This window comes from Oncorhynchus kisutch, linkage group LG5 (genome assembly GCF_002021735.2).
Source record: "Oncorhynchus kisutch isolate 150728-3 linkage group LG5, Okis_V2, whole genome shotgun sequence".
NCBI lineage: Eukaryota > Metazoa > Chordata > Actinopteri > Salmoniformes > Salmonidae > Oncorhynchus > Oncorhynchus kisutch.
Window position 1 is genome coordinate 74,996,551 of NC_034178.2, and position 72,089 is coordinate 75,068,639.

The 72,089-nt window shown below is 44.5% G+C and overlaps 1 protein-coding gene and 1 long non-coding RNA gene across 9 annotated transcripts; both read right to left on the bottom strand.

Moving 5' to 3' along the window:
• Nucleotides 1-25,838: 25,838 nt before the first annotated feature.
• LOC109884845 (uncharacterized) lies at nt 25,839-26,979 on the bottom strand. The gene is made up of 2 exons (XR_002254439.2): nt 26,630-26,979; nt 25,839-26,591 (listed from the first exon to the last, which is right to left on the bottom strand). It is a non-coding gene; the product is annotated as an uncharacterized LOC109884845 (long non-coding RNA).
• Nucleotides 26,980-27,628: 649 nt separating this feature from the next.
• LOC109884843 (5-aminolevulinate synthase, nonspecific, mitochondrial) lies at nt 27,629-58,562 on the bottom strand. Of its 8 annotated transcripts, none has more exons than XM_031825803.1 (11): nt 58,390-58,559; nt 54,502-54,787; nt 53,497-53,688; nt 49,676-49,813; nt 41,962-42,181; nt 40,957-41,141; nt 39,087-39,266; nt 37,368-37,532; nt 32,808-33,076; nt 31,804-31,966; nt 27,629-29,648 (listed from the first exon to the last, which is right to left on the bottom strand). In XM_031825803.1, exons 2-11 carry the CDS (start codon nt 54,764-54,766, stop codon nt 29,485-29,487), a joined length of 1,941 nt encoding a protein of 646 aa, XP_031681663.1. In that variant the 5' UTR covers nt 54,767-54,787; nt 58,390-58,559; the 3' UTR covers nt 27,629-29,484. The 8 variants fall into 8 exon arrangements, with proteins under 8 accessions (XP_031681663.1, XP_031681665.1, XP_031681666.1 ...); XM_031825805.1 differs by having other exon boundaries at nt 28,380-29,648; nt 54,553-54,787; nt 58,390-58,562; XM_031825806.1 differs by having other exon boundaries at nt 28,380-29,648; nt 53,497-53,685; nt 54,553-54,787.
• Between the last annotated feature and the right edge of the window lie 13,527 nt (nt 58,563-72,089).

Here is a 72,089-nt window from a genome sequence, read left to right on the forward strand (position 1 = left end):
TTATGTTTCTGCTACAGGGATATTATGTTTCTGCTACAGGGATATTATGTTTCTGCTACAGGGTTATTATGTTTCTGCTACAGGGATATTATGTTACTGATGCAGGGTTAGGGTTATTATGTTACTGCTACAGGGTTAGGGTTATTGTGTTACTGCTACAGAGTTATGGTATTACTGATGCAGGGTTAGGGTTATTATGTTACTGCTACAGGGTTAGGGTTATTGTGTTACTGCTACAGAGTTATGGTATTACTGATGCAGCGTTAGGGTTATTATGTTTCTGCTACAGGGATATTATGTTTCTGCTACAGGGTTTGGGTTATGTTGGCTGGCAGAGGGTTGCTATGTTGATTGGTAGAGGGTTATTATGTTGAATCCATAGAGGGTGTGGGTTACTATGTTGACTGGTAGAGGGTTATTATGTTGGCTGGTACAGGGTTTGGGTTATTATGTTGGCTGGTAGAGGGTTATTATGTTGACTGGTGGAGGGTTATTATGTTGACTGGTAGAGGGTTATTATGTTGGCTGGTAGAGGGTTATTATGTTGACTGGTGGAGGGTTATTATGTTGACTGGTAGAGGGTTATTATGTTGAATGGTAGAGGGTTAATATGTTGACTGGTAGAGGGTTATTATGTTGATTGGTAGAGGGTTATTATGTTGACTGGTAGAGGGTTATTATGTTGACTGGTAGAGGGTTATTATGTTGACTGGTAGAGGGTTATTATGTTGACTGGTAGAGGGTTATTATGTTGACTGGTGGAGGGTTATTATGTTGACTGGTAGAGGGTTATTATGTTGACTGGTAGAGGGTTATCATGTTGACTGGTAGAGGGTTATTATGTTGACTGGTAGAGGGTTATTATGTTGACTGGTGGAGGGCTAGGGTTATTATGTTGACTGGTAGAGGGTTATTATGTTGACTGGTAGGGGTTATTATGTTGACTGGTAGAGGGTTATTATGTTGACTGGTAGAGGGTTATTATGTTGACTGGTGGAGGGTTAGGGTTATTATGTTGAATGGTAGAGGGTTATTATGTTGACTGGTAGAGGGTTATTATGTTGACTGGTGGAGGGTTATTATGTTGGCTGGTAGAGGGTTATTATGTTACCGATACAGGGTTATTATGTTACCGATGCAGGGTTATTATGTTACCGATACAGGGTTATTATGTTACTGCTGCAGGGTTATTATGTTACTGATACAGGGTTATTATGTTACTGATACAGGGTTATTATGTTACTGATACAGGGTTATTATGTTACTGATACAGGGTTATTATGTTACTGATACAGGGTTGGGGTTATTATGTTACTGATACAGGGTTATTATGTTACTGCTACAGGGTTTGGGTTATGTTGGCTGGCAGAGGGTTGCTATGTTGATTGGTAGAGGGTTATTATGTTGAATCCATAGAGGGTTTGGGTTACTATGTTGACTGGTAGAGGGTTATTATGTTGGCTGGTACAGGGTTTGGGTTATTATGTTGACTGGTAGAGGGTTATTATGTTGACTGGTAGAGGGTTATTATGTTGACTGGTAGAGGGTTATTATGTTGGCTGGCAGAGGGTTATTATGTTGACTGGTAGAGGGTTATTATGTTGACTGGTAGAGGGTTATTATGTTGACTGGTAGAGGGTTATTATGTTGGCTGGTAGAGGGTTATAATGTTGACTGGTCGAGGGTTATTATGTTGACTGGTAGAGGGTTATTATGTTGACTGGTAGGGGTTATTATGTTGACTGATAGAGGGTTATTATGTTGACTGGTAGAGGGTTATTATGTTGGCTGGTAGAGGGTTATTATGTTGACTGGTGGAGGGTTATTATGTTGACTGGTGGAGGGTTATTATGCTGAATGGTAGAGGGTTATTATGTTGAATGGTAGAGGGTTAGGGTTATTATGTTGACTGGTGGAGGGTTATTATGTTGACTGGTAGAGGGTTATTATGTTGACTGGTAGAGGGTTATTATGTTGACTGGTAGAGGGTTATTATGTTGGCTGGTAGAGGGTTATTATGTTGACTGGTAGAGGGTTATTATGTTGGCTTTATGTTGGCTGGTACAGGGTTATTATGTTGACCGGTAGAGGGTTATTATGTTGACTGGTAGAGGGTTATTATGTTGACTGGTAGAGGGTTATTATGTTGACTGGTGGAGGGTTAGGGTTATTATGTTGGATGGTAGAGGGTTATTATGTTGGCTGGTAGAGGGTTATTATGTTGACTGGTAGAGGGTTATTATGTTGGCTGGTAGAGGGTTATTATGTTGACTGGTAGAGGGTTATTACGTTGACTGGTGGAGGGTTAGGGTTATTATGTTGAATGGTAGAGGGTTATTATGTTGACTGGTCGAGGGTTATTATGTTGACTGGTAGAGGGTTATTATGTTGACTGGTAGAGGGTTATTATGTTGACTGGTAGAGGGTTATTATGTTGACTGGTAGAGGGTTATTATGTTGGCTGGTACAGGGTTATTATTTTGACTGGTGGAGGGTTAGGGTTATTATGTTGACTGGTAGAGGGTTAGGGTTATTATGTTGACTGGTAGAGGGTTATTATGTTGACTGGTGGAGGGTTAGGGTTATTATGTTGGATGGTAGAGGGTTATTATGTTGACTGGTAGAGGGTTATTATGTTACTGCTGCCGGGTTATTATGTTACTGATACAGGGTTATTATGTTACTGATACAGGGTTATTATGTTACTGATACAGGGTTATTATGTTACTGATACAGGGTTATTATGTTACTGATACAGGGTTGGGGTTATTATGTTACTGATACAGGGTTATTATGTTACTGCTACAGGGTTTGGGTTATGTTGGCTGGCAGAGGGTTGCTATGTTGATTGGTAGAGGGTTATTATGTTGAATCCATAGAGGGTTTGGGTTACTATGTTGACTGGTAGAGGGTTATTATGTTGGCTGGTACAGGGTTTGGGTTATTATGTTGACTGGTAGAGGGTTATTATGTTGACTGGTAGAGGGTTATTATGTTGACTGGTAGAGGGTTATTATGTTGGCTGGTAGAGGGTTATAATGTTGACTGGTAGAGGGTTATTATGTTGGCCGGTAGAGGGTTATTATGTTGACCGGTAGGGGGTTATTATGTTGACTGGTGGAGGGTTATTATGTTGACTGGTGGAGGGTTATTATGTTGGCTGGTAGAGGGTTATTATGTTGATTGGTAGAGGGTTATCATGTTGACCGGTAGAGGGTTATTATGTTGACTGGTAGAGGGTTATTATGTTGACTGGTAGAGGGTTATTATGTTGGCTGGCAGAGGGTTATTATGTTGACTGGTAGAGGGTTATTATGTTGACTGGTAGAGGGTTATTATGTTGACTGGTAGAGGGTTATTATGTTGGCTGGTAGAGGGTTATAATGTTGACTGGTCGAGGGTTATTATGTTGACTGGTAGAGGGTTATTATGTTGACTGGTAGGGGTTATTATGTTGACTGATAGAGGGTTATTATGTTGACTGGTAGAGGGTTATTATGTTGGCTGGTAGAGGGTTATTATGTTGACTGGTGGAGGGTTATTATGTTGACTGGTGGAGGGTTATTATGCTGAATGGTAGAGGGTTATTATGTTGAATGGTAGAGGGTTAGGGTTATTATGTTGACTGGTGGAGGGTTATTATGTTGACTGGTAGAGGGTTATTATGTTGACTGGTAGAGGGTTATTATGTTGACTGGTAGAGGGTTATTATGTTGTCTGGTAGAGGGTTATTATGTTGACTGGTAGAGGGTTATTATGTTGGCTTTATGTTGGCTGGTACAGGGTTATTATGTTGACCGGTAGAGGGTTATTATGTTGACTGGTAGAGGGTTATTATGTTGACTGGTAGAGGGTTATTATGTTGACTGGTGGAGGGTTAGGGTTATTATGTTGGATGGTAGAGGGTTATTATGTTGGCTGGTAGAGGGTTATTATGTTGACTGGTAGAGGGTTATTATGTTGGCTGGTAGAGGGTTATTATGTTGACTGGTAGAGGGTTATTACGTTGACTGGTGGAGGGTTAGGGTTATTATGTTGAATGGTAGAGGGTTATTATGTTGACTGGTTGAGGGTTATTATGTTGACTGGTAGAGGGTTATTATGTTGACTGGTAGAGGGTTATTATGTTGACTGGTAGAGGGTTATTATGTTGACTGGTAGAGGGTTATTATGTTGGCTGGTACAGGGTTATTATTTTGACTGGTGGAGGGTTAGGGTTATTATGTTGACTGGTAGAGGGTTATTATGTTGACTGGTGGAGGGTTAGGGTTATTATGTTGGATGGTAGAGGGTTATTATGTTGACTGGTAGGGGGTTATTATGTTGGCTGGTAGGGGGTTATAATGTTGACTGGTAGAGGGTTATTATGTTGACTGGTAGAGGGTTATTATGTTGACTGGTAGGGGTTATTATGTTGACCGGTAGAGGGTTATTATGTTGGCTGGTAGAGGGTTATTATGTTGACTGGTAGAGGGTTATTATGTTGACTGGTGGAGGGTTATTATGTTGACTGGTGGAGGGTTATTATGTTGACTGGTAGATGGTTAGGGTTATTATATTGACCAGTAGAGGGTTAAAAAATAACTTCACCAGATCAAAGGCATCACATATTACTGGTCTTTCTTCAGGAAGAGTATCTACAGAAGAATATACTTAAAAGAGTTGCAGAAACGTCTGCAATAGAATGTCATGTCATTAATACCTGTAGAGGGTTATTATGTTGACTGGTAGAGGGTTATTATGTTGACTGGTAGAGGGTTATTATGTTGACTGGTAGAGGGTTATTATGTTGGCTGGTACAGGGTTATTATGTTGACTGGTGGAGGGTTAGGGTTATTATGTTGGCTGGTAGAGGGTTATTATGTTGACTGGTAGAGGGTTATTATGTTGACCGGTAGAGGGTTATTATGTTGACTGGTAGAGGGTTATTATGTTAACTGGTGGAGGGTTAGGGTTATTATGTTGAATGGTAGAGGGTTATTATGTTGACTGGTAGAGGGTTATTATGTTGACGGGTAGAGGGTTATTATGTTGGCTGGTGGAGGGTTATTATGTTGACTGGTAGAGGGTTATTATGTTGGCTGGTAGAGGGTTATTATGTTGACTGGTAGAGGGTTCTTATGTTGACTGGTGGAGGGTTATTATGTTGACTGGTAGAGGGTTATTATGTTGACTGGTAGAGGGTTATTATGTTGGCTGGTAGAGGGTTATTATGTTGACTGGTAGAGGGTTATTATGTTGACTGGTAGAGGGTTATTATGTTGACTGGTAGAGGGTTATTATGTTGACTGGTAGAGGGTTATTATGTTGGCTGGTACAGGGTTATTATGTTGACTGGTAGAGGGTTATTATGTTGACTGGTAGAGGGTTATTATGTTGGCTGGTAGAGGGTTATTATGTTGACTGGTAGAGGGTTATTATGTTGACTGGTAGAGGGTTATTATGTTGGCTGGTAGAGGGTTATTATGTTGACTGGTAGAGGGTTATTATGTTGACTGGTAGAGGGTTATTATGTTGACTGGTAGAGGGTTATTATGTTGACTGGTAGAGGGTTATTATGTTGGCTGGTACAGGGTTATTATGTTGACTGGTAGAGGGTTATTATGTTGACTGGTAGAGGGTTATTATGTTGACTGGCGGAGGGTTAGGGTTAACTTTCAAAATGTTCCTTTCAAGGTCATCCTTGAATGTGTGTGTGTGTGTGTGTGTGTGTGTGTGTGTGTGTGTGTGTGTGTGTGTGTGTGTGTGTGTGTGTGTGTGTGTGTGTGTGTGTGTGTGTGTGTGTGTGTGTGTGTGTGTGGCCGGCCACATGCAACCTTGCTTGAGAGGGTCTGAGAGGGGTCGGCCAATCGAGCCGTTTAAGGAATGTCCAGCTGGTTGTTCTGGACCGAATACTATGTCAGGGAGGTCAGGGCCTCAGGGGGCCTGGAGGGCCCTGTGTCTCTGCCAGGAGAATAAGTGTGTGTCCCGTGTGACTCAGTTGGTAGAGCATAGCGCTTGCAACGCCATTGTTGCGGGGTCATTTCCCACAGGGGACCAGTATGAAAACGTATGCTCTGGATAAGAACGTCTTCTAAATGACTTGAAATGTAAATGTGTGTGCATGCGTCTTTGTCATTAGAATCCCAGCCCTATCTCAGCCCTACCTCAGCCCTATTTCAGCCCTATTTCAGCCCTATCTCAGCCCTATCTCAGCCCTATCCAAGCCCTACCTCAGCCCTATCTCAGCCCTATCCAAGCCCTACCTCAGCCCTATCTCAGCCCTATCTCAGCCCTATCCCAGCTCTATCCCAGCCCTATCCCAGCCCTATCTCAGCCTTATCCCAGACCTACCTCAGCCCTATCCCAGCCCTACCTCAGCCCTATTTCAGCCATATCCCAGCCCTACCTCAGCCATATCTCAGCCCTATCTCAGCCATATCCCAGCCCTATTTCATCCATATCTCAGCCCTATCTCAGCCATATCCCAGCCCTATTTCATCCATATCTCAGCCCTAACTCAGCCCTATCCCAGCTCTATCCCAGCCCTATTTCATCCATATCTCAGCCCTATCTCAGCCATATCCCAGCCCTATTTCATCCATATCTCAGCCCTATTTCAGCCCTATCTCAGCCCTATCCCAGCCCTATCTCAGCCCTATCCCAGCTCTATCCCAGCCCTATCTCAGCCCTATCCCAGCTCTATCCCAGCCCTAACTCAGCCTTATCCCAGCCATATCTCAGCCCTATCTCAGCCCTATCCCAGCCTTATCCCAGCCCTATCTCAGCCCTATCCCTGCCCTAACTCAGCCCTATCTCATTCCTAACTCAGCCCTATCCCAGCCCTATCCCACCCCTAACTCAGCCCTAACTCAGCCCTAACTCAGCCCTAACTCAGCCCTAACTCAGCCCTATCCCAGCCCTAACTCAGCCATAACTCAGCCCCATCCCAGCCATATCCCAGCCCTAACTCAGCCATATCCCAGCCCTATCTCAGTCCTAACTCAGCCCTATCTCAGCCCTATCCCAGCCTTATCCCAGCCTTATCCCAGCCTTATCCCAGCCCTACCTCAGCCCTATCTCAGCCTTATTTCAGCCCTACCCCAGCCCTACCTCAGCCCTACCTCAGCCCTGTCACAGCCCTATCCCAGCCCTATTTAATCCATATCTCAGCCCTATCTCCACCCTATCTCAACTCTATCCCAGCCCTATCCCAGCCTTATCTCAGCCCTAACTCAGCCATATCCCAGCCATATCCCAGCTCTATCCCAGCCCTATCTCAGCCCTATCGCAGCACTAACTCAGCCATATCCCATCCATATTTCCACGTAAAAATTCCAGACTCGATTTGATCTAATGAAAAAGGTGTCAACCTGCTAAAAAGGAAGAATAAAAGTAATAATAATTAGCATTTCCTGTTTCTGTCAGAAACTGGGTCAAATTAAGATACGCCATTTGTATTCAACAACCTGTTCCACTTTACTAATGTGTCATTATAGTTCAGCAGGCCTCAGCCTCATTATAGTTCAGCAGGCCTCAGCCTCATTATAGTTCAGCAGGCCTGAGCATCATTATAGTTCAGCAGGCCTCAGCCTCATTATAGTTCAGCAGACCTCAGCATCATTATAGTTCAGCAGGCCTCAGCCTCATTATAGTTCAGCAGATCTCAGCCTCATTATAGTCCAGCAGACCTCAGCCTCATTATATTTCAGCAGAACTCAGCCTCATTATAGTTCAGCAGGCCTCAGCCTCATTATAGTTCAGCAGACCTTACAGCCTCATTATAGTTCAGCAGGCCTCAGTCTCATTAAGTTCAGCAGGCCTCATCCTCATTATAGTTCAGCAGACACTACAGCCTCTTTATAGTTCAGCAGGCCTCAGCCTCATTAAGTTTAACAGGCCTCATCCTCATTATAGTTCAGCAGACCTTACAGCCTCTTTATAGTTCAGCAGGCCTCATCCTCATTATAGTTCAGCAGGCCTTACAGCCTCATTGTAGTTCAGCAGGCCTCAGCCTCATTACAGTTCAGCAGACCTTACAGCCTCATTATAGTTCAGCACGCCTCAGCCTCATTATATTTCAGCAGGCCTCAGCATCATTATATTTCAGCAGACCTCAGCATCCTTATAGTTCAGCAGGCCTCAGCCTCATTATATTTCAGCAGACCTCAGTCTCATTATAGTTCAGCAGGCCTCAGCCTCATTATATTTCAGCAGACCTCAGCCTCATTATAGTTCAGCAGGCCTCAGCCTCATTAAGTTCAGCAGGCCTTACAGCCTCATTGTAGTTCAGCAGGCCTCAGGTTCATTATAGTTCAGCACGCCTTACAGCCTCATTAAGTTCAGCAGACCTCATCCTCATTAAGTTCAGCAGACCTTACAGTCTCATTTTAGTTCAGCAGACATTACAGCCTCATTATAGTTCAGCAGGCCTCAGGTTCATTATAGGTCAGCAGGCCTCAGCCTCATTATAGTTCAGCAGGCCTCAGCCTCATTATAGTTCAGCAGGCCTCGGCCTCATTATAGTTCAGCAGACCTCAGTCTCATTATAGTTCAGCAGGCCTCAGCCTCATTATAGTTCAGCAGGCCTCAGCCTCATTATAGTTCAGCAGGCCTCAGCCTCATTATAGTTCAGCAGACCTCAGTCTCATTATAGTTCAGCAGGCATCAATCTCATTATAGTTCAGCAGACCTCAGTCTCATTATAGTTCAGCAGGCCTCAGCCTCATTAAGTTCAGCAGACCTCATCCTCATTAAGTTCAGCAGACCTTACAGTCTCATTTTAGTTCAGCAGACATTACAGCCTCATTATAGTTCAGCAGGCCTCAGGTTCATTATAGTTCAGCACGCCTTACAGCCTCATTATAGTTCAGCAGGCCTCAGCCTCATTATAGTTCAGCAGACCTTACAGCCTCATTATAGTTCAGCAGGCCTCAGTCTCATTAAGTTCAGCAGGCCTCAGCCTCATTAAGTTCAGCAGGCCTCATCCTCATTATAGTTCAGCAGACCTTACAGCCTCTTTATAGTTCAGCAGGCCTCAGCCTCATTATAGTTCAGCAGGCCTCCATCTCATTAAGTTCAGCAGGCCTCAGCCTCATTAAGTTCAGCAGACCTCATCCTCATTAAGTTCAGCAGACCTTACAGTCTCATTTTAGTTCAGCAGACATTACAGCCTCATTATAGTTCAGCAGACCTTACAGCCTCTTTATAGTTCAGCAGGCCTCAGCCTCATTATAGTTCAGCAGACCTCAGCCTCATTATAGTTCAGCAGGCCTCCATCTCATTAAGTTCAGCAGGCCTCAGCCTCATTAAGTTCAGCAGGCCTCATCCTCATTATAGTTCAGCAGACCTTACAGCCTCTTTATAGTTCAGCAGGCCTCATCCTCATTATAGTTCAGCAGGCCTTACAGCCTCATTGTAGTTCAGCAGGCCTCAGCCTCATTACAGTTCAGCAGACCTTACAGCCTCTTTATAGTTCAGCAGGCCTCATCCTCATTATAGTTCAGCAGGCCTTACAGCCTCATTGTAGTTCAGCAGGCCTCAGCCTCATTACAGTTCAGCAGACCTTACAGCCTCATTATAGTTCAGCACGCCTCAGCCTCATTATATTTCAGCAGGCCTCAGCCTCATTATATTTCAGCAGACCTCAGCCTCCTTATAGTTCAGCAGGCCTCAGCCTCATTATATTTCAGCAGACCTCAGTCTCATTATAGTTCAGCAGGCCTCAGCCTCATTATATTTCAGCAGACCTCAGCCTCATTATAGTTCAGCAGGCCTCAGCCTCATTAAGTTCAGCAGGCCTTACAGCCTCATTGTAGTTCAGCAGGCCTCAGGTTCATTATAGTTCAGCACGCCTTACAGCCTCATTATAGTTCAGCAGACCTCATCCTCATTAAGTTCAGCAGACCTTACAGCCTCATTTTAGTTCAGCAGACATTACAGCCTCATTATAGTTCAGCAGGCCTCGGCCTCATTATAGTTCAGCAGACCTCAGTCTCATTATAGTTCAGCAGGCCTCAGCCTCATTATAGTTCAGCAGGCCTCAGCCTCATTATAGTTCAGCAGGCCTCAGCCTCATTATAGTTCAGCAGGCCTCAGCCTCATTATAGTTCAGCAGACCTCAGTCTCATTATAGTTCAGCAGGCCTCAATCTCATTATAGTTCAGCAGACCTCAGTCTCATTATAGTTCAGCAGGCCTCAGCCTCATTAAGTTCAGCAGACCTCATCCTCATTAAGTTCAGCAGACCTTACAGCCTCATTATAGTTCAGCAGACATTACAGCCTCATTATAGTTCAGCACGCCTCAGCCTCATTATATTTCAGCAGGCCTCAGCATCATTATATTTCAGCAGACCTCAGCATCCTTATAGTTCAGCAGGCCTCAGCCTCATTATATTTCAGCAGACCTCAGTCTCATTATAGTTCAGCAGGCCTCAGCCTCATTATATTTCAGCAGACCTCAGCCTCATTATAGTTCAGCAGGCCTCAGCCTCATTAAGTTCAGCAGGCCTTACAGCCTCATTGTAGTTCAGCAGGCCTCAGGTTCATTATAGTTCAGCACGCCTTACAGCCTCATTAAGTTCAGCAGACCTCATCCTCATTAAGTTCAGCAGACCTTACAGTCTCATTTTAGTTCAGCAGACATTACAGCCTCATTATAGTTCAGCAGGCCTCAGGTTCATTATAGGTCAGCAGGCCTCAGCCTCATTATAGTTCAGCAGGCCTCAGCCTCATTATAGTTCAGCAGGCCTCGGCCTCATTATAGTTCAGCAGACCTCAGTCTCATTATAGTTCAGCAGGCCTCAGCCTCATTATAGTTCAGCAGGCCTCAGCCTCATTATAGTTCAGCAGGCCTCAGCCTCATTATAGTTCAGCAGACCTCAGTCTCATTATAGTTCAGCAGGCATCAATCTCATTATAGTTCAGCAGACCTCAGTCTCATTATAGTTCAGCAGGCCTCAGCCTCATTAAGTTCAGCAGACCTCATCCTCATTAAGTTCAGCAGACCTTACAGTCTCATTTTAGTTCAGCAGACATTACAGCCTCATTATAGTTCAGCAGGCCTCAGGTTCATTATAGTTCAGCACGCCTTACAGCCTCATTATAGTTCAGCAGGCCTCAGCCTCATTATAGTTCAGCAGACCTTACAGCCTCATTATAGTTCAGCAGGCCTCAGTCTCATTAAGTTCAGCAGGCCTCAGCCTCATTAAGTTCAGCAGGCCTCATCCTCATTATAGTTCAGCAGACCTTACAGCCTCTTTATAGTTCAGCAGGCCTCAGCCTCATTATAGTTCAGCAGGCCTCCATCTCATTAAGTTCAGCAGGCCTCAGCCTCATTAAGTTCAGCAGACCTCATCCTCATTAAGTTCAGCAGACCTTACAGTCTCATTTTAGTTCAGCAGACATTACAGCCTCATTATAGTTCAGCAGACCTTACAGCCTCTTTATAGTTCAGCAGGCCTCAGCCTCATTATAGTTCAGCAGACCTCAGCCTCATTATAGTTCAGCAGGCCTCCATCTCATTAAGTTCAGCAGGCCTCAGCCTCATTAAGTTCAGCAGGCCTCATCCTCATTATAGTTCAGCAGACCTTACAGCCTCTTTATAGTTCAGCAGGCCTCATCCTCATTATAGTTCAGCAGGCCTTACAGCCTCATTGTAGTTCAGCAGGCCTCAGCCTCATTACAGTTCAGCAGACCTTACAGCCTCTTTATAGTTCAGCAGGCCTCATCCTCATTATAGTTCAGCAGGCCTTACAGCCTCATTGTAGTTCAGCAGGCCTCAGCCTCATTACAGTTCAGCAGACCTTACAGCCTCATTATAGTTCAGCACGCCTCAGCCTCATTATATTTCAGCAGGCCTCAGCCTCATTATATTTCAGCAGACCTCAGCCTCCTTATAGTTCAGCAGGCCTCAGCCTCATTATATTTCAGCAGACCTCAGTCTCATTATAGTTCAGCAGGCCTCAGCCTCATTATATTTCAGCAGACCTCAGCCTCATTATAGTTCAGCAGGCCTCAGCCTCATTAAGTTCAGCAGGCCTTACAGCCTCATTGTAGTTCAGCAGGCCTCAGGTTCATTATAGTTCAGCACGCCTTACAGCCTCATTATAGTTCAGCAGACCTCATCCTCATTAAGTTCAGCAGACCTTACAGCCTCATTTTAGTTCAGCAGACATTACAGCCTCATTATAGTTCAGCAGGCCTCGGCCTCATTATAGTTCAGCAGACCTCAGTCTCATTATAGTTCAGCAGGCCTCAGCCTCATTATAGTTCAGCAGGCCTCAGCCTCATTATAGTTCAGCAGGCCTCAGCCTCATTATAGTTCAGCAGGCCTCAGCCTCATTATAGTTCAGCAGACCTCAGTCTCATTATAGTTCAGCAGGCCTCAATCTCATTATAGTTCAGCAGACCTCAGTCTCATTATAGTTCAGCAGGCCTCAGCCTCATTAAGTTCAGCAGACCTCATCCTCATTAAGTTCAGCAGACCTTACAGTCTCATTTTAGTTCAGCAGACATTACAGCCTCATTATAGTTCAGCAGGCCTCAGGTTCATTATAGTTCAGCACGCCTTACAGCCTCATTATAGTTCAGCAGGCCTCAGCCTCATTATAGTTCAGCAGGCCTCAGCCTCATTATAGTTCAGCAGACCTCAGTCTCATTATAGTTCAGCAGGCCTCAGCCTCATTATAGTTCAGCAGGCCTCAGCCTCATTAAGTTCAGCAGGCCTCATCCTTATTATAGTTCAGCAGACCTTACAGCCTCTTTATAGTTCAGCAGGCCTCATCCTCATTATAGTTCAGCAGGCCTTACAGCCTCATTGTAGTTCAGCAGGCCTCAGCCTCATTACAGTTCAGCAGACCTTACAGCCTCATTATAGTTCAGCACGCCTCAGCCTCATTATATTTCAGCAGGCCTCAGCCTCATTATATTTCAGCAGACCTCAGCCTCCTTATAGTTCAGCAGGCCTCAGCCTCATTATATTTCAGCAGACCTCAGTCTCATTATAGTTCAGCAGGCCTCAGCCTCATTATATTTCAGCAGACCTCAGCCTCATTATAGTTCAGCAGGCCTCAGCCTCATTAAGTTCAGCAGGCCTTACAGCCTCATTGTAGTTCAGCAGGCCTCAGGTTCATTATAGTTCAGCACGCCTTACAGCCTCATTATAGTTCAGCAGACCTCATCCTCATTAAGTTCAGCAGACCTTACAGCCTCATTTTAGTTCAGCAGACATTACAGCCTCATTATAGTTCAGCAGGCCTCAGCCTCATTATAGTTCAGCAGACCTCAGTCTCATTATAGTTCAGCAGGCCTCAGCCTCATTATAGTTCAGCAGGCCTCAGCCTCATTATAGTTCAGCAGGCCTCAGCCTCATTATAGTTCAGCAGGCCTCAGCCTCATTATAGTTCAGCAGACCTCAGTCTCATTATAGTTCAGCAGGCCTCAATCTCATTATAGTTCAGCAGACCTCAGTCTCATTATAGTTCAGCAGGCCTCAGCCTCATTAAGTTCAGCAGACCTCATCACCATTAAGTTCAGCAGACCTTACAGTCTCATTTTAGTTCAGCAGACATTACAGCCTCATTATAGTTCAGCAGGCCTCAGGTTCATTATAGTTCAGCACGCCTTACAGCCTCATTATAGTTCAGCAGGCCTCAGCCTCATTATAGTTCAGCAGGCCTCAGCCTCATTATAGTTCAGCAGGCCTCAGCCTCATTATAGTTCAGCAGGCCTCAGCCTCATTATAGTTCAGCAGGCCTTACAGCCTCATTATAGTTCAGCAGGCCTCAGCCTCATTAAGTTCAGCAGGACTTACAGCCTCATTATAGTTCAGCAGGCCTCAGCCTCATTATAGTTCAGCAGGCCTCAGCCTCATTATAGTTCAGCAGGCCTCACAGCCTCATTATAGTTCAGCAGGCCTCAGCCTCATTAAGTTCAGCAGGACTTACAGCCTCATTGTAGTTCAGCAGACCTCAGCCTCATTATAGTTCAGCAGGCCTCACAGCCTCATTATAGTTCAGCAGGCCTCAGCCTCATTATAGTTCAGCAGACCTCAGCATCATTATAGTTCAGCAGGCCTCAGCCTCATTATAGTTCAGCAGGCCTCAGTCTCATTATAGTTCAGCAGACCTCAGCCTCATTATAGTTCAGCAGGCCTCACAGCCTCATTATAGTTCAGCAGGCCTCAGCCTCATTAAGTTCAGCAGGACTTACAGCCTCATTGTAGTTCAGCAGGCCTCAGACTCATTATAGTTCAGCAGGCCTCAGTCTCATTATAGTTCAGCAGGCCTCAGCCTCATTATAGTTCAGCAGGCCTCAGCCTCATTATAGTTCAGCAGGCCTCACAGCCTCAAAGGTCCTGCTGTATGAGGGTTATTAATGCTTTTCTGTGAGAAGTCTTGTGTGAAAATGTCAAATCACCACATTACTATTGTTATAATGCAGAAGAAGATACATGAGAATGTACTCCGACCTCTGACCTTTACACACACAAACACGCCACTACCTCTGTGTTGTGTTGACTCTACCCGGCTGGCTGACCCTGGGACAGATGAGAGAGGACAGATAGAGGAGATGAGAGAGGGGAGAGTCACATGATCATTCCTCCTAGGGCCTTGAGTTTCAAGGACTAATAGATAACAGGACCTTGATGAGAATCCTAACCTTTACCTTTATTTAACTAGGCAAGTCAGTTAAGAACAAATTCTTATTTACAATGACGGCCTAGGAACAGTGGGTTAACTGCCTGTTCAGGGGCAGAACGACAGATTTGTACCTTGTCAGCTCAGGGATTTGATCCAGCAACCTTTTGGTTACTGTCCCAATGCTCTAACCACTAGGCTATCTGACCCCCCAAAGTGAACTCACTGTTACAGTCAGATATAAAGTAGTTTACTGTTAGAGTCAGATAATAATGACTTCACTGTTACAGTCAGTTAGGAATGAGTTCACTGTTACAGTCAGATAATAATGACTTCACTGTTACAGTCAGTTAGGAATGAGTTCACTGTTACAGTCAGATATAAAGTAGTTCCCTGTTAGTCAGAAATAAATGAGTTCTCTGTTACAGTCAGATAACAATGACTTCTCTGTTACAGTCAGACAATAATGAGTTCATTTTTCATATTCATATTTCAGTAGAGAGGTAAGGTTTCAGTATCAGTGACTAAGCATTCTTCTGGAGAGTAATGAAGAGCATTGTGCCTTACACTCAGGTGGACAGCACGGCTCTGGAACTACATCATCAGAATAATAATGTGGGAAGATAAAGATGAAACAGATATTTTACAGGGTCCTCTCCTCTCCTCTCCTCTCCTCTCCCCTCCCCTCCCCTCCCCTCCCCTCCCCTCCCCTCCCCTCCCCTCCCCTCCCCTCTCCTCTCCTCTCCTCTCCCCTCCCCTCCCCTCCCCTCCCCTCCCCTCCCCTCCCCTCTCCTCTCCTCTCCTCTCCTCTCCTCTCCTCTCCTCTCCTCTCCTCTCCTCTCCTCTCCTCTCCTCTCCTCTCCTCTCCCTCCCCTCTCCTCTCCTCTCCTCTCCTCTCCTCTCCTCTCCTCTCCTCTCCTCTCCCCTCTCCCCTCTCCTCTCCTCTCCCCCTCCCCTCCCCTCCCCTCCCCTCCCCTCCCCTCCCCTCTCCTCTCCTCTCCTCTCCTCTCCTCTCCTCTCCTCTCCCCTCTCCTCTCCTCTCCTCTCCCCTCTCCTCTCCCCTCTCCTCTCCCCTCTCCTCTCCTCTCTCCTCTCCTCTCCCCTCCCCTCCCCTCTCCTCTCCTCTCCTCTCCTCTCCTCTCCTCTCCCCTCTCCTCTCCTCTCCTCTCCTCTCATCCTCTCTCTCTCTCTCTCTTATTCAATTCAATTCAAGGGGCTTTTCGACATGGAAAACATGTGTTAACATTGCCAAAGCAAGTGAAGTAGATAATATACAAAAGTGAAATAAACAAATAAAAATTAACAGTCAACATTACACTCACAGAGGTTCAAAAACAATAAAGACATTACAAATGTCATATTATGTTTATATACAGAATTGTAAAGATATGCAAATGGTTAAAGTACAAAATGGAAAATAAATAAGGGTTGTATTTACAATGGTGTTTGTTCTTCACTTGTTGACCTTTTCTTGTGGCAACAGGTCACAAATCTTGCTGCTGTGATTGCACAATGTGGAATTTCACCCAGTAGATATGGGAGTTTATGAAAATTGGTTTTGTTTTCGAATTCTTTGTGGATCTGTGTAGTCTGAGGGAAATATGTCTCTCTAATATGGTCATACATTGGGCAGGAGGTTAGGAAGTGCAGCTCAGTTTCCATCTCATGTTGTGGGCAGTGTGCACATAGCCTGTCTTCTCTTGAGAGCCAGGTCTGCCTACTGCGGCCATTCTCAACAGCAAGGCTATGCTCACTGAGTCTGTACATAGTCAAAGCTTTCCTTAATTTTGGGTCAGTCACAGTGGTCTGGTATTCTGCCGCTGTGTACTCTCTGTTTTGGGCCAAATAGCATTCTAGTTTGCTTAGTTTTTTTGTTAATTCTTTCCAATGTGATAAGTAGTTATATATTTTTTTATTATCCTTTTGTTTTCACATGATTTGGTTGGGTTTAATTCATTATTTGATGTTCTACATTGTACACGGAGGATATTTTTGCAGAATTTTGCATGCAGTCTCTCAAATTGGTGTTTGTTCCATTTTGTGAATTCTTGGTTGGTGAGCGGACCCCAGACCTCACAACCATAAAGGGCAATGGGTTCAATAACTGATTCAAATATTTTTAGCCAGATCCTAATTGGTATGTTGAATTTATGTTCCCTTTGATGGCATAGAATGCCCTTCTTGCCTTGTTTCTCAGGTCGTTCACAACTTTGTGGAAGTTACCTGTGGCGCTGATGTTTAGGCCGAGGTATGTATAGTTTTTTGTGTGCTCTAGGGAAACAGTTTCTAGATGGAATTTTTATTTGTGGTCCCGGCGACCTTTTTTGGAACACCATTATTTTGGTCTTACTGAGATTTACTGTCAGTGCCCAGGTCTAGCAGAATCTGTGAAGAAGATCTAGGTGCTGCTGTAGGCCCTCATTGGTTGGTGACAGAAGCACCAGATCATCAGCAAACAATAGACATTTGACTTCAGATTCTAGTAGGGTGAGGCCGTGTGCTGCAGTCTTTTCTAGTGCCTACGCCAATTCATTGGCATATATGTTGAAGAGGGTGGGGCTTAAGCTGCATCCCTGTCTCACCCCACGGCCCTGTGGGAAGAATTGTGTGTTTTTTGCCTATTTTAACCACACACTTGTTGTTTGTGTACATGGATTTTATAATGTCGTATGTTTTCCCCCCAACACCACTTTCCATCAGTTTGTATAGCAGACCCTCATGCCAGATTGAGTCAAAGGCTATTTTGAAATCAACAAAGCATGAGAAGACTTTGCCTTTGTTTTGGTTTGTTTGTTTGTTAATTAGGGTGTGCAGGGTGAATACATGGTCTGTTGTATGGTAATTTGATAAAAAGCCAATCTGACATTTGCTCAGAACATTGTTTTCGCTTAGGAAATGTACGAGTCTGCTGTTAATGATAATGCAGAGGATTTTCCCAAGGTTTCTGTTGACGCATATCCCACGGTAGTTATTGGGGTCAAATTTGTCTCCACTTTTGTGGATTGGGGTGATCAGTCCTTGGTCCCAAATATTGGGGAAGATGCCAGAGCTAAGTATGATGTTAAAGAGTTTTAGTATAGCCAATTGGAATTTATTGTCTGTACATTTGATCATTTCATTAAGGATACCATCAACACCACAGGCCTTTTAGGGTTGGAGGGTTTGTATTTTGTCCTGTAGTTCATTCAAGGTAATTGGAGAATCCAGTGTGTTCTAGAATCCAGTGGGTTCTGGAATCCAGTGTGTTCTGGAATCCAGTGGGTTCTGGAATCCAGTGGGTTCTGGAATCCAGTGGGTTCTGATAGTCTTTAATAGTTGATTCTAAGATTTGTATTTGATCATGTATATGTTTTTGCTGTTTGTTCTTGGTTATAGAGCCAAACAGACTGGAGAAGTGGTTTATCCACACATCTCCATTTTGGATAGATAATTCTTCATGTTGTTGTTTGTTTAGTGTTTTCCAATTTTCCCAGAAGTGGTTAGAGTCTCTGGATTCTTCAATTACATTGAGCTAATTTCTGGCGTGCTGTTCCTTCTTTTTCCGTAGTGTATTTCAGTATTGTTTTAGTGATTCACCATAGTGAAGGTGTAGACTCAGGTCTTTCTCTATGTTTTTGGTTGGACAGGTTTCTCAATTCCTTTCTTAGATTTTTGCATTCTTCATCAAACCATTTGTCATTGTTGTTCATTTTCTTCGGTTTTCTATTTGAGATTTTTAGATTTGATAGGGAAGCTGAGAGGTCAAATATACTGTTTAGGTTTTCTGCTGCCAGGTTTACACCTTCACTATTACAATGGAACGTTTTGTCCAGGAAGTTGTCTAAAAGGGATTGAATTTGTTGTTGCCTAATTGTTTTTTGATAGGTTTCTAAAACTACATTCCTTCCATCTATACCATTTCTTAATATTACACAGTTCCTTTGGCTTTGGTGCCTCATGATTGAATGTGTGTGTGTGTGTTTAAGATTGACCAAAGCAAAGCAAACCCGACAGGCATTAGTTGTGGAGGTGGAGCCTCTATCAGTCAAGGTTGTTGTGTAGATAGGTAGTCTCTCTCTTTCTCCCACAGTCTCTCTCTCTCTCTCCTCTTATCTCTCTGTCTCTCTCTCTCCTCTTATCTCTCTGTCTCTGTTTGGCACATGTTCCTGCTCCACATCAGCGGCAGCTGGTGGGAGGAGCTATTGTGCTCATTGTAATGGCTGGAATGGAATGGAATGGAGTCAAATGTGGTTTCCATGTGTTTGATGTGTTTGATACCGTACTATTTGATTCCGATCCAGCCATTACAATGAGCCTGTCCTGCTATTGCTCCTTTCACCAGCCTCCACATGTCCTAACCCAGGGCTCTTTGACTGGCCTGCCCTGTTGGCTCCACCTGTAAATAGAGAGGGAATGACCTTTACAATACGATTAGCATGGAGCCGCATTTGCCTGTTGGCTACAGTTCATTGATCTCACTGACCTGTTAGGAATTAATTCTGTGCTTGACAGAGGTGAAGAGAGAGAGAGAACGAAAGCGAGAGAGGGAGAGAGTGTGAGAGAGAGAGAGAGAGAGAGAGAGAGAGAGAGAGAGAGAGAGAGAGAGAGTATGTGTGTGTGTGTCTATGTGTTTGCGTGTTTATTAAGGTTGTGGAGTTAAGTTGTGGAGGTGGAGCCTATATCAGTCAAGGTTGTTGTGTACGAGTCTCAGACCACTCCAGTGTGTATTAACTGGTCAGGCAGGTCGTCTCAGACCACCCCAGTGTGTATTAACTGGTCAGGTAGGTAACTGGTCAGGCAGGTCGTCTCAGACCACCCCAGTGTGTATTAACTGGTCAGGTAGGTCGTCTCAGACCACCCCAGTGTGTATTAACTGGTCAGGTAGGTTGTCTCAGACCACCCCAGTGTGTATTAGCTGGTCAGGTAGGTCGTCTCAGACCACCCCAGTGTGTATTAACTGGTCAGGCAGGTCGTCTCAGACCACCCCAGTGTGTATTAACTGGTCAGGCAGGTCGTCTCAGACCACCCCAGTGTGTATTAACTGGTCAGGTAGGTCATCTCAGACCACCCCAGTGTGTATTAACTGGTCAGGCAGGTCGTCTCAGACCACTCCAGTGTGTATTAGCTGGTCAGGTAGGTCATCTCAGACCACCCCAGTGTGTATTAACTGGTCAGGCAGGTCGTCTCAGACCACCCCAGTGTGTATTAACTGGTCAGGTAGGTCGTCTCAGACCACCCCAGTGTGTATTAACTGGTCAGGTAGGTAACTGGTCAGGTAGGTCGTCTCAGACCACCCCAGTGTGCATTAACTGGTCAGGTAGGTAACTGGTCAGGTAGGTAACTGGTCAGGTAGGTCGTCTCAGACCACCCCAGTGTGTATTAGCTAGTCAGGCAGGTCGTCTCAGACCACCCCAGTGTGTATTAGCTGGTCAGGTAGGTAACTGGTCAGGCAGGTAACTGGTCAGGCAGGTCGTCTCAGACCACCCCAGTGTGTATTAACTGGTCAGGTAGGTAACTGGTCAGGTAGGTAACTGGTCAGGCAGGTCGTCTCAGACCACCCCCGTGTGTATTAACTGGTCAGGTAGGTAACTGGTCAGGCAGGTCGTCTCAGACCACCCCAGTGTGTATTAACTGGTCAGGTAGGTAACTGGTCAGGCAGGTCGTCTCAGACCACCCCAGTGTGTATTCATAGTAGAAGTGTCAAATCAAATTGTTTTTGTCACATGCACCAAATACAACAGGTGTAGACCTTACATTGAAATACTTACTTACAACCCCTTAACCAACAGTGCAGTTTTTAGAAAAATAAATGTTAAGTAAAAAATAGATAAGTAAAATAAATATTAATATACAGTTGAAGTCGGAAGTTTACATACACTTAGGTTGGAGTCATTACAACTAGTTTACATACACTTAGGTTGGAGTCATTACAACTAGTTTACATACACTTAGGTTGGAGTCATTACAACTAGTTTACATACACTTAGGTTGGAGTCATTACAACTAGTTTACATACACTTAGGTTGTAGTCATTAAAACTAGTTTACATACACTTAGGTTGGAGTCATTAAAACTAGTTTACATACACTTAGGTTGGAGTCATTACAACTAGTTTACATACACTTAGGTTGTAGTCATTAAAACTAGTTTACATACACTAAGGTTGGAGTCATTAAAACGAGTTTACATACACTTAGGTTGTAGTCATTAAAACTAGTTTACATACACTTAGGTTGGAGTCATTAAAACTCGTTTTTCAACCACTCCACACATTCCTTGGTAACAAACTATAGTTTTGGCAAGTCGGTTAGGACATCTACTTTGTGCATGACACAAGTCATTTTTCCAGCAATTGTTTACAGACAGATTATTTCAGATTATTATAATTCACTGTATCACAATTCCAGTGGGTCAGAAATGTACATACACTAAATTGACTGTGCCTTTAAACAGCTTGGAAAAGTCCAGAAAATGATGTCATGGCTTTAGAGCTTTTGATAGGCTAATTGGCATGATTTGAGCCAACTGGAGGTGTACCTGTGGATGTATTTCAAGGCCTACCTTCCAACTCAGTGCCTCTTTGCTTGATAAACCAAGACCTCAGAAAAAAATGGTAGACCTCCACAAGTCTGGTTCATCCTTGGGAGCAATTTCCAAATGCCTGAAGGTACCACGTTCATCTGAACAAACAATCTCAGGAAGGAGACTTTGGTTCAAAAAGTGCAAATCCATCCCAGAACAACAGCAAAGGACCTTGTGAAGATGCTGGAGGAAAAGTACAAAAGTATCTATATGCACAGTAAAACGAGTCCTATACGACATAACCGGAAAGGCCGCTCAGCAAGGAAGAAGCCACTGCTCCAAAACTACCATTAAAAAGCCAGACTACGGTTTGCACATGGGGACAAAGATCATACTTTTTGGAGAAATGTCCTCTGGTCTGATGAAACAAAAATAGAACTGTTTGGTCATAATGACCATCGTTTTGTTTGGAGGAAAAAGGCTTGCATGCCGAAGAACACCATCCCAACAGTGAAGCACGGGGGTGGCAGCATCATGTTGTGGGGGTGCTTTGCTGCAGGAGGGACTGGTGCACTTTACAAAATAGATTGCATCATGAGGTAGGAAAATTATGTGGATATATTGAAGCAACATCTCAAGACATCAGTTAAAGCTTGGTCACAAATGGGTCTTCCAAATGGACAATGACCCCAAGCATACTTCCAAAGTTGTGGCAAAAGAGCTTAAGGACAACAAAGTCAAGGTATTGGAGTGGCCATCACAAAGCCCTGACCTCAATCCTATAGAAAATTTGTGGGCAGAACTGAAAAGCGTATGCGAGCAAGGAGACAAACCTACAAACCTGACTCAGTTACACCAGCTCTGTCAGGAGGAATGGGCCAAAATTCACCCAACTTATTGTGGGAAGCTTGTGGAAGACTACCCAAAACGTTTGACCCAAGTTAAACAATTTAAAGTCAATGCTACCAAATACTAATTGAGTGTATGTAAACTTCTGACCCACTGGGAATGTGATGAAAGAAATAAAAGCTGAAATAAATCATTCTCTCTACTATTATTCTCACATTTCACATTCTTATAATGAAGTGGTGATCCTAACTGACCTAAAACAGGGAATTTTTACATTAGGATTAAATGTCAGGAATTGTGAAAAACTGAGTTTAAATGTGTTTGGCTAAGGTGTATGTAAACTTCCGACTACAACTGTAGTATGTATATCATAATTAAAGAGCAGCAGTAAAATAATGGTAGCGAGGCTATATATGTATATATATACAGGGGGGTACTGGTGTAGAGTCAATGTGCACCGGTTAGTCAAGGTAATTGAGATAATATGTACATGTAGGTAGAGGTAAAGTGACTATGCATAGATAACAAACATAGAGGAGCAGCAGCATAGATGGGGTGGGGGGGGGGCAATGCAAATAGTGTGGGTAGACATTTGATTAGCTGTTCAGGAGTCTTTTGTATTTATTTTATTTAACCTTTATCTAGCTAGGCAAGTCAGTTAAAGAACAAATTCTTATTTACAATGACGGCCCGGCCTACAATTGGCCCAGACGATGCTGGGCCAATTGCGTGCCGCCCTATGGGGCTCCCAATCACGGCCGGATGTGATACAGCCTGGAATCGAACCAGGGACTGTAGTGATGCAGTGCCTTAGACTGCTGTGTCACCTGGGACATTGTAAATATCTTATAGCTTAGGGGTAAAGCTGTTAAAATGCCTTTTGGACCTAGACTTGACTCTCCGGTACCGCTTGCCGTGCGGTAGCAGAGAGAACAGTCTATGACTAGGGTGGCTGGAGTCTTTGACAATTTGTAGGTTTTCCTCTGACACCGCCTGGTGTAGAGGTCCTGGATGGCAGGAAGCTTAGCACCAGTGATGTGCTGGGCCGTACGCACATACCAGGCAGTGATGCAACAATGCTCTCGATGGTGCAGCTGTAGAACCTTTTATGGATCCGAGGACCCATGCCAAATCTTTTCAGTCTTCTGAGGGGGAATAGGCTTTGTCGTGCCCTCTTCACGACTGTCTTGGTGTGTTTGGACCATTCTAGGTTGTTGGTGATGTGGACACCAAGGAACATGAAGCTCTCAACCTGCTCCACTGCAGCCCCGTCGATGAGAATGAGGGCATGCTCAGTCCTCCTTTTCCTGTAGTACACAATCATCCCCTTTGCCTTGATCACGTTGAGGTCTCTGACCTCCTCCCTATAGGCTGTCTCATCGTTGTCGGTGACCAGGCCTACCAAATCAAATTAAACTTTATTTGTCACATGTGCCAAATGCAGCAGGTGCAGAACTTATCGTGAAATGCATACTTACAAGGCCTCTATGTATGCTAATGACTTAACACTATACATGTCAGCTACTACAGCGACTGAAATGCATACTTACAAGGCCTCTATGTATGCTAATGACTTAACACTATACATGTCAGCTACTACAGCGACTGAAATGCATACTTACAAGGCCTCTATGTATGCTAATGACTTAACACTATACATGTCAGCTACTACAGCGACTGAAATGCATACTTACAAGGCCTCTATGTATGCTAATGACTTAACACTATACATGTCAGCTACTACAGCGACTGAAATGCATACTTACAAGGCCTCTATGTATGCTAATGACTTAACACTATACATGTCAGCTACTACAGCGACTGAAATGCATACTTACAAGGCCTCTATGTATGCTAATGACTTAACACTATACATGTCAGCTACTACAGCGACTGAAATGACTGCAACACTTAACAAAGAGCTGCAGTTAGTTTCAGAGTGGGTGGCAAGGAATAAGTTCATCCTAAATATTTACTAAACCCTAACCCTCAACTAAACCTTGTAATAAATATTGTGGAACTTGAGCAAGTTGAGGTGACTAAACTGCTTGGAGTAACCTCAGTCACGCTCAAGGTACTAACGATATCATAACCGCCATCGATAAAAGAGAGTACTGTGCAGCCATCTTCATAGACCTGGCCAAGGCTTTCGACTCTGTCAATCACCATATTCTTATTGGTAGACTCAACAGCCTTGGTTTCTCAAATGGCTGCCTCGCCTGGTTCACCAACTACTTCTCAGATAGAGTTCAGTGGGTCAAATAGGAGGGCCTGTTGTCCGGACCTCTGGCAGTCTCTATAGGGGTACCACACGGTTCAATTCTCGGGCCAACTCTCTTCTCTGTATATATCAACGATGTTGCTCTTGCTGCGGGTGATTCCTTGATCCACCTCCACACAGACGACACCATTCTGTATACATCTGGCCCTTCTTTGGACATTGTGTTAACTAACCTCCAGATGAGCTTCAATGCCATATAACTCTCCTTCCGTGGCCTCCAACTGCTCTTAAACGCTAGTCAAACTAAATGCATGCTTTTCAATCGATCACGTCCAGCATCACTACTCTGGACGGTTCTGACTTAGAATATGTGGACAACTACAAATACCTAGGTGTCTGGTTAGACTGTAAACTCTCCTTCCAGACTCATTAATCATCTCCAATCCAAAATGAAATCTACAATTGGCTTCCTATTTCGCAACAAAGCCTCCTTCACTCATACTGCCAAACATACACTCGTAAAACTGACCTATTTATTAAACTATCCTACCGATCCTCGACTTCGGCAATGTCATTTACAAATCGACCTCCAACACTCTTCTCAACAAACTGGATGCAGTCTATCACAGTGCCATCCGTTTTGTCAGCAAAGCCCCAAACACCCACCACTGCAACCTGTATGCTCTCCTCGGCTGGCCCTCGCTATACATTTGTCGCCAAACCCACTGGCTCCAGGTCATCTACAAGTCTATGCTAGGTAAAGTTCTGCCTTATCTCAGCTCACTGATCATGATAGCAACACCCACCCGTAGCACGTTCCAGCAGGTATATCTCACTGCTCATCCCAAAAAACCAACACCTCCTTTGGTCTCCTTTCCTTCCAGTTCTCTGCTGCCAATGACTGGAACGAACTGCAAAAATCACTGAAGTTGGAGACTTATATTTCCCTCACTAACTTTAAACATCAGCTATCTGAGCAGCTAACCGATCGCTGCAGCTGTACATAGCCCATCTGTAAATAGCCCACCCAATCTACCTACCTCATCCCCATACTGTTTCTATTTACTTTTTTGCACAGCAGTATCTCTACTTGCACATCATCATCATCTGCTCATGTATCACTCCAGTGTTAATCTGCTAAATTGTAATTACTTCTCTACTATGGCTTATTTATTGCTTTACCTCCTCATGCCTTTTGCACACACTGTATATAGACTTTTTCTATTGTGTTATTGTCTGTATGTTTGTTTATGTGTAACTCTGTGTTGTTGTTTGTGTCGAACTGTTTTGCTTTATCTTGGTCCAGGTCGCAGTTGTAAATGAGAACTTGTTCTCAACTGGCCTACCTGGTTAAATAAATAAAAAGGTAAAATAAAAATTATATATATTTTTTAATCGATAGAGAAAGAAAGAGAGAACGAGATAACATGTGTAATGTTTACAATTCATTTTTTATTTCACTTTTGTTTATCATCTACTTCACTTGGTTTGGCAATGTTAACATGCCAATAAAGCCCTTTGAATTAAATTGAGAGACTCAAAGATTACATTTGGTCACGTTCGTGTGGGTCAAAACAAAAAACACCCTGATGATTGGTTGACAATAGATCCTCCCACAGTGCAGAAGATGGCTGCAGGAGGAAGTTAGTGAAGAGCAACTTCCAGGAACTTCTAGTCGGCAGCAGTCAAAACCTCACGACTCCATGATCACGTGATTTATGTCAAGCTTACGCAGTCTACACATTAGGCACAAGTCGGACCATTTTTATTCCCATAATGCAACACACTTTGAAAGTCACCGATTTGACAAAAGTGATCCGTTCGATCACGCCCATAATCTTCGGCGCTGCTTGTGGCAACGTCTTTTCAGTGACCTTTAACCTATGGGCTACCAGACCCTGGCTCAGGGACGGCTTTGATCTCCACTGAGTTGGGGAGATCTGATTTTAGTTGTCCCCCGGCGATGAAATCGGGGAGGGGACTGTGGATAGTTAGTACTTTAGTCACACTCGATATCAGCACCGGACTGATTTGTGCCAGAGCCAGGCTAAACAAAAGGCTTTATAGTCACTAATCCTCATAAACAAATCTCGTGTGTGCTTGCCAGCTACTCAACAGTGTCTTGATTTAACTAGGAAAATAAACGCTTCCATTGATCAGAGTTGCGATGTGGAAAATGGATTAAAATAAGAGAGATTAGTTTTACTTTAATCTTGCTCAAGTGTGACATGTGACCAAATACTTACAAAAAAGAGAAGTGTTGTTACAGTGTAATTAATTGTTTATGACTCAAGTTCAAAGGGATATTCTTACCTTACCTGTCGGTCATTCACAGTGGAATCTCGGAACCCTGGAACTGTCACAAGACCACGGCATAATTTCTAATGTGTACTGTAAAAACCTTCTGGGACTATCATTTCTAATGTGTACTGTATAAACCTTCTGGGACTATCATTTCTAATGTGTACTGTATAAACCTTCTGGGACTATCATTTCTAATGTGTACTGTAGAAACCTTCTGGGACTATCATTTCTAATGTGTACTGTAGAAACCCTCTGGGATCCATCTTCAGATGCACTATAAACTTCACACTACGGGCCGGTTTCCTGGATACAGATTAAACCTAGTGTTGGATTCTGGGTTAAACTTGGAACATTGCTATCCTAGAGACATGATAGATCAGAAGTAAGACTATAGTATCTGAGGGTTGATAGAGACTGGTTTTTACATCAGAAGTAAGACTATAGTATCTGAGGGGTTGATAGAGACTGGTTTTTACATCAGAAGTAAGACTATAGTATCTGAGGGGTTGATAGAGACTGGTTTTTACATCAGAAGTAAGACTATAGTATCTGAGGGGTTGATAGAGACTGGTTTTTACATCAGAAGTAAGACTATAGTATCTGAGGGGTTGATAGAGACTGGTTTTTACATCAGAAGTAAGACTATAGTATCTGAGGGGTTGATAGAGACTGGTTTTTACATCAGAAGTAAGACTATAGTATCTGAGGGGTTGATAGAGACTGTTTTTTACATCAGAAGTAAGACTATAGTATCTGAGAGGTTGATAGAGACTGGTTTTTACATCAGAAGTAAGACTATAGTATCTGAGGGGTTGATAGAGACTGTTTTTTACATCAGAAGTAAGACTATAGTATCTGAGGGGTTGATAGAGACTGGTTTTTACATCAGAAGTAAGACTATAGTATCTGAGGAGTTGATAGAGACTGGTTTTTACATCAGAAGTAAGACTATAGTATCTGAGGGGTTGATAGAGACTGGTTTTTACATCAGAAGTGTTAATGCTTATCTGTAGGAGCCAGATGGCTTTGAAATGTGCTGGGTGGACGGGAGGAAGTCACAGGGCTGCTAGAGGGGATACGGGTGGAGGTCTTTGGGTTAAAGCATCAAGGAGATTGAGGTCAGGTCAGATCCCCTTAAGGGAGAAACAATTGTTTATTACCCAATCACTTCCTCTTCCTGTGGAACCATAAAATATGGAAGGATTAGAAAGAAGGTGGAGTGCCTACATTTAAAAAAAGTTTGAAATATCCAATAAATGTTGTTCCACTTCATGATTGTGTCCCACTTGTTGTTGATTCTTCACAAAAAAAACACAGTTTTATATCTTTATGTTTGAAGCCTGAAATGTGGCAAAAGGTCGCAAAGTTCAAGGGGGCCGAATACTTTCGCAAGGCACTGTATATATACACACACACGGTGGTGTCTGAATGAAGCTGTATTGACACTCTGGGAAGAATGAAACTTGGGTAAGCTTTCATAAATGTCCATAGTGTTTTTTTTACTCTGAGAATTAGAACCTAAACACTAGCCTTGGACTAAGATTCATTGTCAACAGAGCATCTCATATGGCTCGCTAAAGCTGCATTTACACAGGCAGCCCAATACTGTCATTTTTTAAATATTTTTTGTTATATATTGTTTTTTACATACACATTTTTAGTTTGACCAATCACAACAGATCTTTTTCAGAGCTGATCTGATTGGTCAAAAGACCAATTAGTGTAAAAAATAAATTTAAAAAAACATCAGAATTGGGCTGCCTGCGTAAATAGCTACAATAGCTGTGTCTGGGAAACCAGCCCTTAGAGTTATAAACTCCTTATTGGGTTAGTACTTCAAATCAGAGGACTCGAGTCTTTCATGGCAAGAGATGACAATAACACATAACGTTCAACTTATTTTACTCAAATGTATTTAAACCATATAGACCGACGGTATTCAACTCTTATCCTACGAGACCGCTGGTTTTCTGTTCTACCTGATACTTAATTGCACCTACCTGGTGTCCAGGGTGTAAATCAGTCCCTGAATAGAGGGGAACAATGGGGGGAAAAAATGCAGTGAAACTGGTTTCTTGGTCCAGAGTTGAGTTTGAGGGATATAGACAATCTATGCAGGACACTACTTTTAACCAGAGCACGATGGTCCCTGGTCACCAGTAGTGGTCCCTGGTCACCAGTAGTGGTCCCTGGTCACCAGTAGTGGTCCCTGGTCACCAGTAGTGGTCCCTGGTCACCAGTAGTGGACTATAAAAAGGGAATAACACTGCTTTCAAGACAACTGGGAACGAGGTCAAACCACGACGTCAGTGATCTTCAGGTGAGAAAGTTACGAATTCTAGAAAGATGCCAGAGTTTCTGATTTGGAATTCTGAGTTGGATTACCGTTTCAAAACCAGTTTCCCCCCCCAGTGGGAGCAGTTTTCCCCCCCTTCTTCAAGTTCCCAGGTGTCTTGAACGAACTGATGTCGGAAGTCGAATATTTCCGAGTTCCCAGTGGTTTTGAACTCAGAGGGTGACTTCCGGAGCGTGTCGAGGGGGATCAATAAAACCCATCAAGCACACACTTCTGACTTGAATGATGCAATTCCTGTTAGCCATTCTAAATAAAACAAACATGAAATTCTAAAATTAAACAAATTCCCCTGTGTCCTTTCACAAGATAAGTTACATTTTTAATTTGGGAGGTAATTCCATTTGTTACATGTGTCAAGCTTTGACAATTAGACAAACAAATGCACATTGTAGATAATTAGGCCTTTTCATTTTTTTGTATGAAATTGCGTAAACTCCAAACACAGGCTTGGTCAAAGTGGCTATCACAGAGTGTCTAATTATCTCCTTAAAACCCTTGATACTTTTTTTAATCCCTCAGCTTTGGGACAGTCGTGCATATGGCGAAGGTGCAAGTGAAAGCTCAAAATGTAGGGCTGAGGGAAGAGTGATTTGGGACTAAGACGAGAGGAATGGGTTGAGTGTATTCTGTAGTGTCATCCCGCGTGAGCTGATATGGGGTGGCTCAGGCCTCTGAAGTAAGACTGTTCTCGCTCAGTCATCAGCTCAAAGTGCAGCGGCTGCTGGCAGAAGTTACACTCTGCCGAAGAATGGGGCTTCAGAGGTAGACCGGACTCCTTCCACGTCTGAACCAGCTTCTCTGTAGAGGGGAAATATTGTTGTTTAAAAAGGGGGTCTCCAACAGGACTACTAGTAGCTTGCAGCCCATCTATGACTAGTTTGTCAAATAAGTCTAATAATTATTATTTTTTACATTTTAAAACAATATATATATTATTCCACCCACACTATTGTCTTAAAACCTCTTAAGGACCGCATTCTTGTTACTTACAACCTCATGCTAATCACATTAGCGCACACATTACCTCAACCGTCCCACAGGGTGGGACACTGATTTAATGTCTAGATCACTCCGTGTGTAGCCAGTTAGCCATGTCTATATATCACTCCGTGTGTAGCCAGTTAGCCATGTCTATATACCACTCCGTATGTAGCCAGTTAGCCATGTCTATATACCACTCCGTATGTAGCCAGTTAGCCATGTCTATATACCACTCCGTATGTAGCCAGTTAGCCATGTCTATATATCACTCCGTATGTAGCCAGTTAGCCATGTCTATATATCACTCCGTATGTAGCCAGTTAGCCATGTCTATATACCACTCCGTATGTAGCCAGTTAGCCATGTCTATATATCACTCCGTATGTAGCCAGTTAGCCATGTCTATATATCACTCCGTATGTAGCCAGTTAGCCATGTCTAATACCACTCCGTATGTAGCCAGTTAGCCATGTCTATATATCACTCCGTATGTAGCCAGTTAGCCATGTCTATATATCACTCCGTATGTAGCCAGTTAGCCATGTCTATATATCCCTCCGTATGTAGCCAGTTAGCCATGTCTATATATCACTCCGTATGTAGCCAGTTAGCCATGTCTATATATCCCTCCGTATGTAGCCAGTTAGCCATGTCTATATATCCCTCCGTATGTAGCCAGTTAGCCATGTCTATATATCACTCCGTATGTAGCCAGTTAGCCATGTCTATATATCACTCCGTATGTAGCCAGTTAGCCATGTCTATATATCCCTCCGTATGTAGCCAGTTAGCCATGTCTATATATCACTCCGTATGTAGCCAGTTAGCCATGTCTATATATCACTCCGTATGTAGCCAGTTAGCCATGTCTATATATCACTCCGTATGTAGCCCAGTTAGGCATGTCTATATATCACTCCGTATGTAGCCAGTTAGCCATGTCTATATATCACTCCGTATGTAGCCAGTTAGCCATGTCTATATATCCCTCCGTATGTAGCCAGTTAGCCATGTCTATATATCCCTCCGTATGTAGCCAGTTAGCCATGTCTATATATCACTCCGTATGTAGCCAGTCAGTGATGTCAGTGATGCTAATGATACAAATGTTGGTAGAGAAAGATTCTGCCCAAAAACCTTTAAAAAAAATGTTTAACTGCAGAGTAGGCTTCGCTGACAGAAAGATATCATTATCTGTATCAGTTGTGTGGCCAAGGCATTTGCTTCAGCAGTAGGCCTAAAACAACATTCCCCTCTTGCTTAATAAGAGCAATTACACTCAAACCTAAATGTGTTCTTTTTTTTAGGCTCAAAACTGGTCTTCTGATGTGATTTAAGAGTTGACATGGACTCAAACAATGAAAATGTTCTATGAAAAATCGTAATATTGAGTGTAAAAAAAACAAAAAGAAATCGAACAAAAACTTTTATTTTTTTAATTTTAAAAGAATTCTGGAAAATACAAAAGATTATGGGCCCCCTTAAGAGTTGTTTATTTATTTATTACCACTATATTACCAGGTATATTGACCAAAAAGACATCTCTTGTACATCATTGACCCAGGGAAGAGTTACAGGGTAGAGGAGAAAAATGTGACGATTTGAAAGCTAGAAAAAATAAATGCATAAAAAAAAAAAAACTCATGCTAGAATTTTTTTTGAAGATCCCCAAGTATTAGAAGATCTAAATCTCGACATTCATTTGTGTGAGTGACATAGTGCCCGTCTCTAGAAGTCATTCTGGGTCGTGTTCAGTAGAGCAAAACCGTTGCAAACAGAAACGCTTTGGCGGGAAAATAAAAACAAGGGTTTGGGTACAGCCGTTACCTTTAGTTTAAGGTTTTCTGCCATTTTGTGTTTAGTACTGAACACAACCCATGTTTAAAACACACACACACACACACACACCAATATAAAACCTTCACCACAGTCCTTTCCTGTTTACTTGCTTGACCAAACACGGCTCTCTTACCGACGAAGTGAGTCATCATCTGGGGGGTGTGGTGCGGCGTGGGGGCGATGCGAAGAAGCTCCTCCCCCCGGGCGACCGTGGGATAGTTGATGGCCTGGACGTAGATGTTGTAACGGCTCATCATGACGTCACAGACCTCCGTGTTCTTCTCCGCGTCAGACACCTGTAGACAACATCCAAAATACGTCCAATCAATCAATCAATGGAAGAATCATCAGGAGAATGTCAGTCAATACTAATAAAACGGTGTCAATTAGTCAATATTAAATATGTCAAATCAATAATGTTGAGGCTAAATCAATATTATGCCGATCCATACTAACAATTAAAAATAAAATACTGTCTACAGTTCCACCATGACGTCTCTAAGGTGTCAAGTTGACAGACATGACCCAGGAGTTGTATCTGGTTAGGGATAACTCCCCGAGTGACTCTATGATAAATCATGTTACGCGTGCGGATTCCAAACGCCCATGTGACCACATTTAAATACGACCCAAATGCGGGCGCCAATGGGTTGATTTTGCGGGACCGTGTAGACGACACGAACGCATGTTTGGTTCACGCTAAATTTGGTCAAAAATCCAAAAACGAGAGATGGTTGTTTTATGAACCCCTGGGCATATCTGACCATGGAAACGAGAGATGGTTGTTTTATGAACCCCTGGGAATATCTGACCATGGAAACGAGAGATGGTTGTTTTATGAACCCCTGGGAATATCTGACCATGGAAACGAGAGATGGTTGTTTTATGAACCCCTGGGAATATCTGACCATGGAAACGAGAGATGGTTGTTTTATGAACCCCTGGGAATATCTGACCATGGAAACGTTTCTGTTTGGTCTCTGGGAAACATAAAACAGTTCGGAAAGGAGACTTTTAAAAAACAGGATTGAGTGAAGTAGCAGAAAATGAGAAACTGAATGAGAATGGATGGCCTCAAGTTCCCAGACAAAAAGTTTCAGATTCACATTGGACAATAAAAGTTGTAGTGATTCTCACCCTGACAGGGATGATATGAGAGGGACAGTGGACGACGGGCAGTCCGGAGTCCATGAGCATCTGTCTCAGCAGCTTGACGTTGCGCTGGTGTTTCCTCCGGAGGGCGCGGCCCTCCTCCCCTTTAAGGGTCTGGATGGACTCGCGGGCGCCCGCCAGCAGCATGGGAGGCAGAGACGTGGTGAATATGAAGCCTGCAGCGTAACTACGCACCGTGTCCACCAGGGCGGCGGTACTAGCGATGTAGCCTCCAACACAGCCAAACGCCTTGCCTGGAAGAACAAAGACAACGTTAAACGCGCCGTTATCAAAAAAAAAAAAAAAAACAGGTTGACTGAGACTCCTCCTCTAGAGCAGGGAAATTAACATTTAGCCGACAGATATATTTCTGGTTCACAACAAATACGAGCATCCCTGGTTGTTGGAGATTAAAACAGGACTATTTCTTTCTACTTCTAGACCTCTTGGTATTCAACAGGTCTTGTTGTTGTGAAGCAGTTCTCTGTGTGGTTTTATTCTGGTCATCTTGACATGCTTCTATTCTATCAAGACAAAGGAACTGAACAGATGATTGGCCTGCTGTAGTGTGTGTGTGTGTGTGTGTGCTGATTGGTCTCTCAGCTCGCCCAGGGCTGTGGTCTCCTAGCAACAGGAAACTAGATTCTAGTTCCTGTTTCTCCAGTGTCACATTAGGTGACAATCTGAAACTCCAGTATTTGAGACCAGAAATGTTGTTCGCTTCAGGGATTCAGACAACGAAAGACTGAAGAAACTTGACTACAGATGTCAGGAAAACTAACTGGGGAGGGTTTAGAAAAGCTTTAAAACATTGTGCTGTTTGGGGAGGGGGGGGGGTAAAATGCTGTTAACTAGTAGTCATTGGGGGAGGGGGGTAAAATGCTGTTAACTAGTAGTCATTGGGGGAGGGGAGGGGGGTAAAATGCTGTTAACTAGTAGTCATTGGGGGAGGGGAGGGAGGGGAGTAAAATGCTGTTAACTAGTAGTCATTGGGGGAGGGGAGGGAGGGGAGTAAAATGCTGTTAACTAGTAGTCATTGGGGGAGGGAGGGAGGGGAGTAAAATGCTGTTAACTAGTAGTCATTGGGGGAGGGGAGGGAGGGGAGTAAAATGCTGTTAACTAGTAGTCATTGGGGGAGGGGAGGGGGGTAAAATGCTGTTAACTAGTAGTCCTTGGGGGAGGGGAGTAAAATGCTGTTAACTAGTAGTCCTTGGGGGAGGGGAGTAAAATGCTGTTAACTAGTAGTCCTTGGGGGAGGGGAGGGGGGTAAAATGCTGTTAACTAGTAGTCCTTGGGGGAGGGGAGTAAAATGCTGTTAACTAGTAGTCCTTGGGGGAGGGGAGGGGGGTAAATGCTGTTAACTAGTAGTCCTTGGGGGAGGGGAGGGGGGTAAAATGCTGTTAACTAGTAGTCCTTGGGGGAGGGGAGGGGGGTAAAATGCTGTTAACTAGTAGTCCTTGGGGGAGGGGAGGGGGGTAAAATGCTGTTAACTAGTAGTCCTTGGGGAGGGGAGGGGGGTAAAATGCTGTTAACTAGTAGTCCTTGGGGGAGGGGAGGGGGGTAAAATGCTGTTAACTAGTAGTCCTTGGGGGAGGGGAGTAAAATGCTGTTAACTTGTAGTCCTTGGGGGAGGGGGGTAAAATGCTGTTAACTAGTAGTCCTTGGGGAGGGGAGGGGGGTAAAATGCTGTTAACTAGTAGTCCTTGGGGGAGGGGAGGGGGGTAAAATGCTGTTAACTAGTAGTCCTTGGGGGAGGGGGGTAAAATGCTGTTAACTAGTAGTCCTTGGGGGAGGGGGGTAAAATGCTGTTAACTAGTAGTCATTGGGGGAGGGGGGGGGGTAAAATGCAGTTAACTAGTAGTCATTGGGGGAGGGGAGGGGGGTAAATGCTGTTAACTAGTAGTCATTGGGGGAGGGGAGGGGGGTAAATGCTGTTAACTAGTAGTCATTGGGGGAGGGGAGGGGGGTAAATGCTGTTAACTAGTAGTCATTGGGGGAGGGGAGGGGGGTAAATGCTGTTAACTAGTAGTCATTGGGGGAGGGGAGGGGGGTAAATGCTGTTAACTAGTAGTCATTGGGGGAGGGGAGTAAAATGCTGTTAACTAGTAGTCATTGGGGGAGGGGAGGGGAGTAAAATGCTGTTAACTAGTAGTCATTGGGGGAGGGGAGGGAGGGGAGTAAAATGCTGTTAACTAGTAGTCATTGGGGAGGGGAGGGAGGGGAGTAAAATGCTGTTAACTAGTAGTCATTGGGGGAGGGGAGGGAGGGGAGTAAAATGCTGTTAACTAGTAGTCATTGGGGGAGGGGAGGGAGGGGAGTAAAATGCTGTTAACTAGTAGTCATTGGGGGAGGGGAGGGGGGGGAGTAAAATGCTGTTAACTAGTAGTCATTGGGGGAGGGGAGGGGGGTAAATGCTGTTAACTAGTAGTCATTGGGGGGAGGGAGGGGGGTAAATGCTGTTAACTAGTAGTCCTTGGGGGAGGGGGGTAAAATGCTGTTAACTAGTAGTCCTTGGGGGAGGGGAGTAAAATGCTGTTAACTAGTAGTCCTTGGGGGAGGGGAGTAAAATGCTGTTAACTAGTAGTCCTTGGGGGAGGGGAGGGGGGTAAAATGCTGTTAACTAGTAGTCCTTGGGGGAGGGGAGGGGGGTAAAATGCTGTTAACTAGTAGTCCTTGGGGGAGGGGAGGGGGGTAAAATGCTGTTAACTAGTAGTCCTTGGGGGAGGGGAGTAAAATGCTGTTAACTAGTAGTCATTGGGGGAGGGGAGGGGGGTAAAATGCTGTTAACTAGTAGTCATTGGGGGAGGGGAGTAAAATGCTGTTAACTAGTAGTCCTTGGGGGAGGGGAGTAAAATGCTGTTAACTAGTAGTCCTTGGGGGAGGGGAGTAAAATGCTGTTAACTAGTAGTCCTTGGGGGAGGGGAGGGGGGTAAAATGCTGTTAACTAGTAGTCCTTGGGGGAGGGGGAGGGGGGTAAAATGCTGTTAACTAGTAGTCCTTGGGGGAGGGGAGGGGGGTAAAATGCTGTTAACTAGTAGTCCTTGGGGAGGGGGGTAAAATGCTGTTAACTAGTAGTCATTGGGGGAGGGGAGGGGGGTAAAATGCTGTTAACTAGTAGTCATTGGGGAGGGGAGGGGGGTAAATGCTGTTAACTAGTAGTCATTGGGGAGGGGGGTAAATGCTGTTAACTAGTAGTCCTTGGGGGAGGCGGGTCAAATGCTGTTAACTAGTAGTCATTGGGGGAGGGGAGGGGGGTTAAATGCTGTTAACTAGTAGTCATTGGGGGAGGGGAGGGGGGTAAAATGCTGTTAACTAGTAGTCCTTGGGGGAGGGGAGGGGGGTAAATGCTGTTAACTAGTAGTCATTGGGGGAGGGGAGGAAGGGGAGTAAAATGCTGTTAACTAGTAGTCATTGGGGGAGGGGAGGGAGGGGAGTAAAATGCTGTTAACTAGTAGTCATTGGGGGAGGGGAGGGAGGGGAGTAAAATGCTGTTAACTAGTAGTCATTGGGGGAGGGGAGTAAAATGCTGTTAACTAGTAGTCATTGGGGGAGGGGAGTAAAATGCTGTTAACTAGTAGTCATTGGGGGAGGGGAGGGAGGGGAGTAAAATGCTGTTAACTAGTAGTCATTGGGGGAGGGGAGGGGGGTAAAATGCTGTTAACTAGTAGTCCTTGGGGGAGGGGAGTAAAATGCTGTTAACTAGTAGTCATTGGGGGAGGGGAGGGAGGGGAGTAAAATGCTGTTAACTAGTAGTCATTGGGGGAGGGGAGGGAGGGGAGTAAAATGCTGTTAACTAGTAGTCATTGGGGGAGGGGAGGGAGGGGAGTAAAATGCTGTTAACTAGTAGTCATTGGGGAGGGGAGGGGGGTAAAATGCTGTTAACTAGTAGTCCTTGGGGGAGGGGAGTAAAATGCTGTTAACTAGTAGTCCTTGGGGGAGGGGAGGGGGGTAAAATGCTGTTAACTAGTAGTCCTTGGGGGAGGGGAGGGGAGGGGGGTAAAATGCTGTTAACTAGTAGTCCTTGGGGGAGGGGAGGGGGGTAAAATGCTGTTAACTAGTAGTCCTTGGGGGAGGGGAGGGGGGTAAAATGCTGTTAACTAGTAGTCCTTGGGGGAGGGGGGTAAAATGCTGTTAACTAGTAGTCATTGGGGGAGGGGAGGGGGGTAAAATGCTGTTAACTAGTAGTCATTGGGGGAGGGGAGGGGGGTAAATGCTGTTAACTAGTAGTCATTGGGGGAGGGGGGTAAATGCTGTTAACTAGTAGTCCTTGGGGGAGGCGGGTCAAATGCTGTTAACTAGTAGTCATTGGGGGAGGGGAGGGGGGTGAAATGCTGTTAACTAGTAGTCATTGGGGGAGGGGAGGGGGGTAAAATGCTGTTAACTAGTAGTCCTTGGGGGAGGGGAGGGGGGTAAATGCTGTTAACTAGTAGTCCTTGGGGAGGGGGGTAAATGCTGTTAACTAGTAGTCCTTGGGGGAGGGGGGTAAATGCTGTTAACTAGTAGTCATTGGAGCCATTTTGAACAGTGTTCAGTTTTAATACTGACCCAGTGTTCCAGAGATGATGTCCATCTTGTGCATGATGCCGTCTCGGTCCCCGATACCCCCTCCCCTGGCGCCGTACAGCCCCACCGCATGGACCTCGTCAACAAACGTGATGGCTCCAAACTCATGGGCCACATCACACAACTCATCCAGAGGACAAACCGCACCTTTAAGAGGAAAATTAATTAATTAATGAGGCATTTTAAAGGCAGGGTTACAGTGGCAGGGTTAACCCTGCCTAGAGGGTTAAAGGCAGGGTTACACACCGCTCCTTTAAGAGAAAAATAAAATTAATAATTAATGAGGCATTTTTAAAAGGTAGGGTTACACCATACCTTTAAAAAACAAACAAAAGGGTTAATATCATATAACTAATTTAGCAGGAGGGTTTTTACACGGAACGATACCAGTATCCCAATATTTTTTCCATGTCAAAAACTTCTAACACGAAGCAGACCAAACTGTTTGGTCCCCTTAAAAACCTCCTATATGAAATACAATGTGCTGTAGTATGGAAAATAAATCAACGTGACTCCGGATGACAACATAATGACGTTTGTTTCCAACATTACGGCTGTTTTCCTAAAGAAGTTCAAATCAGCTTGGCGTTTTGTTTCCTTGCCACGATACTAATGAGTACGGTGGTACTGACATTGTCCCGGCCCTAATTTACACATTTATTCAACAGGAACCAACAGCAAATATCATATAACCAGTGTAGGACATTTTAATAAGAGGGTTATACTCAGGCTTCACTGAGTCACCTCCACAAATTCAGATTAGAACTATTCAGGCTTCACTGAGTCACCTCCACAAATTCAGATTAGAACTATTCAGGCATCACTGAGTCACCTCCACAAATTCAGATTAGAACTATTCAGGCTTCACTGAGTCACCTCCACAAATTCAGATTAGAACTATTCAGGCATCACTGAGTCACCTCCACAAATTCATGATTAGAACTATTCAGGCATCACTGAGTCACCTCCACAAATTCAGATTAGAACTATTCAGGCTTCACTGAGTCACCTCCACAAATTCAGATTAGAACTATTCAGGCTTCACTGAGTCACCTCCACAAATTCAGATTAGAACTATTCAGGCATCACTGAGTCACCTCCACAAATTCAGATTAGAACTATTCAGGCATCACTGAGTCACCTCCACAAATTCAGATTAGAACTATTCAGGCATCACTGAGTCACCTCCACAAATTCAGATTAGAACTATTCAGGCTTCACTGAGTCACCTCCACAAATTCAGATTAGAACTATTCAGGCTTCACTGAGTCACCTCCACAAATTCAGATTAGAACTATTCAGGCTTCACTGAGTCACCTCCACAAATTCAGATTAGAACTATTCAGGCATCACTGAGTCACCTCCACAAATTCAGATTAGAACTATTCAGGCATCACTGAGTCACCTCCACAAATTCAGATTAGAACTATTCAGGCATCACTGAGTCACCTCCACAAATTCAGATTAGAACTATTCAGGCATCACTGAGTCACCTCCACAAATTCAGATTAGAACTATTCAGGCTTCACTGAGTCACCTCCACAAATTCAGATTAGAACTATTCAGGCAAATCAGACTTGTAAACGTTATATTCAAATCACAGCACTGACGTCAACGGGATATTTTAGTTACACATCGCAGGTCACGTTAAGGCACTTCACATAGGGAATAGGGTGCATTATGGGACACGGGTCCACTCACCATCCATGGAGTGGACCGTCTCGAAGGCTACGATCTTTGGAGTGGACGGGTCTGACTTCTGTAGCAGCTCTCTCAAGTGGTCGGGGTCATTGTGACGGAATACGAATTTCTTGGCTCCGCTGTTCCTGATGCCCTGGATCATTGAGGCATGATTCCCTGCATCAGAATATATTTCACAGCCTAGAAGGGAGACAGGGAATAAAACACCTGTTTAGTACCATTTCACGTTCTTCATTTAGCAGACGCAGTAATCCAAAGCGATTTACAGTTAGTGCATTCAACTAAAATACTTTACAAAAAAATATGTTTTAAACATCGCAGTAAAGCCCTCCTCAAAGCCGCCCCCTCCTCAAAGCCGCCCCCTCCTCAAAGCAGCCCCCTCCTCAAAGCCGCCCCCTCCTCAAAGCCGCCCCCTCCTCAAAGCCGCCCCCTCCTCAAAGCAGCCCCCTCCTCAAAGCAGCCCCCTCCTCAAAGCAGCCCCCTCCTCAAAGCAGCCCCCTCCTCAAAGCCGCCCCCTCCTCAAAGCCGCCCCCTCCTCAAAGCCGCCCCCTCCTCAAAGCCGCCCCCTCCTCAAAGCCGCCCCCTCCTCAAAGCCGCCCCCTCCTCAAAGCCATGGCACAGATTAATTTATTTTCCATCTTTTTTTTTATTCAGGAGACAATCTCTTGTGTGAGATTGGGAAGGATAATAAAAGCCTGTTTAGGATCCTGATAACCCAGATTAATATGCAGTATGATATCATTACTAACCCTATTTTACCTAGGTGGCTTTGCCAACAGACATTTCAGCTCTATGATCCACAGAGACACAACATGGAACAGGAAGTACAACAGCTTGAATCCACAACTACCTGGTCTAGAGGGGACCGCTCAACCGGCCTAGAGGGGACCGCTCAACGGGGCCCTGGTCTAGAGGAGACCGCTCAACGGGGCCCTGGTCTAGAGGGGACCGCTCAACGGGGCCCTGGTCTAGAGGGGACCGCTCAACGGGGCCCTGGTCTAGAGGGGACCGCTCAACGGGGCCCTGGTCTAGAGGGGACCGCTCAACGGGGCCCTGGTCTAGAGGGGACCGCTCAACGGGGCCCTGGTCTAGAGGGGACCGCTCAACCGGCCCAGAGGGGACCGCTCAACCGGCCCCTGGCTTAGAGGCCCCTGGCCTAGAGGGGACCGCTCAACCGGCCCAGGGGGGACCGCTCAACCGGCACAGGGGGGACCGCTCAACCGGCACAGGGGGGACCGCTCAACCGGCACAGGGGGGACCGCTCAACCGGCACAGGGGGGACCGCTCAACCGGCCCCTGGCCTAGAGGGGACCGCTCAACCGGCCCAGAGGGGGCCGCTCAACCGGCCCAGAGGGGACCGCTCAACCGGCCCAGAGGGGACCGCTCAACCGGCCCAGAGGGGACCGCTCAACCGGCCCAGAGGGGACCGCTCAGCCGGCCCAGAGGGGACCGCTCAACCGGCCCCTGGCCTAAAGGGACTGTTGAGCACAGGATGCTATTTATTTTGGCACTACAATGTCTGTTAGTTCAGGTCAGGTGAGGGGATTACCTGGTCGTAGAGGCAGGCCAATGTCTGTTAGTTCAGGTCAGGTGAGGGGATTACCTGGTCGTAGAGGCAGGCCAATGTCTGTTAGTTCAGGTCAGGTGAGGGGATTACCTGGTCGTAGAGGCAGGCCAATGTCTGTTAGTTCAGGTCAGGTGAGGGGATTCCCTGGTCGTAGAGGCAGGCCAATGTCTGTTAGTTCAGGTCAGGTGAGGGGATTACCTGGTCGTAGAGGCAGGCCAACGTCTGTTAGTTCAAGTGATTATTATTTAACTGGCCCTGTAGGTACATTGAGTTAGTTCAGTACAGATAAGGTGATATGCTTACCTGGTACCATCTTGGCCAGGGTGAACAGGGTGGAGTCATTGGCTACGAAGCAGGAAGTGAAGAGTAGCGCAGCGTCCTTCCTGTGGAGGTCTGCTAGTTCCTGTTCCAGCTCCACATGGAATTTACTGGTCCCAGAGATATTCCTGGTTCCTCCAGCCCCACTGCCGTGCTTACGCAACGTGTCCCTGGAAACAACAGTCAACAACAACGGTAAAACAAAAATCCTCGGGAAACCATGACAACGCAACATGTCCCTGGAAACAACAGTCAACAACAACGGTAAAACAAAAATCCTCGGGAAACCATGACAACGCAACGTCTCCCTGGAAACAACAGTCAACAACAACAACAGTAAAACAAAAATCCTCGGGAAACCATGACAACGCAACGTCTCCCTGGAAACAGTCAACAACAACAACGGTAAAACAAAAATCATCGGGAAACCATGACAACGCAACGTCTCCCTGGAAACAACAGTCAACAACAACAACGGTAAAACAAAAATCCTTGGGAAACCATGACAACGCAACGTCTCCCTGGAAACAACAGTCAACAACAACAACGGTAAAACAAAAATCCTTGGTAAACCATGACAACCCAACGTCTCTGTCAAGAACACCAGACAAACAGGAAACAATAGTAAACTGGCCAATTAACCAGGTAGACACCTTCCCTGGGTCGTTAACAGCTCTGTGTGGGCAAGGCCAATGGATAGGTAATTGGTTCTTCATGAAACTACCAGTTTTGTCCCGTCTTCTCAGGGAGAAATATAGCCCGTTGATCTATCCATGGTTGTGTTCAGTAGGTAACAAGAACAAATGTTTTTGAAAGAGTTCAAACTGTGGAGGTACTAGTATCTGTGGGGGGGAAAAAAAGCTCATTCTCAGTTTCAATGGGAAATCAAAACAGCCCCTTTATATAGCCGTACTGAGCAACACCTGTCTGTGTCTTCATTTATCGATCCGTCCAACTACCAAACTCATCGCCAGTTGTCCGGCTACTTACGTGATGGAGTTGACGACCCGCGGGTGTCTGCTCATGCCCAGGTAGTCATTGGAGCACCACACAGACACGTCTCTCCTGTCGCTAAGGGAATCGGTGTAGTCGTCACCCATGGGGAAGTCCGTGGCTCGCCGGTTAACCGTCTTAAAGACACGGTACGTGTGATCACTCTTCTTCTCCTCAATTTTCCTCTCAAAGAACTCATCGTAGCGGAAGTTAGAGACTGCAGGGAGGAGACAAAAAAAAGGAAGCAAACATGATTAGAGAAAGATCACATTGAGGTGTCCCGTTTTAATACAAGGCTTAACGCCCTTAATGTCCTCTGTCAGGACACTTTGAACAGGTGCAGTCTATCGGTTTTATTCTGTTTCATAGTTGTGTGTGTGTGTGTGTGTGTGTGTGTGTGTGTGTGTGTGTGTGTGTGTATGTATGTATGTGTTTGTATGTGTGTGTGTGTGTGTGTTTGTATGTATGTGTGTGTGTTTGTATGTATGTGTGTGTGTTTGTATGTGTGTATGTATGTATGTGTGTATGTGTGTATGTATGTATGTATGTGTGTATGTGTGTGTGTATGTATGTATGTATGTATGTATGTGTGTGTGTATGTGTGTGTGTATGTATGTATGTGTGTATGTGTGTATGTATGTGTGTGTGTGAGACTACTGCTCTTTCCATGACAGACTGACCAGGTGAATCCAGGTTAAAGCTATGATCCCTTATTGATGTCACTTGTTTAATCCACTTCAATCAGTGTAGATGAAGGGAAAGAGACCTGGTTAAAGAAGGATTTATAAGCCTTGAGACCTCATAGCACAGTTTTTACTCTGTCGTGCACTGTCAAATGTGGGACCTTATATAGACAGGTGTGTTTTCCAAATCATGTCCCATCAATTGAATTTACCACAGGTGGACTCCAGTCAAGTCAGAGCAGTCAGAGCAGCTCACAGATTACTGCACCTGTACATAGCCCACCTATAATTTAGCCCAAACAACTACCTCTTTCCCAACTGTATTTCATTTTTATTTATTTATTTATTTTGCACCCCATTATTTTTATTTCTACTTTGCACATTCTTCCATTGCAAAACTACCATTCCTGTGTTTTACTTGCTATATTGTATTTACTTTGCCATCATGGCCTTTTTTGCCTTTACCTCCCTTATCTCACCTCATTTGCTCACATTGTATATAGACTTGTTTATACTGCATTATTGACTGTATGTTTGTTTACTCCATGTGTAACTCTGGGTTGTTGTATCTGTCGAACTGCTTTGCTTTATCTTGGCCAGGTCGCAATTGTAAATGAGAACTTGTTCTCAACTAGCCTACCTGGTTAAATAAAGGTAAAATAAAATAAAATAAATAAAAAATAAAAAGTTGTAGAAACATCTCAAGGATGATCAATGGAAACAGGATGCACCTGAGCTCAATTGAGTCACCTCAAAAGGGTCTACATACCTTATTTGCTTAAGGTATGTTTATTTAATACATTTGCACAACAACAACAAAAATGTATCTAGAAAAACGGTTTTCACTTTGTCATTATGGGTTATTGTGATGTCATTATGGGTTATTGTGATGTCATTATGGGGTATTGTGATGTCATTATGGGGTATTGTGATGTCATTATGGGGTATTGTGTGTAGATCGATGAGAAACAATAATTGAATCCATTATAGAATAAGGCTGTAATGTAACAAAATGTGGAAAAATTCAAGGGGTCTGAATGCACTGTGTGGACAGTAAGATGTGACTAAAGGCTATTGGCGATTTGAGAAAGTGGCAAAAAAGGCTTGTGCTCTGATCCTCAGGCTGCACAGCTGTTCTCATCAAGTGATCATACAGTATTTTCACCCATCTGTTACAGGCTTTGATTTTTCCATTTATATTGAGGTTGGATGGTAACGCAATTAGTGTCACCTCGTTAGTCAGTATGTGTTACTCCTGTGCTGGTTGGTCACCTCGTTAGTCAGTATGTGTTACTCCTGTGCTGGTTGGTCACCTCGTTAGTCAGTATGTGTTACTCCTGTGCTGGTTGGTCACCTCGTTAGTCAGTATGTGTTACTCCTGTGCTGGTTGGTCACCTCGTTAGTCAGTATGTGTTACTCCTGTGCTGGTTGGTCACCTCGTTAGTCGGTATGTGTTACTCCTGTGCTGGTTGGTCACCTCGTTAGTCAGTATGTGTTACTCCTGTGCTGGTTGGTCACCTCGTTAGTCGGTATGTGTTACTCCTGTGCTGGTTGGTCACCTCGTTAGTCAGTATGTGTTACTCCTGTGCTGGTTGGTCACCTCGTTAGTCAGTATGTGTTACTCCTGTGCTGGTTGGTCACCTCGTTAGTCAGTATGTGTTACTCCTGTGCTGGTTGGTCACCTCGTTAGTCAGTATGTGTTACTCCTGTGCTGGTTGGTCACCTCGTTAGTCACCTCGTTAGTCGGTATGTGTTACTCCTGTGCTGGTTGGTCACCTCGTTAGTCAGTATGTGTTACTCCTGTGCTGGTTGGTCACCTCGTTAGTCGGTATGTGTTACTCCTGTGCTGGTTGGTCACCTCGTTAGTCGGTATGTGTTACTCCTGTGCTGGTTGGTCACCTCGTTAGTCGGTATGTGTTACTCCTGTGCTGGTTAGTCACCTCGTTAGTCGGTATGTGTAACTCCTGTGCTGGTTGGTCACCTCGTTAGTCAGTATGTGTAACTCCTGTGCTGGTTGGTCACCTCGTTAGTCAATATGTGTTACTCCTGTGCTGGTTGGTCACCTCGTTAGTCGGTATGTGTTACTCCTGTGCTGGTTGGTCACCTCGTTAGTCAGTATGTGTTACTCCTGTGCTGGTTGGTCACCTCGTTAGTCAGTATGTGTTACTCCTGTGCTGGTTGGTCACCTCGTTAGTCAGTATGTGTTACTCCTGTGCTGGTTGGTCACCTCGTTAGTCAGTATGTGTAACTCCTGTGCTGGTTGGTCACCTCGTTAGTCAGTATGTGTTACTCCTGTGCTGGTTGGTCACCTCGTTAGTCAGTATGTGTTACTCATGTGCTGGTTGGTCACCTCGTTAGTCAGTATGTGTTACTCCTGTGCTGGTTGGTCACCTCGTTAGTCGGTATGTGTTACTCCTGTGCTGGTTGGTCACCTCGTTAGTCAGTATGTGTTACTCCTGTGCTGGTTGGTCACCTCGTTAGTCGGTATGTGTTACTCCTGTGCTGGTTGGTCACCTCGTTAGTCAGTATGTGTTACTCCTGTGCTGGTTGGTCACCTCGTTAGTCAGTATGTGTTACTCCTGTGCTGGTTGGTCACCTCGTTAGTCAGTATGTGTTACTCCTGTGCTGGTTGGTCACCTCGTTAGTCGGTATGTGTTACTCCTGTGCTGGTTGGTCACCTCGTTAGTCAGTATGTGTTACTCCTGTGCTGGTTGGTCACCTCGTTAGTCAGTATGTGTTACTCCTGTGCTGGTTGGTCACCTCGTTAGTCACCTCGTTAGTCGGTATGTGTTACTCCTGTGCTGGTTGGTCACCTCGTTAGTCGGTATGTGTTACTCCTGTGCTGGTTGGTCACCTCGTTAGTCAGTATGTGTTACTCCTGTGCTGGTTGGTCACCTCGTTAGTCAGTATGTGTTACTCCTGTGCTGGTTGGTCACCTCGTTAGTCAGTATGTGTTACTCCTGTGCTGGTTGGTCACCTCGTTAGTCAGTATGTGTTACTCCTGTGCTGGTTGGTCACCTCGTTAGTCACCTCGTTAGTCGGTATGTGTTACTCCTGTGCTGGTTGGTCACCTCGTTAGTCAGTATGTGTTACTCCTGTGCTGGTTGGTCACCTCGTTAGTCGGTATGTGTTACTCCTGTGCTGGTTGGTCACCTCGTTAGTCAGTATGTGTTACTCCTGTGCTGGTTGGTCACCTCGTTAGTCGGTATGTGTTACTCCTGTGCTGGTTGGTCACCTCGTTAGTCAGTATGTGTTACTCCTGTGCTGGTTGGTCACCTCGTTAGTCGGTATGTGTTACTCCTGTGCTGGTTGGTCACCTCGTTAGTCGGTATGTGTTACTCCTGTGCTGGTTGGTCACCTCGTTAGTCAGTATGTGTTACTCCTGTGCTGGTTGGTCACCTCGTTAGTCAGTATGTGTTACTCCTGTGCTGGTTGGTCACCTCGTTAGTCAGTATGTGTTACTCCTGTGCTGGTTGGTCACCTCGTTAGTCAGTATGTGTTACTCCTGTGCTGGTTGGTCACCTCGTTAGTCAGTATGTGTTACTCCTGTGCTGGTTGGTCACCTCGTTAGTCGGTATTTGTTACTCCTGTGCTGGTTGGTCACCTCGTTAGTCAGTATGTGTTACTCCTGTGCTGGTTGGTCACCTCGTTAGTCAGTATGTGTAACTCCTGTGCTGGTTGGTCACCTCGTTAGTCAGTATGTGTTACTCCTGTGCTGGTTGGTCACCTCGTTAGTCAGTATGTGTAACTCCTGTGCTGGTTGGTCACCTCGTTAGTCAGTATGTGTTACTCCTGTGCTGGTTGGTCACCTCGTTAGTCAGTATGTGTTACTCCTGTGCTGGTTGGTCACCTCGTTAGTCGGTATGTGTTACTCCTGTGCTGGTTGGTCACCTCGTTAGTCAGTATGTGTTACTCCTGTGCTGGTTGGTCACCTCGTTAGTCGGTATGTGTTACTCCTGTGCTGGTTGGTCACCTCGTTAGTCGGTATGTGTTACTCCTGTGCTGGTTGGTCACCTCGTTAGTCAGTATGTGTTACTCCTGTGCTGGTTGGTCACCTCGTTAGTCAGTATGTGTTACTCCTGTGCTGGTTGGTCACCTCGTTAGTCAGTATGTGTTACTCCTGTGCTGGTTGGTCACCTCGTTAGTCAGTATGTGTTACTCCTGTGCTGGTTGGTCACCTCGTTAGTCAGTATGTGTTACTCCTGTGCTGGTTGGTCACCTCGTTAGTCGGTATTTGTTACTCCTGTGCTGGTTGGTCACCTCGTTAGTCAGTATGTGTTACTCCTGTGCTGGTTGGTCACCTCGTTAGTCAGTATGTGTAACTCCTGTGCTGGTTGGTCACCTCGTTAGTCAGTATGTGTTACTCCTGTGCTGGTTGGTCACCTCGTTAGTCAGTATGTGTAACTCCTGTGCTGGTTGGTCACCTCGTTAGTCAGTATGTGTTACTCCTGTGCTGGTTGGTCACCTCGTTAGTCAGTATGTGTTACTCCTGTGCTGGTTGGTCACCTCGTTAGTCAGTATGTGTTACTCCTGTGCTGGTTGGTCACCTCGTTAGTCGGTATGTGTAACTCCTGTGCTGGTTGGTCACCTCGTTAGTCAGTATGTGTTACTCCTGTGCTGGTTGGTCACCTCGTTAGTCAGTATGTGTAACTCCTGTGCTGGTTGGTCACCTCGTTAGTCAGTATGTGTTACTCCTGTGCTGGTTGGTCACCTCGTTAGTCAGTATGTGTTACTCCTGTGCTGGTTGGTCACCTCGTTAGTCGGTATGTGTAACTCCTGTGCTGGTTGGTCACCTCGTTAGTCAGTATGTGTTACTCCTGTGCTGGTTGGTCACCTCGTTAGTCAGTATGTGTAACTCCTGTGCTGGTTGGTCACCTCGTTAGTCAGTATGTGTAACTCCTGTGCTGGTTGGTCACCTCGTTAGTCAGTATGTGTAACTCCTGTGCTGGTTGGTCACCTCGTTAGTCAGTATGTGTAACTCCTGTGCTGGTTGGTCACCTCGTTAGTCAGTATGTGTAACTCCTGTGCTGGTTGGTCACCTCGTTAGTCGATATGTGTTACTCATGTGCTGGTTGGTCACCTCGTTAGTCGGTATTTGTTACTCCTGTGCTGGTTGGTCACCTCATTAGTCAGTATGTGTTACTCCTGTGCTGGTTGGTCACCTCGTTAGTCGGTATGTGTAACTCCTGTGCTGGTTGGTCACCTCGTTAGTCAGTATGTGTTACTCCTGTGCTGGTTGGTCACCTCGTTAGTCAGTATGTGTTACTCCTGTGCTGGTTGGTCACCTCGTTAGTCAGTATGTGTAACTCCTGTGCTGGTTGGTCACCTCGTTAGTCAGTATGTGTAACTCCTGTGCTGGTTGGTCACCTCGTTAGTCGATATGTGTTACTCATGTGCTGGTTGGTCACCTCGTTAGTCGGTATTTGTTACTCCTGTGCTGGTTGGTCACCTCGTTAGTCACCTCATTAGTCGGTATGTGTTACTCCTGTGCTGGTTGGTCACCTCGTTAGTCAGTATGTGTAACTCCTGTGCTGGTTGGTCACCTCGTTAGTCAGTATGTGTTACTCCTGTGCTGGTTGGTCACCTCGTTAGTCAGTATGTGTAACTCCTGTGCTGGTTGGTCACCTCGTTAGTCAGTATGTGTTACTCATGTGCTGGTTGGTCACCTCGTTAGTCGGTATTTGTTACTCCTGTGCTGGTTGGTCACCTCGTTAGTCGGTATGTGTAACTTCTGTGCTGGTTGGTCACCTCGTTAGTCAGTATGTGTTACTCCTGTGCTGGTTGGTCACCTCGTAACACCAGTATGTGTTACTGACTAATAAGATGTAAAGGGTTAACTCTCCCTAGTTTATTTCTAGAAAAACATTCCTTTAACTGATCTTTCCTGTTTTCCTTTTGCTCCATTTATTCGTTTGCTTCCTGTCTAAGTTCGGTGTGGGTTTCTTTTGTTTGCTTCTTAGTGGGCAGATTTAGTGGGTCTCATGATGTGTCTTTTAGGTCCCAGTTGTTGCTAGTCAACTTTCAGTGGAATCCCCCATGAGTGTCTTTCAGAACCCCTCCTGTTTAGTTCTGGTTGTTGTCAGTGACTGTTAGTTCCCCCTTCTATTTGAGCAACCATTTTTTGGGGGTTCTTGCTGGGGAACATAATATTTTCACCGATCAATTAATTCTCATCTTTACTAATATGGAAAGTGTGTTTAGATCTGGAATGGCCCATTATCAAAATGGGTAGGGGGGGGAAATAAGCAGTCATCCGTATGCACTCCATTATAGAATGGAGGCCACTCCCCCCCTGCTTTTTACTCATGCCTGGTAGGCTGCTCCGGGTATTTCACCACACATCAATCTCTGTTTGAGGAGCTCTCACTGCATGACAGATAATATTCTACCCAGTATTCTGTACACCCTGGGTTCTCCAACCCTGTTCCTGCAGCTACCCAGTACACTGTGTACCCTGGGTTCTCCAACCCAGTACTCTGTGTACCCTGGGTTCTCCAACCCAGTACTCTGTGTACCCTGGGTTCTCCAACCCAGTACTCTGTGTTCCCTGGGTTCTCCAACCCCGTTCCTGCAGCTACCCAGTACTCTGTATACCCTGGGTTCTCCAACCCCGTTCCTGCAGCTACCCAGTACTCTGTATACCATGGGCAATAGAGCCCCAGAGGGGGGGCCAATAGAGCCCCAGAGAGGGGGCCAATAGAGCCCCAGAGGGGGGCCAATAGAGCCCCAGAGTACCAGGCCATTAGGACCTGATGATCATGAGTGAGTTGGGTAATACGAACATGTCCAGAGAGCATAAGAGGAGATAACCGTGGCTCATCGGTTACAATAGGCGACAGCCCTTATGTGCCACTCAAATATGAGGCGTTCCTAATGTTTCATCAACTGACTGTATACTCTATTCTACCTTGTATGTTCACGGCTACACAATGACAACCTTTTTCATTTCAATTAGAACTCATTCATTTAAAATGAGTCTCTACGACAAGGACAAAGTTTGGTTTGAATAGTCTGGTCATGTGACTCACAGCTGGGCATGTTCTCCTGCAGTAAATGGGACACCCTGGTTGGACGTTGATTCAGCAGCTTCTTCATCAGATCGGTTCGGGTAAGACCTCCAGACTTTGAGGAGGAACTACTGGCCAGAGCCTGGGCTGGGGTCACATCTGGGGAAGACAGAGAGGTATAGGGCTGGGGTCACATCTGGGGAACACAGAGAGGTATAGGGCTGGGGTCACATCTGGGGAACACAGAGAGGTATAGGGCTGGGGTTACATCTGGGGAAGACAGAGAGGTATAGGGCTGGGGTCACATCTGGGGAAGACAGAGAGGTATAGGGCTGGGGTCACATCTGGGGAAGACAGAGGTATAGGGCTGGGGTCACATCTGGGGAAGACAGAGAGGTATAGGGCTGGGGTCACATCTGGGGAAGACAGAGAGGTATAGGGCTGGGGTCACATCTGGGGAAGACAGAGAGGTATAGGGCTGGGGTCACATCTGGGGAAGACAGAGAGGTATAGGGCTGGGGTCACATCTGGGGAAGACAGAGAGGTATAGGGCTGGGGTCACATCTGGGGAAGACAGAGAGGTATAGGGCTGGGGTCACATCTGAGGAGACAGAGAGGTATAGGGCTGGGGTCACATCTGGGGAAGACAGAGGTATAGGGCTGGGGTCACATCTGGGGAAGACAGAGAGGTATAGGGCTGGGGTTACATCTGAGGAGACAGAGAGGTATAGGGCTGGGGTCACATCTGAGGAAGACAGAGAGGTATAGGGCTGGGGTCACATCTGAGGAAGACAGAGAGGTATAGGGCTGGGGTTACATCTGAGGAGACACTGTACATTTCCATCTCCTCCTCTTCCTCTGTCCTTCAATACTTCCTCCAGCACACAGAGGGTCTGACAACGTGTCGTTCCGCAAACGTCCAAGGGGAGACCGGTATGAGGCTGAACAGTTAAGACAGGACAGTAGATTTGTATATAACATTAGTGTAATATCTGAATTGCTATGTGCTGAAGAGTAATGTCATGGAATCAAGGGGTGCGTTAAGTTTGCTTGGACGTTTGCGGCACGACACGTTTTCCCAAAAAACGTTCTTGAACCGACAGAAGTTTGGTCCGGTCGGTGGGTGTGGCTTGAAGCAATGAGTGACGTATTTAAGATATCCCACAAAAACAAAAAAAGAAGGTCAGCGGTGGAATTTGAACCCACAACCAACTCCTTCCCGTTTCAGCTGGTCGTTCAGTACAGCTCCGTTTCCGGAGCACAGACATGTTTTAATAGGCAGCTGGTCCTCCAATGGGGAAGGAGGAAATGAGGAAAAAAGGAGAGCCGCACACTCTAGGAGCTCAGATGCTAAAAATAATCATTTACCAACGTTTCGACAGCCAAGCTGTCTTCATCCATTGGCTGTCGAAACATTGGTAAATTATTATTTTTTGCATCTGAGCTCCTAGTGTTCGGCTCTCCTTTATTTTCAAGTTTTCTACTCCGCTAGCCCGCACCTCGTCTAAATAGGTGTGCGTTTATTTTTTTCTTCTAGAAGAAGAAAATTAGAAAATACATCCTGTGATGGAAATGTTTGTTAATAACTCCATTTCTGTGTTCACGCAAGTGACAGATTGAACGATCTCTCAGTACGCCCAGAACCTTATTTAGAGAAAGGGATCTCAGTTTCATGGTCTCAGCTTACAGAGAAGATGCCTAGTGAGGTGTTGGTCTGTCACATGTTATGAACCAGTATTGGTCTGTCACATGTTATGAACCAGTATTGGTCTGTCACATGTTATGAACCAGTATTGGTCTGTCACATGTTATGAACCAGTATTGGTCTGTCACATGTTATGAACCAGTATTGGTCTGTCACATGTTATGAACCACTATTGGTCTGTCACATGTTATGAACCACTATTGGTCTGTCACATGTTATGAACCAGTATTGGTCTGTCACATGTTATGAACCAGTATTGGTCTGTCACATGTTATGAACCAGTATTGGTCTGTCACATGTTATGAACCAGTATTGGTCTGTCACATGTTATGAACCAGTATTGGTCTGTCACATGTTATGAACCAGTATTGGTCTGTCACATGTTATGAACCAGTATTGTTATTGGTCTGTCACATGTTATGAACCAGTATTGGTCTGTCACATGTTATGAACCAGTATTGGTCTGTCACATGTTATGAACCAGTATTGGTCTGTCACATGTTATGAACCAGTGTTGGTCTGTCACATGTTATGAACCAGTATTGGTCTGTCACATGTTATGAACCAGTATTGTTATTGGTCTGTCACATGTTATGAACCAGTATTGTTATTGGTCTGTCACATGTTATGAACCAGTATTGTTATTGGTCTGTCACATGTTATGAACCAGTATTGTTATTGGTCTGTCACATGTTATGAACCAGTATTGTTATTGGTCTGTCACATGTTATGAACCAGTATTGTTATTGGTCTGTCACATGTTATGAACCAGTATTGTTATTGGTCTGTCACATGTTATGAACCAGTATTGTTATTGGTCTGTCACATGTTATGAACCAGTATTGTTATTGGTCGGTCACATGTTATGAACCAGTATTGTTATTGGTCTGTCACATGTTATGAACCAGTATTGTTATTGGTCTGTCACATGTTATGAACCAGTATTGTTATTGGTCTGTCACATGTTATGAACCAGTATTGTTATTGGTCGGTCACATGTTATGAACCAGTATTGTTATTGGTCGGTCACATGTTATGAACCAGTATTGTTATTGGTCTGTCACATGTTATGAACCAGTATTGTTATTGGTCTGTCACATGTTATGAACCAGTATTGTTATTGGTCTGTCACATGTTATGAACCAGTATTGTTATTGGTCGGTCACATGAACGAAGCAAATGTTAAATTATGCAAATATAACCTGTTTGCAGTATACAAGAGAACTAACGGGACTGCCCCGGTAGAGCTCCTGACAGATATTCACCAGGGTCTGTAGTGACGCCTCTAGCACTGAGATGCAGTGCCGTAGACCACTGAACCAGGGTCTGTAGTGACGCCTCTAGCACTGAGATGCAGTGCCGTAGACCACTGAACCAGGGTCTGTAGTGACGCCTCTAGCACTGAGATGCAGTGCCGTAGACCACTGAACCAGGGTCTGTAGTGACGCCTCTAGCACTGAGAAGCAGTGACTCAGACCGCTGCGTCACTCAGGAGGCCCCATATACTCCATCTGTATCAATAAAGGAGGGGTTCTCCAAATGTTTGGGGCCAGGGACCCCTTTTTTGTGATATCAATTTAATCAGGGACACCACTTAATCTGAACTCGAGTGAGATAAAAATAAATAAAAATTAAAAAGCATACATGGACGAACCAAGTCTTGGGCCCTGGGAAGCAAGATTTAAAAAGCCCGCCTCTTGGAATTGGAGAGAATATTTAACAGTTTAAGCTAAATTCCTGCAATTCTACACATTTTGCCATGAGGCAGGGAGAAAACTTTTCAGTTTTAAAGCTTAAAATTACAGTGCATTTTAAGTTTAAAAAATATATATAAAAATATATCAGTATTGAGTTAATTTTAAAAAAATTGGTAGAGTACTGCAGTGGATACTAATATCCCAGTGAGCCTCCCAGGCCCATGCTGCCCAGGGTTAAGAACAGAGTACTGTGTATGAATAGTTTGACATTGTACTACACCCTCTAAACCGATTCCACAGATCCCTTGTCTAAAATGTATTTTAAACTGTTAGTAATGTTCATTCAAAAAAATCATGTTTACATCTGTCCGCGGACCCTCTGAAGTACCGTCCCCTGCAACAAAGGAACAAAGCTCCAGGTAGTTTAACCCCTCGTTTACCTTTCTGAACGGTGCGGACCTCCTGCACGTCCTCCTGCAGCTGGAGGCTGGCCTGGCGCACCACACTGCTGTTCTGGCCCATCTCAGCCGCCAGGAAGGGGCACTTGGAGGCCACCGAGGTCTGGCCAGAGGGGGGCTTGGGAAGGGGGTGGCTCTGAGGCAGCTTGGTGGTGGTGGTGCCTCCATCAGCTACTAAAGCACAGAAGATACTAGGATTAGAAGAGCGACACACAGATACAGACCTTTAAAAAAACGTACCCAATACTACGAGTGGTTTTTCCTAGTGATGTGAGCAGGTTGGGAAAACACAGCCCAAGAGATTTTTTCCAACTCAGGAAACCTTGGGGTCATAATTCATATATTAACGTAACAACACATCATGATGTTACAGTTTATGACCAGGTGCCTTCTCGGCTGAAGTCACGGTGTCACAAGATCACCTACCCTTCTCGGCTGATGTCTGAGCTGAAGTCACGGTGTCACAAGATCACCTACCCTTCTCGGCTGATGTCTGAGCTGAAGTCACGGTGTCACAAGATCACCTACCCTTCTCGGCTGATGTCTGAGCTGATGTCACCGTGTCACAAGATCACCTACCCTTCTCGGCTGATGTCTGAGCTGAAGTCACCGTGTCACAAGATCACCTACCCTTCTCGGCTGATGTCTGAGCTGAAGTCACCGTTTCACAAGATCACCTACCCTTCTCGGCTGATGTCTGAGCTGAAGTCACCGTGTCACAAGATCACCTACCCTTCTCGGCTGATGTCTGAGCTGAAGTCACCGTGTCACAAGATCACCTACCCTTCTCGGCTGATGTCTGAGCTGAAGTCACCGTGTCACAAGATCACCTACCCTTCTCGGCTGATGTCTGAGCTGAAGTCACCGTGTCACAAGATCACCTACCCTTCTCGGCTGATGTCTGAGCTGAAGTCACCGTGTCACAAGATCACCTACCCTTCTCGGCTGATGTCTGAGCTGAAGTCACCGTGTCACAAGATCACCTACCCTTCTCGGCTGATGTCTGAGCTGAAGTCACCGTGTCACAAGATCCCCTACCCTTCTCGGCTGATGTCTGAGCTGAAGTCACGGTGTCATCCGCTTTCTGGAAGCTAGCCGGTGAGGAACAGAGAGAGCGGGCCAGAGGCTTGGAAGCGAGGTCCATCATCACAGGACATTTCTGGGCATAGACCACCAGGGATTTCCGGGCCTGCTGGAAGAAGGCCTGGGGAACACGGGACAGGAACGGGCAGCGACGAATTATAGTCTCCATCCTTCTAACGATTGTCCAAGCCTGAGGGAAAAGAGATAAGATCTCCTGTAAACCAGACATTTTATGGGTTTTTTTTCCTATCATGTGTTTTGTCATTGATTCAAGTCTTGTCCATTTAAAACAATTTCCCCCAAGTTGTAATTAATAAAGCTATACTTCGCTCTGAGTGAGAAGTTGAACATTGTAATGCGTTATGAACGGCTAGGCATTCACATTTCTTATCTGAAGCACGTAAGGTCATAGGGCCTAGCTGTCAAAACAGTACAGTCTGTGGGATAGGAATAAGCCCCTGACATAGTGAAACTAATGAAACACAATAGCATGCTGCTCTTCACATGATAAATACAATGCTTCTCACAACAATGAGAAATTCACAATGATCGATCAGTACATATATCATTCTTCCAGTCATATATACAAATATACACAAATCATTAAAATCCAGACAGAAAATATTTACACAAGAAGCAATCTAATATCACACAGTCAAAACTCTGTTAAAAAAAACTCTGTTAAGTTCACCATTCTGCGATTCTCACTGTTAATAAACAACGGCTCTTTATGGCATGATTTAATCTGATCAGTCAACGCCAATTTTTTTTCTTCCATATATATATATAATAATAATGTTTAGGAAATTAAAGTAATAAAATTGTAATTTCCTAAACATTATTATTTATATAATGTTCCATATATATATATGGAAGAAAAAAAATTGGCGTTGACTGATCAGATTAAATCATGCCATAAAGAGCCGTTGTTTATTAACAGTGAGAATCGCAGAATGGTGAACTTAACAGAGTTTATATATATATAAACTCTATATATATAAGAATAAGGTCCTAGACGCTTGGTTTTTGGGGTTTTACAATTTTATTACTTTTGCTTCCTACCATGACACTGGAAAGCGTTAACAAGAAAAATGTGTCTTATTATTCCTGGAATGAGGAAGGCTGTCTAGGAAAACTTAGCCTCCATTCAGTAGCCAGGCACATAGCAGGAAAATAAATAATAAAAATCACACAGAGCTGCCAACTCATTGGCCGTGAGACACGCATTTCACCCTCCTCCTCACGGCACACCTCTCGTATCTCACGCATTGGAAAGTACTGCTTTTAATAGTCCATTGTATAGTCAACGCGTTTACATTTTTTCAACTGTGCTACTCATGAGCGGAATCTCTATCCATCGAACTGTCTTGCCACAGTACTGTGAACCGCGGCACATTGAAGCATATGACTGGTCTAGTTATGGAAAGGATCAAGTGGATTGGATGCGCGTTTTAAGAGAAATCGCCCCTCAAGATTAGAGTTGAGCTGAGAGAGAGAGATCATTTTCCGCTGAGTTTATTAGAAACTCTAAAAAGAGCAGCACGTTAGCGCTAGTTATGTACAATGTGGTCAACGAAATGAAGTTGCTGTTACTCCCCTCCCTATTGAAGAATGCAGTCTTTTGACAGCATGTACTAAATTTGATTCAATCCACACTTGTGTTTGGTGATTGGGATTTCGGCTGTGACAACGAAAAGGTGACAGGCCTACAGTATGTTTTAGCAGGGAAGTTTGGTAAGGGGACCTGATTTGGAACTGAAAATAATTTTGGCAAACAGATTGTGAACCCAGAAGTGTACGTTTGATTCTAGGGGGGGGGGGGGGACAACGACAATACATAGAAAATAGTTTGGGTAGAGTTACGGGGCAGAGTTACGTCCTATATTCTATTACCCCCTTTATTTAGTCTGATCACTGGAACAATTCTCTACAATGGGCTAAAATACAGGGTGATTAACTGTGCTTGACAGCAAGCACAATATTGCTATTCCCCACACTAACTTTAGTATTCCACGTATTCCCAATTCTGACAGAGTATTCACATACCTGAAATCTGACATGCCTACGTGTGTCTTTGAAAATGAATGATATGAGCTATGCATTTATTTATTTACATTTTTTTGCAGCCGTTCATTGAACAGTTTAGAATAAGTCACACAAATAAGCATTGGAATTTGAAATGCTCCAGGAGTCAAATATAAAAATTGGACATTTTAGTATTGTTTACATGCTAGGCAGAGAGGGTATGGGGACAACACATACTATCTATGTATAGTAAGACAATGTCAAGGCTCTTCAGCTAGTAGACCTAAACCACCTGGATATTGATCTATTATAGCTAGTAGACCTAAACCACCTGGATATTGATCGATTATAGCTCGTAGACCTAAAGCCCTGGATATTGATCTATTATAGCTCAGACCTAAACCACCTGGATATTGATCTATTATAGCTCATAGACCTAAACCACCTGGATATTGATCTATTATAGCTAGTAGACCCAAACCACCTGGATATTGATTTATTATAGCTAGTAGACCTAAACCACCTGGATATTGATCTATTATAGCTAGTAGACCTAAACCACCTGGATATTGATCTATTATAGCTAGTAGACCTAAACCACCTGGATATTGATCTATTATAGCTAGTAGACCCAAACCACCTGGATATTGATCTATTATAGCTAGTAGACCTAAACCACCTGGATATTGATCTATTATAGCTAGTAGACCTAAACCACCTGGATATTGATATGCATTACATTTTTCTTGAAGGTTGGTCGATCTTGACAAATGAAATTGTTATAACAAGAAAATGTTTCAAACACCCATCAACATAGCTCAGGGGTGACCAACACGCAGGATGCTATTCCATACACATTTTAAAGAAATAGCTAACCCAAAATGACCAAATTATAACATATTTGTGTCCTTGACTTGAAAGCAGTCTATGGATAAGCAGACTGCAATCTATGATTAGGTTACACATTTCCTGTGCAGAGCCTTTGCTTATAACTTTCCACTTGAGAACAAGGATCAATCCCTGCTTCCAACCGTTTCTAACATTCCAACCGTTTCTAACAGTCTCCCGCTCTCATTTCATTAGTCTCTGAATAAAAGTGTCAAACCAACAAACAAAATATTTGCATACTTAACATTTCATACTCCAAAAATCCAAAATAACAAAAGTCGTCACATTTTGAGTGTTCATTTAATGTTTCAAAGCATCCTGAATACACTTAAATTGTGCACCCTGGACATAGGCCTAAACCATGTCAAAATACATAGAATTGCAGGTATATTGTCTTAATTAAAACAGTAAAATCGTCTAGGGCCGTAGGACCCCCATTCCCCCGTCTAGGGATCGTGCCAGAGGGCAATGAATTTCATATAGCAAATCTCACTCCAAGCTTTCTTCAAATTTTGGCAGTCCTGATACAAGTATTTTACAAACTAGTCTACATTCTCGTGTAATCTGAGGAGACAAATCACGCAAACCGCATATCCCGTCAATCGTGCGTGAATAATTCAACAACACCCCGTCATAATTTGTTGTGTTTTTTAAATCAATAAGATGTATCCACTCCATACTAAGTTTCATAGCTATACCGACGGGTTTGAATAACTACTTACATTTCAATGTCATCGTTACCCAATGAATAACACTAGCTAAATCTTCATTCAGTCAAGCGGCTAGAATATGCCCCGGTTAGACCCACTAGCACGCCGGGCTACAGTAGCTGGTTGACCGAGGAACTAAGAACGAAAGGAGCCTATCTCGTTTGCTTACCTCGATATGCTTCGGATCACCTTCTCACAACTAAGCTTAAAAAAAAGCAAGATTGTCTTGGAAAGATCTCAGCGGCTGTTTTATTGTAAATATAATACTCTTAATAGTTCATATAGCTACTGTTCCAAAACTACGTTTCGTTATCCTGCACTGAGGACGAACGAAAGGACAAGGATAGACAACCGGGTTTATAAGAACGAATACTAACGCCAAATCTCGCGAGAGGATGAGTGTGTACGTCACAGCCCTCCAGAAAGTCATTGCCCCAGAAAATGTTCCATTATGTCAAAAGCAACGTGTGACTCATATCCTCAGTCATTTATTTGTATTTTTTTTATTGAACCTTTATTTAACTAGGCAAGTCAGTTGAAATATACAATTAGTCTACGCTGTGGTTAAACATTTTTACATGTAAAATATTTTTGGGGACAGGTAAATACAATTTTGACGTGTAAACATTTACATGTAAATTCTACATAACACAATGTATGATGAGGGGCGTATCCACTGGTATTTCAATACTGAATCATTTCACAATATGAACAGCTAAATATATGTACTTTCAGTTCTCAAATCTCCCCAAAAAGTAGTCTACCAGTATGCACTGTAAATGTCACACGCAACAAGTTAGTCTGCATTTAGAGTGTGTGGTATAGTATGTGTTCGAGTCACATGCGTCAAATACAACGGGTGTAGACTCTACCGTGAAATGCTTGCTATACGAGCCCTTCACAACGGTGCAGCGTTAAAAACAATGTTTACAAATAGTTGTTTGTGTCATTGTTGACTTTTTTTAAATGTATTTTACCTTTATTTAACTAGACAGTCAGTTAAGAACAAATTCTTATTTTCAATGACGGCCTAGGAACAGTGGGTTAACTGGTCTAGGAACAGTGGGTTAACTGGTCTAGGAACAGTGGGTTAACTGCCTGTTCAGGGGCAGAACGACAGATTTGTACCTTGTCAGCTCGGGGGTTTGAACTTGCAACCCGCTTACTAGTCCAACGCTCTAACCACTAGGCTACCCTGCCGCCCCGATTTGAGAAAAAAATATTTAAAGAGAATGGTCATATGTTGTATTTGTAGTACTATAATATTCTATTCCCTTCTGAACAGTTTGACCTTCCATCATGGCCCAAATGCATTGACCGGTCAAATGTTACTGAATGAAGATTCTGATGTGCTGAACCAAAGGATGGGTTATGATTTGTTGTGATAGTGCTCCCTCTAGTGTTACTTCTGCAATCAAAGCAACGCTGAATGAAGTGTCCTTATTTGCGCTTGACCAAAAAAAACATTTAGGAGAATGATATTCTGGATCATCTTCCGGTATCACTCAACACACTTCTTTTTTATTTATTTATTTTACCTTTATTTAACCAGGTAGGCAAGTTGAGAACAAGTTCTCATTTACAATTGCGACCTGGCCAAGATAAAGCAAAGCAGTTCGACAGATAAAACGACACAGAGTTACACATGGAGTAAAACAAACATACAGTCAATAATGCAGTATAAACAAGTCTATATACAATGTGAGCAAATGAGGTGAGAAGGGAGGTAAAGGCAAAAAAGGCCATGATGGCAAAGTAAATACAATATAGCAAGTGGAATGGTAGTTTTGCAATGGAAGAATGTGCAAAGTAGAAATAAAAATAATGGGGTGCAAAGGAGCAAAATAAATAAATAAATTAAAATTAAATACAGTTGGGAAAGAGGTAGTTGTTTGGGCTAAATTATAGGTGGGCTATGTACAGGTGCAGTAATCTGTGAGCTGCTCTGACAGTTGGTGCTTAAAGCTAGTGAGGGAGATAAGTGTTTCCAGTTTCAGAGATTTTTGTAGTTCGTTCCAGTCATTGGCAGCAGAGAACTGGAAGGAGAGGCGGCCAAAGAAAGAATTGGTTTTGGGGGTGACTAGAGAGATATACCTGCTGGAGCGTGTGCTACAGGTGGGAGATGCTATGGTGACCAGCGAGCTGAGATAAGGGGGGACTTTACCTAGCAGGGTCTTGTAGATGACATGGAGCCAGTGGGTTTGGCGACGAGTATGAAGCGAGGGCCAGCCAACGAGAGCGTACAGGTCGCAATGGTGGGTAGTATATGGGGCTTTGGTGATAAAACGGATTGCACTGTGATAGACTGCATCCAATTTGTTGAGTAGGGTATTGGAGGCTATTTTGTAAATGACATCGCCAAAGTCGAGGATTGAGGATTTCCCCCACATATTCTCCGTGAATGGTAGTTTGCAGAGAACATGTGTTGAGGTTTCAGCATGTTTAAGTGCCCATGAAACAAGTACCGACCTGAGAGAGAGCTTCACCCAATAGAAATTATGATTCTTTAATAATAAGAAAAAACCCATACACTGAGGTTACAGGCCTATTCAAGACACATACGTAGGTGCGTACGTACGTACGCGATATCGTAGGCTGCGTTAAAACAATTGGGAACTCGGTCATGGCTCGAAGGGATCACGTTTTTGTCAAATACACGTCAGATTAGATTTTTCGTAGCAGGTTTGGATAATTTACGCAAACAGGTTAGGAGAATTAACGTAGTAGGTTAGGGTAATTAGGTTAGACCTCGTTTTTTTCCCCCTGAGTTCCCAGTTGTCTTGGAAACACCACTGCCATAGAAATCCGACTTTTACAAAATGACACTGATTGGCCAGATGGTGGCGCAATAATAAGCGATTGACAATGCTAACTTTGACTTCACTCAGCCATTTTGACCTAAAGTCATGAAATTCGGTACATTTACTACCATTCAAAAGTTTGGGGTCATTTAGAAATGTCCTTGTTTTTGAAAGAAAAGCACAAAAAAAAGTCCATTAAAATAACATACAATTTACCAGAAATACAGTGTAGACATTGTTAGTGTTGTAAATGACTATTGTAGCTGGAAACGGCTGATTTTTCATGGAATATCTACATAGGCTGAGTTGTCGAAATTGGGTTATTTTTAACCAAGCCTTTTTAGAGAGACAATAATTAATTTTGTAAAAAAATATATATGAATTGCCATATTAGGCATAACTCAATTTCTACCTTTTTAAGATGCCAAAATATTAATTGTTTTCAATAATTGTTTTCAGTACGCTAATTTAGTTTTGTTTTCTGATTGTTTCAACAAGCTTTGGACGAAGGACTTCCACAGGGCCACCCGCCATCTCCATAGTTCACTCAAAAAGGCAATAGTTCTGAACTGGGTTTTATTTCATTTTGTTGTTTTAATTATTACAATTTTGTTAATTATCTTTTAAACTTTCATTGGTTAATCTATTACTAAGTTATCATTTGGCTCATGTAATTAATTCTGTAAACATCATAAGGCCATTATCCCCATAGTGTTTACATTTCTCTCATGTAAATGTTGTAGCTACATAAAAAAAGATTCAACCATTAATTAATTAACCATTTTCTTCATTACAAATACTGATGATTTCAAGTTGCATTGGATTTATTTGTATCTGTTAAAGACATTGATTGTTTAGTATATTTACTAGATTTAGTAAGTTTCGTTTTCTTCTGCTCTGTGATGTAAGTTAATTTAAAGTTATGTAATTTGGTTTATGTAGATACATTTTAATTTCAATGTTGAGTTTGCAGCAAACAGAATGTTCGCCACAAGTTTCCCAGAATTGTTTGCCAGAAGTTCACAAGTTTCCCAGAATTGTTTGCCAGAAGTTCACAAGTTTCCCAGAATTGTTTGCCAGAAGTTCACAAGTTTCCCAGAATTGTTTGCCAGAAGTTCACAAGTTGCCGCAAGTTTACTGCAACAGTTTGTTTTTCCTACAGAGGAAAACCACGAGCAGTGACACGAGCCTACCAGACGAGCTAAATGCCTTTTATGCTCGCTTCGAGGTAAGCAACACTGAAGCATGCATGAGAGCGCCAACTATTCCGGACGACTGTGTGATCATGCTCCGAAGTAAGCAAGACCTTTAAACAGGTCAATATTCACAAGGCCGCAGGGCCTGACGGATTACCAGGATGTGTACTCGGAGCATGCACGGATCAACTAGCAAGTGTCTTCACTGACATTTTCAACCTCTCCCTGCCTAAGTCTGTAATACCAACATGTTTCAAGCAGACCACCATAGTCCCTTTGCCCAAGAACACCAACGTAACCTGCCTAAATGACTACCGACCCGTAGAACTCATGTCGGTAGCCATGAAGTGCTTTGAAAGGCTGGTCATGACTCACATCAACACCATTATCCTGGAAACTCTGGACCCACTCCAATTTGCATACCGTCCCAACAGATCCACAGATTATGTAATCTCAATCGCACTCCACACTGCCCTTTTCTTTGCCCTTTCCCACCTGGACAAAAGGAACACCTCTGTGAGAATGCTGTTCATTAACTACAGCTCAGTGTGCAACACCATAGTGCCCACAAAGCTCATCACTAAGTTAAGGACCCTGGGACTAAACACCTCCTTCTGCAACTGGATCCTAATCTTCCTGACGGGCTGCCCCCAGGTGGTGAGGGTAGGTTAACAACACATCTGCCACGCTGATCCTCAACACTGGGGCCCCTCAGGGGTGTGTGCTTAGTCCCCTCCTGTACTCCCTGTTCACCCATGACTGCGTGGCCAGGCACGACTCCAACACTGTCATTAAGTTTGCCCACGACATAACAGTGGTAGGCCTGATCACCGACAACGATGAGACAGCCTATATGAGGAGGTCAAAGACATGGCAGTGTGGTACCAGGACAACAACCTCTCCCTCGATGTGAGCAAGACAAAGGAGTTGATCGTGGACTACAGGAAAAGAAGGGCCAAACAGGCCCCCATTAACATTGATGTAGCTGTAGAGGAACAGGTTGAGAGCTTCAAGTTCCTTGGTGTCCACATCACCAACAAACTAACATGGTCCAAACACACCAAGACAGTCGTGAAGAGGACACGACATCACCTTTTCCCCCTCAGGAGACTGAAAAGATTTGGCATGGGTCCCTATATCCTCAAAAAGTTCTACAGCTGCACCATCGAGAACTGGTTGAATCCCTCTGTAACTAGGTCCAAAAGGCTCCTTAACAGCTTCTACCCCCAAGCCATTAGACTGATGAACAGCTTCTACTCCCAAGCCATCAGACTGCTGAACAGCTTCTACCCCCAAGCCATAAGACTGCTGAACAGCTTCTACCCCAAGCCATTAGACTGCTGAACAGCTTCTACCCCCAAGCCATCAGACTGCTGAACAGCTTCTACCCCCCAAGCCATAAGACTGCTGAACAGCTTCTACCCCCAAGCCATAAGACTGCTGAACAGCTTCTACCCCCAAGCCATCAGACTGCTGAACAGCGAATCAAACCATTTACATTGACCCACCCCTTACTTTAGTTTATTTAGTAAATATTTGATCAACTCTATGGGTTGAGGGCTCGTAAGTAATCATTTCACGGTAAGGTGAAATTTGATTTTTTTTTAATTTTACAAGGCAAGTCAGTTAAGAACAAATTCTTATTTTCAATGACAGCCTAGGAACAGTGGGTTAACTGCCTGTTCAGGGGCAGAACGACAGATTTGTACCTTGACAGCTCGGGGATTCGAACTTGCAACCTTTCGGTTACTAGTCCAACGCTCTAACCACTAGGCTACCCTGCCGCCCCATTTGAATATGAGCTTGCCGTAAATTTGCAGAAAATGGGCCAAAGGTTTGCCACAACTGCATGCCAGAAGTCCGTTTTATCAGTAAAGGTTATTTGTTTAAAACCTACAGTGAAACACGATTCAGACTCATCCTCTCGCAGTACTGTAGCAGAGCGCTTTCGACACCCCACTCATTTGCACAGGCCCACTACTTTCGACACCCCCACTCCTTTCCACAGGCCCACTCCTTTCGACACCCCACTCCTTTCCACAGGCCCACTCCTTTCGACACCCCACTCCTTTCGATACCCCACTCCTTTCCACAAGCCCACTCCTTTCGACACCCCACTCCTTTCCACAGGCCCACTCCTTTCGATACCTCACTCCTTTCCACAGGCCCACTCCTTTCGACACCCCACTCCTTTCGATACCCCACTCCCTTCCACAGGCCCACTCCTTTCGACACCCCACTCCTTTCCACAGGCCCACTCCTTTCGACACCCCACTCCTTTCGATACCCCACTCCTTTCCACAGGCCCACTCCTTTCCACAGGCCCACTCCTTTCCACAGGCCCACTCCTTTCCACAGGCCCACTCCTTTCCTTTCAACACAACCAGCCGCCCATCCTCCGGTCGGCATATTGGGATGCAGCTACCCCCTTCTCCAGTTAGGGTGGAGATGGAGAACGTATATTCTTCCCAGTCTGATATTGACATGCAAGCAGTAGGTCGCGTTCTGAAATACTGGATTGTTCTTTTATATGTACGAGTATTGTATATGTGTAAGTATATGTACGAGTATTGTATATGTGTAAGTATATGTACGAGTATTGTATATGTGTAAGTATATGTACGAGTATTGTATATGTGTAAGTATATGTACGAGTATTGTATATGTGTAAGTATATGTACGAGTATTGTATATGTGTAAGTATATGTACGAGTATTGTATATGTGTAAGTATATGTACGAGTATTGTATATGTGTAAGTATATGTACGAGTATTGTATATGTGTAAGTATATGTACGAGTATTGTATATGTGTAAGTATATGTACGAGTATTGTATATGTGTAAGTATATGTACGAGTATTGTATATATGTAAGTATATGTACGATTATTGTATATGTGTAAGTATATGTACGAGTATTGTATATGTGTAAGTATATGTACGAGTATTGTATATGTGTAAGTATATGTACGAGTATTGTATATGTGTAAGTACATGTACGAGTATTGTATATGTGTAAGTATATGTACGAGTTCACTATGTACATGTTCTGATGTATATACAGTACCATTCAAAAGTTCAGACACATCTGCTCATTCAAGGGTTTTTCTTTATTTTACTATTTTCTACATTGTAGAATAATAGTGAAGACATCAACACTATGAGATAACACATATGGAAGTACCCAAAAAGTGTTAAACAAATCACAATATATTTTAGATTCTTCAAAGTAGCCAACTTTTGCCTTGATGACAGATTTGCACACTCTTGGCATTCTCTCAACCAGCTTCATGAGTAATACTTTTCAAACAGTTTTGAAGGAGTTCCCACATATGCTGAGCACTTGTTGGCTGCTTTTCCGTCACTCTGCGGTCCAACTCATCCCAAACCATCTCAGGTCATGTGATTGTGGAGGCCAGGTTATCTGATGCAGCACTCCATCATTCTCTTTGGCCAAATAGCCCTTACCTGTGGTAACCATGCTGGTTAAGTGTGCCTTTAATTCTTAATAAATCACAGACAGTGTCACCAGCAAAGCACCCCCACACCATCACACCTCCTCCTCCATGCTTCAAGGTGGGAACCACACATGCAGAGATCATCTGTTCACCTACTCTGCGTCTCACAAAGACACAGCGGTTGGAACTAAAAATATCAAATTTGGACTCATCAGACCAAAGGACATATTTCCACCGGTTCTAATGTCCATTGCTCGTGTTTCTTGGGCCAAGCAAGTCTCTTCTTATTGATGGCCTTTAGTAATGGTTTCTTTGCAGCAATTCAACCATGAAGGCCTGATTCACGCAGTCTCCTCTGAACAGTTGATATTGAACTCTCACTTGAACTCTGTGAAGCATTTATTTGGGCTGGTAACTTTAATGAACTTATCCTCTGCAGCAGAGGTAACTCTGGGTCTTCCTTTCCTGTGGCGGGTCCTCATGAGAGCTAGTTTCATCATAGCGCTTGATGGTTTTTGGTCTGGTTTAGATCTTATCTGTCGGAAAGATATCAGTTTGTCTCTGTCGATGGTTTGACAAATCAACTGTAAATTCCGGCTTCGTTTTAGGTCCACTATTGTTTTCACTATATATTTTACCTCTTGGTGATGTCATTCAGAAACATAATGTTAACTTTCACTGCTATGCGGATGACACACAGCTGTACATTTCGATGAAACATGGTGAAGCCCAAAAATTGCCCTCCCTGGAAGCCTGTGTTTCAGACATAAGGAAGTGGATGGCTGCAAATGTTTTACTTTTAAACTCGGACAAAACAGAGATGCTTGTTCTAGGTCCCAAGAAACAAAGAGATCTTCTGTCGAATCTGACAATTAATCTTAATGGTTGTACAATCTCAAATAAAACTGTGAAGGACCTTGGCGTTACTCTGGACCCTGATCTCTCTTTTGACGAAAGTATCAAGACTGTTTCAAGGACAGCTTTTTTCCATCTACGTAACATTGCAAAAGTTAGAAACTTTCTGTCCAAAAAGGATGCAGAAAAATTAATCGATGCTTTTGTCACTTCTGGTTAGATTACTGCAATGCTCTACTTTCCGGCTACCCGGATAAAGCACTAAATAAACTTCAGTTAGTACTAAACACGGCTACTAGAATCCTGACTAGAACCAAAAGATTTGATCATATTACTCCAGTGCTAGCCTCTCTACACTGGCTTCCTGTCAAGGCAAGGGCTGATTTCAAGGTTTTACTGCTAACCTACAAAGCATTTGGTCCTACCGTACATACCTACACGTACGCTACTGTCACAAGACACAGGCCTCCTAACTGTCCCTAGAATTTCTAAGCAAACAGCTGGAGGCAGGGCTTTCTCCTATAGAGCTCCCTTTTTATGGAATGGTCTGCCTATCTATGTGATACACGCAGACTCGGTCTCAACCTTTAGGTCTATTGAAGACTCAACTCTTCAGTATGTACTATGATTGAGTGTAGTCTGGCCCAGGAGTGTGAAGGTGAACGGAAAGGCACTGGAGCAACAAACCACCCTTGCTGTCTCTGCCTGGCCGGTTCCCCTCTCTTCACTGGGATTCTCTGCCTCTAACCCTATTACAGTGACTGAGTCACTGGCTTACTGGTGCTCTTTCATGCCGTCCCTAGGAGGGGTGCATCACTTGAGTGGGTTGAGTCACTGACGTGGTCTTCCTGTCTGGGTTGGCACCCCCCCTTGGGTTGCACCGTGGCGGAGATCTTTGTGGGCTATACTCGGCCTTGTCTCAGGATGGTAAATTGGTGGTTGAAGATATTCCTCTAGTGGTGTGGGGGCTATGCTTTGGCAAAGTGGGTGGGGTTATATCCTGCCTGTTTGGCCCTGTCCGGGGGTATCGTCGGACTGGGCCACGGTGTCTTCCGACCCCTCCTGTCTCAGCCTCCAGTATTTATGCTGCAGTAGTTTATATGTTGGGGGCTAGGGTCAGTCTGTTATATCTGGAGTATTTCTCCTGTCTTATCCTGTGTCCTGTGTGAATTTAGGTATACTCTCTCTAATTCTCTCTCTCTCTCGCTCTCTCTGAGGACCTGAGCCCTACTTGGCCGGATGACTCCTTGCTGTCCCCAGTCCACCTGGCCGTGCTGCTACTCCTGTTTCAACTGTTCTGCCTGCATCTATGGAATCCTGACCTGTTCACCGACGTGCTACCTGTCCCAGACCTTCTGTTTTCAACTCTCTAGAGACAGCAGGAGCGGTAGAGATACTCTGAATGATCGGCTATGAAAAGCCAACTGACATTTACTCCTGAGGTGCTGACTTGTTGCACCCTCGAAACTACTGTGATTATTATTATTTGACCATGCTGGTCATTTATGAACATTTGAACATCTTGGCCATGTTCTGTTATAATCTCCACCCGGCACAGCCAGAAGAGGACTGGCCACCCCTCATAGCCTGGTTCCTCTCTAGGTTTCTTCCTAGGTTCTGGCCTTTCTGGGGAGTTTTTCCTAGCCACCGTGCTTCTACACCTGCATTGCTTGCTGTTTGGGGTTTTAGGCTGGGTTTCTGAACAGCACTTTGTGACATCAGCTGATGTAAGAAGGTCTTTATAAATACATTTGATTGATTCATTGATTGAATCTTTGTTTCATCAGACCAGAGAATCTTGTTTCTCATGGTCTGAGAGTCCTTTAAGTACATTTTGGCAAACTCCAAGAATTCAGTTTGTTATTTGTAATAAATTTGCTAAAATAAAAAAATAAACGTTTTTTGCTTTGTCATTATGAGGAAAAAAAACACAATTTAATCAATTTTAGAATAAGGCTGTAACGTAACAAAATGGAGAAAAAAGTCAAGGGGTCTGAATCCTTTCTGAATGGACTGTGGAAATGCAGTCAGATCACATGCCTCTAGAGAGCATCCTGACAAAGCCTCTCCTCAGAGCACCAAAAAGACTAAAACACATGCTCATGAGACTCCAAAACTACGAGGTCAGTCTCCGAAACGTTCCGGGGAAAACATGTGGTGCTGGCCAACACCCTGAGCAGGGCGTACCTCACAGAACAAGACAACAGAGGCCCTGTGGTCCAAGTGAAATCAATCAATATGATACACTACCTCCCTGTGTCAAGCGAGAGACTAAAGCACATCCAGAGAGCCACTGAGCTGGACCAGGAGCTCCAAACACTGAAAAATGTGATCCTGCAAGGGGTGGCCTGAAGTGTAAGAACATGTACCCTTGGAAGTAGCCATGTATTTTCACAACAGAGATGAGCTGAGTGTGCAAAAGGAGTTATCTTCAGGAGGTGAGCGAGTCGTTGTGCCAGCTAGCCTCAGGTCAGAGATAATGCAGAGAATCCATTCCTCACACATAGGAATCGAGGGATGTCTGAGAAGTCTACTGGCCCGGCTGAGAACATACATGGGCCAATACAGCACCTGCACTGCATGGGGGTGAGAAGCAGTAGAAACAGACTCGGAGGCCACACGAAGCACCAAAGCATCCCTGGGGGGGGGGGGGGGGGGGGGGGGATCGGCCTGTTCCAGTTCAACAACAGAGACTACATAGTTATAGTTGATTATCTCTCAAACTTCAGAGAAGTGGACCATTTGGAGAACACACACACATGAAAACGGTCATCCGAAAACTAAAGACACACTTTGCACATACCTGACATCCTTTACTCAGACAATGACCCCCCCACCCCCCCCCCCACCCCCTGCCCCAGTACTCTTCAGACGAGTTCCGAAGTTTCAGCAATGCCTGGGACTTTAAACATGAAACTAAATCTCCAGGATAGACGCAAAGTACTGGGAAAGTGGAATCGGCAGTGAAAACAGCCAAAAGACCAATGGCAAAAGCAAAAGAGAGAAGGTTCTGACCCATGCCTGGCCCTGCTGGATCACAGAAATACCCCCGTCACAAGGAACAGACAGCAGCCCTGCCATGGCGCTCATGGGAAGACATACAAAGACACTTCTGCTAATGACTGAAAATCTGCTGAGACCGGTGATGACAAACTGTCAGCAGGAGAAGTTCACAGAAAGACAGCAGAGACGGGCAACGTACTACGACACCTCCGCTGCGGATCTCACAGAGCTGCCAATGAGATGACAGGATGAGAGTCCAGCCACTCACAGGACAGACACAGTAGTGGCAGAGGGTCATAGCAGTCAGACATGCTATGCAGACCTGTGGAGCAAAGGTCCTACGAGGTGAAGACAGAACAGGGACACGTCTTCAGGAGAAACAGGAGACACCTGCGGAAGAGCAGAGAATTAGAGGATGACTGTTGAGGAGCCTGGCACAGAGATAGTAAACAGCACTGTTGAGGAGCCTGGCACAGAGATAGTAAACAGCACTGTTGTGGAGCCTGGCACAGAGAGAGTAAACAGAGCACTGTTGTGGAGCCTGGCACGGAGATAGTAAACAGCACTGTTGAGGAGCCTGGCACAGAGATAGTAAACAGCACTGTTGTGGAGCCTGGCACAGAGAGAGTAAACAGAGCACTGTTGTGGAGCCTGGCACGGAGATAGTAAACAGCACTGTTGAGGAGCCTGGCACAGAGAGAGTAAACAGCACTGTGGAGGAGCCTGGCACAGAGATAGTAAACAGCACGGTTGAAAAGCATGGCACAGAGATAGTAAACAGCACTGTTGAGGAGCCTGGCACAGAGATAGTAAACAGCACTGTTGAGAAGCCTGGCACAGAGATAGTAAACAGCACTGTGGAGGAGCCTGGCACAGAGATAGTAAACAGCACGGTTGAAAAGCATGGCACAGAGATAGTAAACAGCACTGTTGAGGAGCCTGGCACAGAGATAGTAAACAGCACGGTGGAGGAGCCTGGCACAGAGATAGTAAACAGCACGGTTGAAAAGCATGGCACAGAGATAGTAAACCTGCAGCCTAATGTAGTGAACCAGTATGGGTACCTGCAGCCCAATGTAGTGAACCAGTATGGGTACCTGTAGCCCAATGTAGTGAACCAGTATGGGTACCTGCAGCCCAATGTAGTGAACCAGTATGGGTACCTGCAGCCCAATGTAGTGAACCAGTATGGGTACCTGCAGCCCAATGTAGTGAACCAGTATGGGTACCTGCAGCCCAATGTAGTGAACCAGTATGGGTACCTGCAGCCCAATGTAGTGAACCAGTATGGGTACCTGCTGCCCAATGTAGTGAACCAGTATGGGTACCTGCAGCCCAATGTAGTGAACCAGTATGGGTACCTGCAGCCCAATGTAGTGAACCAGTATGGGTACCTGCAGCCCAATGTAGTGAACCAGTATGGGTACCTGCAGCCCAATGTAGTGAACCAGTATGGGTACCTGCAGCCCAATGTAGTGAACCAGTATGGGTACCTGCAGCCCAATGTAGTGAACCAGTATGGGTACCTGCAGCCCAATGTAGTGAACCAGTATGGGTACCTGCTGCCCAATGTAGTGAACCAGTATGGGTACCTGCAGCCCAATGTAGTGAACCAGTATGGGTACCTGCAGCCCAATGTAGTGAACCAGTATGGGTACCTGCAGCCCAATGTAGTGAACCAGTATGGGTACCTGCAGCCCAATGTAGTGAACCAGTATGGGTACCTGCAGCCCAATGTAGTGAACCAGTATGGGTACCTGCAGCCCAATGTAGTGAACCAGTATGGGTACCTGCAGCCCAGTGTAGTGAACCAGTATGGGTACCTGCAGCCCAATGTAGTGAACCAGTATGGGTACCTGCAGCCCAATGTAGTGAACCAGTATGGGTACCTGCAGCCCAGTGTAGTGAACCAGTATGGGTACCTGCAGCCCAATGTAGTGAACCAGTATGGGTACCTGCAGCCCAATGTAGTGAACCAGTATCTGTGGCACCAATTGCCCTTCGACACACCCAATCTCCACTACTCCGTTCGCCATATTGGGATGCAGCAAGCACTCCGCCCCAAGAGTTTGGAAGCAATGGCGGAAACATTGTGCGATTCTCTTGGCGCGAATAAAGTTGGTGAAGAAGAGTGGAGTAAGAAGGGACAAAGTTGATGACGAAGGGGAGTAAGAAGGAAGAAGATAGGTAGAAGGGCTAAATAGTTTCACCAGCAAGGATGTTTGTATTGAGTGACCCGTTTTACGGTCTCAAAGATGCTGAAGGACACATTGGGAAAAGTGGAACCGGTCAGAATGACCAAGAGCGGTATGATGTTGATTTCGTGTGTGTCAAAAATGCAAAAAGGCATAAGCTCTGTGGCTCCACAAGAATGTCGACCAAAAATCCATCTCATTCCATCTTCTCCCACTGCCGGCCACTGGGCTTCCTCTCACTACCATATTTGGTAGTACCATCTTCTCCCACTGCCGGCCACTGGGCTTCCTCTCACTACCATATTTGGTAGTACCATCTTCTCCCACTGCCGGCCACTGGGCTTCCTCTCACTACCATATT

Bases quoted from the DNA above. Each gene is read 5' to 3' on its own strand.
- LOC109884843 (XM_031825803.1), bottom strand. From the start codon at position 54,766: ATGGAGACTATAATTCGTCGCTGCCCGTTCCTGTCCCGTGTTCCCCAG. The intron at 53,689-54,501 runs GTAGGTGATCTT...TCTGTGCTTTAG, and splicing joins TCAGACATCAGCCGAGAAGG to TAGCTGATGGAGGCACCACC. The intron at 29,649-31,803 runs GTAAGAGAGCCG...TCCCCTCTACAG, and splicing joins GATGATGACTCACTTCGTCG to AGAAGCTGGTTCAGACGTGG.